This window comes from Gossypium hirsutum, chromosome A10 (assembly GCF_007990345.1).
Source record: "Gossypium hirsutum isolate 1008001.06 chromosome A10, Gossypium_hirsutum_v2.1, whole genome shotgun sequence".
NCBI lineage: Eukaryota > Viridiplantae > Streptophyta > Magnoliopsida > Malvales > Malvaceae > Gossypium > Gossypium hirsutum.
The window spans coordinates 21627978-21698590 of NC_053433.1; the positions used below are offsets into that span (position 1 = coordinate 21627978).

Sequence of the window (70613 nt, forward strand, 5' to 3'; positions counted from 1 at the left end):
TAAGGGGAGCCAAGCCCCTGTTAGCCCTTCTAGATTCGCCTCTGGTCGTAGATGGTGAAGGATAAGCTCTATCAATACAACAAAGACTTTAGCATGTTGTCCAAATAATGTGAAATCATTTATTATTCTAAATACTTTCAAAATAAAAATAGATTAAGAAGTTGACGAAGAGTCACCCACTTTCTAAAAAAAACTACTAGTGGTTGGTGAAGTTTTAGCGAACGACAGACACTGTTATTTGTCCATTACAACTTATGAAGATAATAAAGATACTCATAAAATAAATCTACAAACTAAAAAGAGAAAAGACATGTATAGTAAATGAGAAAAGAAAGGAAAAAAAGGTTGACGGAGAAAAACAAAAGATGAACAGTAACTAACTTGTAAATTGATATTATAACTAACTGAGTAAAATAAAAGATAAGAAACAAATGGTTTGAAGAAAAAAAAAAGATGAAATATTGATTTTAATAATCGAATAAACTTCAAAAAATTTATCTACCCTTAATCCTTCCACACTTATCTCATTTACTAATCATGCGTGGATAAACGAACTTCGACATAATTTAAGGTTGATATTATAAATTAAGTCGGACTTGATTGTGAGTATTTAATAAATTTTAAAATTCTATTTTGAGCCACATTATTATATATATATTATAGATATTTTAATCTTAAAAATAAGAATATTGCTTCATACTTAGAGAGTTGAGAGGAAACAATCTAAAGGATAAAGACAGGCTTTAAGCTTTGCTTGTCAAATTAGCTTTGGTTTTTTTTTTCCTTCTTTAAGCTTCTTTCAAGAAACGACGAAAAACAACGCAACATGAAACTTTTTTCCCTCTTCATTCGTTCATTCATTCACTAAAAAGAAAAAAAAGAACCTATTATCATTATTGTTTAGATGGATTCTGATGAGTTTCTTAGAAGAAGAAGAAGAAACATAAACAGGTCAAATAAACCAAAGCTGTTCACTTTTCTCTTCAAACAATCAGCTTTTTCTTTTGCCTTTCCTGGGTTTTTCACTTCATGAAAGCTTTCACGTTCTACTGCATTGTATTGTTCCTCTGTTCTATGATCAGGTAACTTGTTTTTACCCCCCACCCCCTTTCAAGCTTTTTCTTTTATGGGTTTTTCTTTTTTGCTTCTTTGCTCTATAATTTGAATATTTTAAGCTTCTCACCCTCCCCTTGTTCATGCATTTTCTTAGTAATCAAAGTTTGGTTTTGAACTCTCAAAAAAAAAAAAAGAAAAAAAAGAAAAAAGGGTTGTTGAGAAATTTCAAAGTGTATATATATGTTTTCATGGTTGGGTTTTTACATTGATTTGGTATCTCCTTTAATTGTGCTAATGTTCCGTTTCTTGGTTTGAACAGCTTATGATTTGAGTTTGAATTTTGTAACGTTGAATTTTGTGTTTTGGGACTTTTAAGCTTGAAGATTTTGTAATTAATGGCTTTATCATAGAGGAAAGGGGTTTATTTTTGCTAAATTGGACTTTGGTTTTGCAGTTGTAGGTTTTGTTTTGAATTATTCAATGGAATCACTTGTTATTTCTTCACCCAAGAGTCAAAATCCCGGTTCTGGTATAGCCAACAGTAGCTCTGCTTCGACATCCGGGACGCTGAGTTCTTCCCGGCCTCCGTCTCCGAAACAATCCGGGAACGAAGGGCCGTCTTCTACATCGCACGGTACTACTCTTAGTCAAGGCATAAGGATTATTCGACATCCGAACGGTTCTATAGGCTATCAAAAGCATCCATGCAAAACAGCCTATGACAACTTGCAGGATGAAGAATTGCCTAATATGGGAAAATTGTATTACGATCCGAGTAAGGGGAAATCCGAATCAGTGGGAAAGGACGAGGTCCTTATTTCGACCCAGATGAAGGTGTTGACAGTGGAAAGTATATCTAGTAGCTTCAAACATCCCATTGGTGATCATATCAGTTTGAATTCAAGTGGTTCATTGGAATCTGAAAATATTCTACCAGGTTCATGTAAAGGAGGTGTTGTGCAGTTGAACAACCATACCGGATCTGAACATGAACCGAACTTTTGTCCGAGTCCTTCACATAGTGTGTGCACCGGCACAAATTATACTGAAGCCAAACCAAGTTTCACCAACACAGAAATTAGTAATTCGTGTGATGTGGTCGAGAGTAGGAAGACAAGCATGTATCGAGGGAGTACTGGCAGCGATGTTAGCGATGAAAGCGGCTCTAGTTGTCTAAGCAGTGCCATCTACAAGCCCCACAAAGCAAATGATATAAGATGGGAAGCAATTCAAGCTGTGAGATCCCGAAAGGGAGACTTGGACTTTAAGCACTTTAGGGTGTTGAGGAGACTCGGATGTGGGGATATAGGTAGCGTTTATCTATCGGAATTGACAGGCACTCAAACTTATTTTGCGATGAAGGTTATGGATAAAGCTCTTTTGGCGAGTCGTAAGAAGCTTCTCCGAGCCCAGACAGAAAGAGAGATTCTGCAATCTCTGGATCACCCCTTCCTACCGACCTTGTATACGCATTTTGAGACCGAGAAGCTGTCTTGCTTGGTCATGGAGTTCTGCCCTGGAGGAGATTTGCACGCACTCAGGCAAAGACAACCTGGAAAGCACTTTTCAGAGCAAGGTGCCAGGTTAGCCACTGGTCTTCTTCTCCTTATCGGTTACTCTTTCCACTCTAGTCTGAATCATTGTACTTTTTATTTTAACTGCTGTATGTACTAAAGATTCTTGAAGACTACCCTTGGCTCCATTTTCCATCGAATGTATAGCCTATGATGCCACTAGGAAGCTTGTGTTACAATTTTGTTGGTATTCTGGTTCTATATAAAGGACCATAAACTAAAATAACTTTTATCAAGTTGCCCATATCGAAATCCATGGCTTTATCTTCTCTAGTTTGGCAGGTACCAAGCATGGAGTCCCGAGTTGTAATCTTGTAACTAAATAACATTCTTCGGCAATTCTTGAAGTTTTTAGGCCTAATTTTAATTATAGTTGGGCTTTGTTAACAATGTCTTCTCTGGATTTGTTTTCAGATTCCCGATTGTTGTCTTGTTCGTTGAGTTTTAGGCAGCCTATAAGCTTTGCAGATTGAAATAAGTTGTGTTCTTCAGGATATTGGATGATAATGCGGACTGATATGGATTGATTGCAGAAGAAAAGTTTAAACCAAGTAATTACTAATAATTTATTGTCATCTGCATTGATCTTTTCCGTTGCTTTGCAGATTTTATGTGGCGGAAGTTCTCCTTGCTTTGGAGTATCTTCACATGCTTGGGATCATATACAGAGATCTTAAGCCGGAGAACGTTTTGGTGAGAGAAGATGGACATATAATGCTTCAGATTTTGACCTCTCTCTTAGATGTGCTGTCTCTCCTACTCTGGTCAAGTCCTCGAACACGACCCTGGAATCAAAACATTCCTCGTACTGTGCTCAACCTGCATGCATTGAGCCAACTTGTGTGGTGCAGCCGGATTGTATCCAACCTGCATGTTTTGGACCACGTTTTTTTTCAAGCAAGCCGAAGAAAGAAAAGAAGAACAAAGTAAAGAACGAAACGGGCCATCAAGTGAGTCCTCTTCCTGAGCTCATAGCGGAACCTACCAATGCTCGATCGATGTCCTTCGTGGGCACTCATGAATACTTGGCACCAGAGATCATTAAAGGTGAAGGGCACGGAAGTGCTGTAGACTGGTGGACATTTGGGATCTTTCTATATGAACTTTTGTTCGGTAAAACACCATTCAAGGGCAATGGTAACCGGGCAACTCTCTTTAACGTGGTTGGCCAGCCATTGAGATTTCCAGAGTATCCAAATGTAAGCTTTGCTGCTAGGGACTTGATTAGAGGTTTACTTGTAAAGGAACCGCAGCATCGGCTTGCTTATAGGCGTGGGGCTACCGAAGTTAAACAGCACCCATTCTTTCAGAGTGTGAATTGGGCACTCATTCGATGTGCAAATCCACCCGAAGTGCCAAAGCAAGCCATGATGGAAACACCTATGAATAACAAAGGTCCGGGTTAGATGTGAAGCCTTCAGGTAATTATTTAGAGATTGATTTCTTTTGATTCTTGTTCTTTCTTAGAAACAGTGTTTCGATATTGAATTCTGCTGCAATGGTCTGATGTTTTGCTCGTGAAAACGAGCTATAAATCGTTAGTTCCATGTCTGTTAGAACTCGAAGCATGATTAACAGCTCTGCGAAATGCAAATGAATAGAAATGAGGATAGAAGTTGTTGCTACTATCTTTTCCTTTTGAAATGTTTCTTGCAGACTTGTAAGTTAACTTCCATAACTTAAGTTTCACGAAAACCGGTCAAAATGGAAAGATGTTTGGTGGTGGTTTAAATATGGTTCAATTCAAGATGAAGATGTTATTGATTGATTCCATAAAATTAACATGATCAGCACCAGGTAAAGAAACTGCTCTGCTTGTCTCATGGAAACAAAAATGATTGTTTCTTCTTCTTCTTCTTCTTTTTTTAGTTTTCAAATAATAATAATAATAATAATAATTTCAGAAACCAAACCGGTGTAAATTCTTGAAAATAAAATTTGAGGATTAATACCAAATAAATGAAAAATAAAAAGACTAAAAAACATTTTAACTTTCAATTTTTCACTCTATAATTTAATAAAAAATAATTAACTCCAACTCGGAGCATGAGTTGAGAACTATACTAACATATAACCAAAATAAACTTCAACTATCCTTTAATCAAATATCCATAGTTATTTGTCGATTGAGTCTTAGTGCGATTTACATCAACATTATTGCCAAACAGAAAGAAATAGATTCAAATGTGTTCAAGTACATTTATATTCAGCAATTCATAACTATTATTTCCTATTAAATAACTCACTGTCCAGGAAAAAATAAAAATAAAAGAAATAAGAATAAAATAAAAGTGTAACAAAATGTATAATAGATAACGTGGGTTTAAAGTCTGGGAACAATTTACATTTCAACCATAATAGCATTAGGATTTGCAAAACGGCCACCTTACTCCAAGTTTAAAGAATATAGTAATCTATTTTTCGGATTTAAAAATTAAGGTCTAATTGTTATTATTGTTAAATTTTTTTATTAAATTCTCTAATGCAACAATTTAAAATGAATAAAAAATCACTTAATAGTCATGTAACAATCAAAATAAGTTGAAAATATTGATTACGATTTAAAAAAAAAAAAACACCAATTCGAAATCATCATTATAAAATAAATTTTTTATTTAGAATATTGTTTTAAGAAAAATTGATGTCAGTATTTTGATTGAAATAATTGATAATGTTAACTATTTGGACTAACTAATGACATTATAAAAGTAGAGAAGCCAAATTATGTAAATATTTAAAGTATATAAATTAAATATCGATTTTTAGCATAGTGTAGGGGCCAAAATTAAAATTTCACCATTGTTTTATAATGTAAAAAAATGCAAACCAAAAGAAAAGGGAAGCCACTTATAGCTTTAGGCCCCTTGAAATTTTCAAATTTTATATATAAATTATCATGTATTTTAGATTTGATATTCGCATTGTATAATATTCAATCTCCTTAGCCAAATTGTATTTAATATAATACGCCCTTTAAGCCATAAAGTTATACTTTATATTTACAAAATATTTTTAATTTTTAATTATATAATTTTAATAATAATAATAAATATTAATGTATGATGGACTTTGAAAGACTAAACTTAGAAGCTTAATATAGACTTTAAAGTCAAATTCTAAAATTAATTGATTTAATCCATATCCATATATATTAGGTTAATGCTTTTCTTTTATTTTGATTTGTATGTCTTGTTAAGAAATTATCTTCCTCTGGTATAGAGCCAGCACTACCAAAAGAGAGCATAGAGTAAAAAAATATAAATTATCTTTCCCTCAACTCCTTACGTAAAAGACCTCTTGGTAAATATTTTTGCATAAATTATATTCTTTATTTATTTGATTTATTATTTTTTTCTTTTTCCTAATATTTTGTTGTTTCATATATTATTACACTCTTCAGTTTTTTTTCCTAAAATGATTTAATTTTTGGAATTATAATAATATTTATGAAAATTTCAGTATAATATTAATTATTCTTTATTGTATATTAGAAATAAATATTTAATTTTATATAATGTAATTTTTGAAAAAATTACAATTAAATCATTCATATTTTTTAGAAAATATTAAATTAAATTGTTTAATAAAAAAAAGTATTAGAGAAGAATCCGCACTTTTTTAATCTGTTTGAATTTAAAAATTTTGCTCCACTTGAAACAATATCTTGAATCCGTCATTGACTATGGGGGCGTCAGAGTTGGCACTGTGATTGCTCTCCAATGCTTAAGACAGCTACAATGGAAAGGGTAAAAGAGAGAAGATGATGAATAGTGAACAACCTAAAAGGATTTCTCAGAGGCCTTTCTATGCTGAACTCCCTCTTACTTTTCACGTGACACTCCTCTTAGCCATGAAACTCAAGGTCTCTTGGGATTAGTTCATCCTTTTGCTTGCCCTTTTTGTCCCGTTAGGATCACCCTGCCATCCATCTTTAGCCGTTCCTTTTTATTCTTCCTTTTTATAGTAATTTCTTTATAAAATATTTAGAAATAGAATAAGATATTATATTAGTCAATTCTAACAATAACCAATGAAATTAACTCAAATTTCTAAACCCATTAATTTTAGGACAACTAAATTGAATCGAATAATCAATTTGGTGGATTAAATCAACTTAGAAGTGATCAGTGTTCAACATATGTACTGGATATTTGTTGGTATACTCTTTTAACTGCCCGACATATGTACAAGATACGAGTGCTTTAAAGAAAATGAAAAATCCCAGTAACATCAACTAATGAGATGTTCAATTAAAAAGGATTTGATTCTACTGCTTCATAATATGCTTTCTCTGCAGCAGTCATCCGATCTTGGAACATAGTCCATTCTTTCCTACACCTTTCCCTCACCTGCCATACCAAATTCAGAACTTTTAATACTCTTGTTTAATGTTTCATAAAAAATAGAGGAAATGAAAGAAACATCAGTGATTCATTCGCGAAAGATGAGCATGATGCGGAGAAATAACTAAAACGAATAAATGCATGAGAACGGGGTACAAAGAGCAAAAATGGAGGAACATTTTAGTGCATACCCCTTGCCATGATGCCTTTCTGCCCACCGGTTGCCCCTGTCAAATGAAGAAAGAAACTCTTTTGACATATACTGTGCATATGAAATAGTAACTTATGTTTCCCTAACTCTTCACTTTAAGTATCACTGTCCGATATTCATGCCTGACACATATCCAGTCTGTGATCCTTAAAGGACCTTTTGAAAACATGGAAATCTTAGAAAAATTTGAAAAATACTCATGTTGACACTTACAACTGAGTCTGAGTAACATAAATGTGTAATGATTTTTTGTATACCTGGTTCCCGAGAGACGGTACACCTTGATGAACAATCCACTGAGCATCAACAACACCTATTTTCTCATGAGACGGCTGCTTCGGACAAAGTTGCAGAATCAATGAAAGGCCTTGAGTTAAAAGTAATGCCGGAATGATAAAGACAGTTACTAACCTCTACGCATTTCCGAAGAGCGAAATCCAAACCCCATCCATGAACCAAGTCATTCTGCCATTTTAAAGGAGAATTTATATCATAAACATGGAAAAAAGCAGAGGAATGATGACATCAAGAAGAAATTAACTCACAGCTTTACCTGAATCATATGCCAAACGCATCGCCATGCATCCCGAGAGAAGACGGTAGCCATGATCTCGACAAATCTAAGCATCAAGAACATGACAATGATTAGCAAAAATTTTGACAAATAAGCAATATGTTGAGGATATATGATGTTTCGTACGATGCGCAAGGAGGCAAATGTTGATCAGAACACCAGCCAGGTCTCTCCTCTGTATCCCTGCAGGATCAATAACGGATAACAAAACTTCTAACTGGTTAGATATATTAAAACCTATGTTGCTCGGACTTAAAGGTGAGAGTCGGTTACGGATATGTGATTGAAATACTGAAAGCAGTAATATACGAGGTTCTTACATGTGAACTTCAGTGTTGTCTCTCTTCCTTGTCATTGCCCATGTCAATGATGCGCTATTTGCATCTAAACCAGGCTGTGATATTTCTAAACCATGTCTTCGGACAAGTTTTATGTATCTGAGAACCAAAGAAGTTTAATGTTAGCTTACTTGAAACATTTTCTTATCCAACCAAGACAGTGAGATTAAGAACTTACTCCTCCGCATCAAAATTCTCAACCCCAAGATCCTCATCCCATATAAAAATGTAGTCATAGGGCACAGCAATGTCGGGGTGCAAAAACCGCTTTGCATACCACCTTGATTCAACATAACGAGGACTTAGCAAAATCAAATAAAACCTACTAGATTGATGTCGGTTTGTAAAACAAAAACGAGCTAAGATGCTAACCATTTAGTCTGCTTTTGAACGCTCACGTGAATAGCTCGCTTCGACCACTCAAATTCATCCCATTCAGTGGTCAGGCCATCGTAATGAAACAACATAATAGTGAAGTTCTCAGAAAACTGTAAAATAAAGGTTTTAGATAAGAGAGTTTGGACATTCAAGGATAGATTGAGGCAAGAATAGATATATGTCAAGAGAGACGACAAACCTTTTTCACAGCTGCATCGATATTGCTTTTCTGATTATAACCAACGGTAAAAGTTACGAGATACTTTGGTTTGATGGTCAAGTCCTGCAAATGCAACCCATCAACCAAAGATTAGATTAGAGAACAAATCTGAATTGAATCACGATGGAAAAAAAATGGACTATCATTGTTGCCTGGTTCAACTTCATCCAAGTACAAAAGTCAAACATTAATTCTTTATTAGGTGCAGATGGCAACCGGTTCAAACTCTCATACATGTATCAGGCAGAAAATGAAACATAAAGATGAGTCTGACTAAGAGAAAGTGAAGAAGATGCATACCTCACTTGGCTGACCCCATAATCGATGGAGATAGAAATCTGACTCCGATGTGATTATGCCAGGTGGAAGTCTTTCAGCACCCCGTGGATTTGTTGGAATCCAGATCTGCCATAGTTAAGGATTAACTATTAGTGCTCTTGCCAAACCCTGTAAGTGTTGATGTTCATTGATTGTCCTTAAAAAATGTTACACTTTACTACTGATCACTATCACATTTAACCAGGGAAAAGCAAGGCCGATCATATCATCATTAAGTGTGATTTTACCCTACTGCAATCACACGATGTAAGAACGGTGAGATACCATCAGATCCTGATGCATGTAGAAATTAATATACCAGGCAAAAATTAAACGGAGATTTACAACTAAAGAAAGGCAGGTTCCACCGGATGATGAAATCAGGTTCGGGTTTTCATTTTCCCATGATCAAATATGCAAAAATTAAACTCATTTACTAATAAAACTAAATCTAAATTTGCATAACAGACATTACTCAGGTGTGAGTGGAAAAAGGTCTGTGTATGACACAAGTATGCTCTATTATTTTCAATATTTCCATATATTTGGAGGGTGCTTGGAGGAACATATCCCTATATCCATGTTCAGATGATACTTCAAGAAAAATAAAGAATCAGAGCAACAGAGTGTATGTATGTAAATGACTTCCTTAACTTGGTTCTAAAGAATTGTTTTTGTCCAAAAATCTTCTCACTTTGGTAGAAATCTCAGTCGAAAATTTTCATAATTTCAGGGCCAACCTACAATTTAGATGCTGAATTGTAATGCTGCATGTATAATCGAAATAAAGAGGACCTACCTTTGTCTTCTCAGATTTGTTAGATGCTACCATGACAACCTTATCATCCTTGAGAGAGCTCAAAGCACTAAATAGTTTTCGTGTTGAAAGACCAGAATGTTTGTCCTCAATATACGTTAGATCAATGGAAAGGAATAGGCTGGATGGAAAATTTATCTATGAAAATTTAAATGTATCAGAGAAAACTCGTATTGTGTTATATAAGAAAAGGGAAAAGGAATCGAAATAATACTGTGTCAATAACAAATAAAGGTAGCGAGAATGATTAATGTACCTTAGTTAATGAAAGTGTTGGAAAGGATACTCCTATAAGGAATCCCAAAAAAACTCCAGCAAAAGTTGTTATAGTAAGCCTCGTCATCTCACTTGGTTTAATTACATTACCACTGCAGCACAATAGAGGTGTTATTGATACCATATGACTCATAAAAATGACATTGAATGCAGAATATAGAAAAGAGAACTAAAATCAGTCTGGTTCCTAGTAAGGGATTGGTACGAAAAACGATACCTTCGTAAGGGAACTCCCATTATGCTAAAGGTCTTCTTAGACGTAAGTTGAAACAGAGGAAAAGAAGGAACGCACCAGATGCCAACATCAAGTTCAAGGCTCAAACAGAAACAATGATCCACAGGGCATGACAGCCAGATCTGTAAACAGTTTTACAAAGAGTATCAATCACGGTGTGGGGAATGTAAAACAGGCAGTACGAACTGAATATGACATTACATATCCAAAAACCGAAAATTAGTTCCTATCATACTCTTGTTAATGAATGATAATCACACTGTACATCAGATAATCTCCCATTATGCTAAAAATATTCTTAGTACATTTATACACATATGTAAGCTGAACCAGGAAAAGATGAAACGCACCAGATGTTGTCGTCAAGTTTGTGCTTCAAACCGAAACAATAATCCACACCAATGCTGAAAAAGGTTTTACAAAAGATTAGTATCAATTAAGGTACTACGAAAATTAAAACAGGCAGAACGAATTGAATACGACATTGCATATCCTGAAAACCAAACATTAGTTCCTATCAGATAAATCTCAGCTAAGTTGTACATCAAGTAACTGTCTGGCTTATCGAAAACCGGCTGATCTTCCTGAACCAATTTCACCTATTACTTGAACTCAACAACAGGTTTAGCTGTTAAATCCTCAGCACTAGTTTATAATTTGACCAGATGAAAGGGCTGAGAAGCAAGCTTTATTAGGCTGTAAGAAACAATTATGAACCAGTGGGAATGGATAAAGGGCAAATTTTAATAATTGATCTTCAAACTAGCTTGAATCTCGTTCTTTTTTAACATTACTCACATGCTAAAATAGCAGGAAAAAAATGGCATTGAGAACACAACTACAATAAACGACAGACATGAAAACAAGCAAAATTTATAGGTTTGTCCTAATAAAGTTAACCTAGAAATTTACTAACATAGTCCATTTAACATCAAACAATGAGCTAAAAGAACAATTTCTCATCAACCATTTATGGTTAGAAACAAAATCTTGCCTTGTAAATGATCAAACAGTTCAAGCTAAGCGTTTTACATATATTTATGATTAGAAAAAAAAAATCAACGAAAACCTATAAAAAAAATGAAAACGACCAAAAGAAAGTAAGAACCATTGAATTAAACACTAAAACAAAGCACAGAAAAGTGACATTCTTTTCAAAGAGAAATAATAACGTAATCAAATGAGGGGAAAAAAACTTACTTAGAACCAAGACGAGAATTCTCAATTTGGGTCTTCCTTGGAAGAGTGAAAATTCTGAAGCTTGGGGTTTTTGTTTAGCTTCCTTATTAGTTATTTGAGATGAATCACTTTTGAAATGTTTGATTTTTAAAATTTGGGGTGATGAAAGAGACTTCCCATTTTCAGTTGGACTCTTTACAGTTTTTGGATTGATTGAAACATGATTTGTTTACAACTGGGACCCTTTGATTGATCCCATGTTTTTTAAAGGCTAATGGAGCTCTTTGAATTTGAAATTGTGCTTTGAGTTTGCCTGTCATTTTCACATTCATGCAATCCAGATTGACCCTACAACTAATAATTTATTTATTTTTTATGTTAAATATCTTACATTTATGTAATTATTCATTTGTTTTTTTATATGCAAGAAGCAAAAGCTATTAAAATAATCCGAACTATTTCAGATTTGAATTTAGTAATTCTTCTAATATTTGGTTTAAATATTTTTTTTTAAGTTAAATTTTGAAATTGATAATTATTTTCATATCGGGGTTTGAATTTTTTTGTCCAAGTTAATATTTAAAAATCTTAAAATTCAAGTTTCAATATGAAAATAATTATCAAGTTCGAGAACTAATTTGAATTAATAAAAATAGCTTAAAATATAAAATAGAAAAAATTATCACATTCAAGTCTTGATTTAACCCAAAACTTAACTAAATGATAATTTCGTAACCAAATTATTTTTTGATACCTTGTGAACCCACACGAGTGTTTTGTCATTTTCATTGTATCATTTCAAATTCTATAGTAGTTTCTTTAAGTTATTGATGGCATCCGTGACAGGTTTATACTGTCAGTGAGGAAGAATCCACATCTTTTGCAGAATTCTTCTTATCAATTTGTCCTTTGTCCAGATAACACATGAATCAATTCCTAGGCTGCACCACTATCAGAAGAGTAAATCAAATAACTACTAGCTTACAAGCCATGCCATTGTCACGATTGAAGTTCTCGTGGATAACTTTCCAAGTTATGAATTCCGGTGTTTTGATGAAGATTGTCAAAGTAGCTCTTGAGTTTTTTCTATTTCATCCAAAGAAGATGTTATAAGCATTAGCATTCATACCTCGTGGGAATGCTTCTATATCTTTATTCTCTTGTGGTCTAGACGTCTTCCAATTTGGGTTAGCCATCTTTGTGTTCTTTATTAGTTTCGATGCTGATCTTAAGACTGCTGTGGGGTTTGGCATGACTTTGTTCTTTTGACCCAAATACTTTACAGAATAATGGTGAAACTAGTAAAGTCTGCTCCAAGTCTCTTTTTATTTCAATTTTTTGTCCAATATTAAAAGTGTTTATGAGTTAAATCATTTCATATTAAGATCTCATTTTAAAAGAAAATTTAAGTTCGGGCTTAAGTATGAAATCACCTAGCTCATTCAAATGATTAGTTCTATTGTTTAAAAATAAATAAAAATATTTTTTATTTAAAATTAATTATAAAATTATATAAACATTAATGTAATTTTTTTTATTGTCCCAAGGTTAATATTTTAAGCACAAACTAAGTCAAAATGACTTAAGATAAATCAAATTACCTCACCAAGAATCCCTCTAATTAAACAACAAAATCTCTCTCAAATTTGGTGAACTATATTTTTCTCTCTCAAATTTGGTGAACTATCTATTTTAAACATTATCGGACATTAGATTATGTACACTATAAGCTTAAAATTTGAGTTCAAATTAAGAATTAAATTGAGGTTGCAACCTATTCGAATTAAGAATTAAAATCGTTTCTATCAATAATTCAAATTAGTAAGCTCAAATTTATTGGACAATGACCTTATTTATACTTTTCAATTACAACATTTTATCGACTACATACCGGTACGTGCTGATATTTTGATATGAATCCAAGTACGTGTACAGTAAAGGCGATGATGGTTCATGAAGTAGTGTAACAAGCACGGGTGATTGGAATAGGAGGATCTGAAAATGAACCATTAATTAAACGACCTGCAATCCAATGATTGGCAGCCTCAGTGTAGTGGACACCATCCCAGCTGATATATGTTGAAGGGTCTTCACATGAAGGTCCAGAAATTTGAGTCCCATTTGGTAAGGCTAATATTCCCCCACATCCTACATCGATTCCATTCTTGTGATACCCACAGCATATCTTTCGTGCTTCAACAAACCCTGCAAAATTAATGAAGAAGTAATTTTTGTTTTAACTTTTGCTCGATATATATTTGGACATAGTAACCAAGTGATTACCATGTTGTTTAGAGCTGCTGATGAGTCCATATTTTGCGGCATAGATATCAACATATGTGATTGCAGCATGTGGGAGATCTGTCCTAAGCTTCATGACTCTACTTTTGAGCTGCCTGTTGAACTCTTGGGCGATGTCGTTTTGGGATTTGACACATCCATGGTTGTCGAGAAACCCAGGGGGAGGATTGGTGATGGTGAGCAAAGTAGAGGGCAAGCAACCAACTGGGCCTGTATTATGTATCCAAAACGTTCTTGCTCCTTGTGTATATAGGTGCTGTTTCATGTACTCATTCTTTTAATCCACCTTACTACATAATGATAGACTTTCACAACCTTTTTATCATGTGAACATTTGATTCACGTCTCTACATACCGCAAGTTGGTCTCCATTTGCGCTTATCAAAGGTTTTTTTAGTTTTTATTTATATAATAACAAATTTAACCCTTAATGTTTACAATTTTTTGTCAATTAAGATCCTTTTTAGTTAAATTTAGACAATAAAATTTCAAAAAAAGAGTCCAATTGTTTTTGTAACGAAAATATTGACTAAAACATTAAGTTTTTAATAATGTTGGTGTGGCAACACGCGTGATTGTCAATATGTTTTTCCATGTTGTCACAATTAGGGGTGAGCAAAATTCGATTCGATTCGAAAAACTCGATAAAAAATTTAAATTTTGAATTAAATAGTTCGAGCTATTTGAATTAATCAAGTCATTCAGATCAACTTAAATAAAAAAATTAAGTTTTTCGATTTAACTCGAATATAAATTATACAACTCGAGTTAGCTGAAAATCTGAATAAGAAAAGGCAAAGCTACGTCGTTTTGATAAATGTTTATCTTTTCTAAAGTTAAAAGTCAAACCCATTAAGTTAAAAGCAAAACTACGTCGGTTTTATAAATACTTACTCATTACGTTAAAAGACAACACTATTATATTGTTTATGTAACTAAATAATCTTGTACTCGGTCTACTAGTTAAATAATCGGCCCATGTAAACGTAACATTGAGTATAAATTATAGGATTTGTTATCTAGACTCGACTTGATTCGAAATTTTTTTATTCGATTCGATTAGATTAAAAAAAATTCAAATTGAATTTGGTTGCTAAAATAGGATTAGTCAACTCGACTAACTCAAAATTTTTTAACTCAATTTGACTCAACTCGATTGAATACTCACCCATAGTAATGATATTATTTGTCTTATATATCACGTCAATAAATAATTTAAAATTTATAAAAAAATATTCAAAAATTATAAAAAATTAAAATTATTAAAAAAAAGCATGAAGCACACATAAATTGTCATTCGAGTTGTTATGTTTAAAAATTTAACTTTTATTCAATACTTTTGTTAAGAAAACAACAATTGAACTCTTTTGAAAAATTAGTGATCAAATTCAACTCCTTTAAAAAGTTGTGAGTCAAATTTAGTTAAAAAAGAAGAATAAGAGCTAAATTAATGAAATATGTAAAGATTAAGGGCTAAATTTATTATTATACCTTTTTATATAAGAATGATTTTGTGAGCCCTAAATAATTGAAGAGCAATTTTACCTGCACTGCCAGAACCAATTGGTTAATGATGTCGGGAATGGATGCGAGAAGCTGCGCATCACCGACCGTGCGGAGTCCATAAGCAATGTCATTTTGCCCTATATCCACCACATACAGTGCATCTCCGAACTCCTTAGATCGAGGAAGAACCTGGATTCTACATGAATGTTTTTTCTTTTCTGCACATCATCAACAAATCAATTTCCATAGTAACAAAAAAAATAAAAAATTGGTTTTGGATCAAAAGTTGGAATCTCAACCTTTGTAAAGATCTGAAGTTCGTGCCTTAAATTGATCGAATTGAAATATCTGAACATTAAGAGCAAATGGACTTAATCCACTCTCAGCTATAGTTTTGTTTTGAGGAACAATGGTTGATCCACCTGCCGCAAAATTAGCCCCGTGCCGGAAGTTTGATCCGATTGAATCCAAATACGAACTCAACAACGGCAATCCAAGGCGTTCAGCTGCGCATATATATAAAAAAGGACACACTTGTTATCAACTTTGATGATTCACCATTAATCTAAAGTTGATTTTTTTTTATCATGTTACCAATGAAATCAATTATAAGTCGCCCATCGCAGACTCTTCCAGCTGGCTTTCGAAAGAAAGTTTCACCGTTGGGCCATTGGCGAGGGAAAATGGCGGCTGATATAGCTCCGGTGTCGGAATTTGAATCACCGAAGTTGTAAATTGCTTTGAACTTGCAAGGTGGTAAATCCGCGGCCATGGCAGCCACCCTATTCGAAAGCAATGAAATCAATATCCCAGCAAAGATAAGTCTTGCAAACTCCATTGCAAATTCTGAAAAATCCACTTATCTTATGCATATTTAAATACCCGCAGAAAATTTGGATTAAAGAAAGACTATTTTCAGGTCAGCAAAAGAAGCACATGCTTATGGGAATCAATGAACTCAAAATGCTTTGACTTTCTTAGTTTCTTTGATCCATATATATTTGATAGTATAGTTTTATCCCTCAAATTGCAAAAAACTAATTTATATGTTGAATGTGTGTTGGCTGTAAAGGAGCTTTTAACTTAATTTTCAAAAAATTTAAATAAACTTTTAGCTTATTACTTTTATATTCATAAATTGGGGATTTGGAAGTAAACATTAAAGCTTAATTAACAATATGTATGAGTTTATTAGCATATTAGATATATACATTTTTTAGATTGAGTCTTAATTTGATTGGTATAAGTATTTTGTCAATACTGGAAGATATGGGTTCGAGTACGCTGAAGCACATGATCCTTTTATTTATGGGTTATGGGTAATTTTAGGCTATATAATTAGAACTATAATGAAATTCTTCAAAAAATATATATATACACATTTTAATGTTAATGAAGTTTAATGTATTTATTATTTTCAAATGGGTAAAAAAACTAGTTATAATAATATAAAATAGAAGACAACAAATACATTAAGGCTTGTAACCTTTGAAATTAGTATGATAAGTAATTTATTACTTGCCTCATGAGAGAGTCACTTGTAAATCCAACATAAGTTATTCATAATTTTTTTTTTTTGAATTTCTTTGAATCCTCGTAGATATTACTTCCAATTTTGTGGAAATGTGTTTCTCAATCTTTTCCTCTCTTTCAAGCTTACAAAACCCAAATGCTTCGTGTGAATTACTATATCTTATGAACTTATTTAATTAAGATTTGATCTTATTATAAATGAGGTATTAAAGTGTTATTAGAGAATATTTTTTCAAAAAAACAAAATTTATGCAAATATATATATATTTCTTTGTACTTATTTTGGTTAAGAAGAAACAAGTTTTTCTTTTGATTTGGTGTATTACCATCCGCAAATTTTATTCAATACTAATTTTCTAAATATGAAATAAAACATAAAATATATATATAAATGAATTTAATTCTCCAACAACAAAATTTACATAGATTTCAATGAATTTTAAATCTTAAGTCAAGTTAAAAAGTAGTAGTTAAATTAGAGGTCTTTGTTTGCTAATGGTAGAGATGAGTAATAAAGAGAATTGCCAGAATTGTTAGAATGTTTTTCATTCAATGAAATGTTTCCACCAAGCAAATAAGAAAATATAAACACGCGTAAACAAAAAAAGCAATAAAAAAATAATAATTACATGAGGAAAAGAGAATATTTTATTGATATTAACACATGTGTAAGAACGCGTTGGTGGTCAAATTCGAGCAAGAACATCACTAAAGGAAGGGGTATTGAGATATCAAAGCCAGGAAATAGCGATACCCTCAAAAGGCCTAAGACATAGACCACCTACAATGGTATCGCGATATCCACTTGCCAAGGAGTACCCCATTTCAAGATTGACAACGATATTGTAATATCCTACACTGGGTATCGCGATATCGATATCGATATCGATATCGTGAGGGGGCAAAAATGATATCAATGGTAGTTTTTGTCTAACTGAAGCATCAATCAAAAAGGCATGTTCAAGGACATTTTCGAAAATAATTTTGGGTCAAAATTGCTACTAAAAGAAGCCAAATTCGGGTGAGGAAAGAGGAGGATACATTAGGCATAGCTTAGATAGTTTTCTTCTTCATTTTTTTCTAGGATTTTTTCATTTTTCATCATCCTTTATTGTTGTAGATTTCATTTTTCTGCAATTTTCTTCTTTTTCTTGTCACTTTTCAAGTTAGTTAAATTAGTTATCACTATAACTAGGGTTTATTTGTACTTGTAGTACCTCTTCTTTAGTTTTAATGACATTTCAATCTTTGGCTTAATGTTTTTCAATTTCCTTCAAGTTCAATTGTTACAAAATTTAACTTGAATGTCTCTTGTTCATCATTTTGTTGTTGAATGCTCATCTTTACTTTTCCTTTAGGTTTTCTATGTTAAAAATCCCAAATTTTATTTTATTGTTAAGTTTATGTTAATGGTTGTCATGTTTTCTTCCTTCATGTTTGTTAGTGTAGTTTTTAGCATGAGTAACTAAATCTTAAAGGGGTTGGTTGATGGAGATGTGGGTAAGCTAATTTTTGAGTAAGGGACTAAATTGCAATATATTAGACTAAATTGAATAAACCTAAAAACTTAGTATTGATGCCCCTAAGGGAAAATCTAGGCAAGTGAGACCGAGAGGTAATATTGTTGAGCATCTATTCGTTAGTCCCGGGTTAGCCAATGAGATCGAGAGATAGATCAGATTAACTTGTCTCATTTGGTAAAATTGAGACCAAGAGGTAAAATGGAACCATTTTAGAAGCTTAACTAATTTAGGTCCCTAATTCAAGAGTTGATGAGCTACATCAAAATCAATCAACCATCATTTGTCATTTATTTGTTAATTTTGTAACTTTACGCGCTTTACGATTTAGTCCTTTTGTAGTTAATTCATAAATTAGTGTAATTACCCTCGACTTTATGGTTTGTCGTAATATAGTTTTTTAGCGATTAGTTTGTTAGACTCTTTATTTTGCATGTTTGTAGCTAGATTTGGTTCAATCGTTGGCTCCTTTAGGTTCGATCCTCAGAGTACTTCGTACCCTATTGTATAATTATATTTCTTTATTATTTGTTTGATTTATTGTTGATCTTTCCACTCCTTCCGTCTAAGTAGGGTAGGAGTGATCAACCACCTAGGTGTTACTCATGACGACATCCTTGACACTTTGCACATCATTAACAAAGGTTTCCTCAACCTCTGTATACACTTTATTAATAGCCACTTGATTATCAAACTTTAAGAATTTCATGTTGAATTTGATTTGTAAGTCCTTCACCAGTAGTTCATCCTGTAGCTTTCTAATCTTGCCCATTATGTTTTCAATTTCCGCTTCTAGTTTAGGGAGTTGAGCCTCAAGCCAACCTTTCAAATATATGCATAATTATAGGAGCTATATGTTCTACATGGTTATTAGTTTGATGTGCCTTGTAATATTGGTCTCTCCAGTCGTTAGCTCTTTGCTTCCAAATGCTAGCTTTTTGTATTTTCTCCCTCTCTAACTATTTTAAGAATTTCCAGTTAGCTCGTCTTATTTGGTCATTCTTTTTAAACAAATGATTAAACTTCGAAGATAGACTTGAAGATGCATTTGACCAAAGAATGACCTAAAGTCTCTCTCATTTTTTTTTCTTTTGAGGGGGAAAGTAATGACATTGTCATAAGGATGCATGTGGAACACGATCATAAGTTTGTCCAAGTGGCAGATTTGGCCTAAGGCTCTATACGAATGGAGGAACTTAGAGTTTGACTAAACCTAAAACACAAACAATCCAAGTTAGATCTAATTAAAGCAAGAAACAAATAAAACAAAATAATAAAGAAATTAAGAATAAGGAAAATCGAATTAAATTAGGATTCTTGCAATAGTGTCCAATTTAGTTATTGAGAGACTTGTTCTTGATGAAATTTAACTAAATAAGTTGCTAATCAAGAAACACAATCGGTTAGAAGCAATTTGAAAGATTAAGTGCTAAAATCGAATGAAATCAAAGAACAAATAGAAGAACAAGGTTCGACCAGCCAAGTTTAATGATGAACCAATCAATTGATGAAGTTTTGATTCATTCTTGAATGAGAAGAAGTTTTCAAATTGAGATATAAACAAAAAAAAAACAAAACAAATTAGTTATTGGATAAAATTGAAAAAGAAAAAGAAACCTAAAGGCAAAGAAAGAGAAGGGTGACAAAAAAAGAGTCCAAGACTGATGAAACTATGATTTCTTGAGTAAAAAGAAACAGTTCTTGAACTTCAAGGAAGCCCCCAATCAGATCTAAAAACAAGAGAACAAAACGGTTTGTCAAAATGATGAATTAAGCAAAACAAAAATTATTTTGTAACAAATGAATTCAAACAACAAGAAAAGAAAAAAACTCCTATTTTTGAATGATTCTTGATGAACTAAGATGGGCGAACGTCTTTTCTTGATAGTTTATGACTTGAAATTAAATAAATCAAATATTATAAACAATTAAACAAGAATAGAACAACAACTAAAAGAAAAGAAAAGAAAGAAGAAAGATCGAAACGAAGGAAAGTAGCGTATAGAAGTCCTAAGTAACTTTGGAAACAAGATAAACCCAGAACCCCCTTCAAATGGCTTTAATCTATAAACCCAGAACCCGCTTCAAATGGCTTTAATCTCCCTTCCAAGAAAGAATTCTCTACAAGAAAAAGCTTGAAGATGATTTCCACAATTTAAAAAATTGTTAAAACTTCTTCTAAAAGAAAACTCAAAAGAAATTCTTGAAGAGAATAACTCAAGAATTTTATTAACTTAAAAGAGAATAAATAAATAATTGAGAGGCCTTTATATATAGGCTAGTTAATTACATTAAATAAAACTCTTAAGTATACTGAAACTCTAATTTAAATAAGTAGTTTTAGTGGAACTAATTTTTTTTGTTGGCTAAGAAATATAAAACTCCTAAACAACTTAAAATACTTACAAATATCCTAAAATATGGAATAAATAAATAATAAAAATATAAAACCTAATAGATAAAAAATTAGCCTCGTATATAATCAAAATTAAGCCTAAAATCAAACCCAATATGATTTAAACTCGAATTAAAGTCTAAAACTCGTAATTTCTCGTAATAATCTCATCCATAAATTCTAGTCGCATAGTCTTCACTAGAACGGTCATAACTTGAGCTCCCAAACTTCAAATTGAGTGATTTAAAGTGTGTTTTGAAGCTAAAAGATAGATATTCAAATGCTATGAATACATCTTAACCCAAAAAAGCTCGGATCCCATCCAAAAAGTTATCGCTAGTCGACTAATTTTCTAAACTTGAAAATTGGCAGCTTTGGTGAATGAATTTAATAAATTTTACCTCATTTGTGCATGTATCATTCTCCCTTTCCTCAAAAAGATTCGTCCTCAAATATTGCCTTTGGACAATAAGAAAGAATCTTTATCATAAGTTGAATGGTTTAATAAAGGTTCTCTCAAGGAATCAATAAATTCTTAAAAGAAAGAAACAAGTCCACTAGACAAACTCAAGTTAAGGTTAGTGAAAACATAATCATTCCTTTCCTTTGTATATGTCCTCTCTTTCTTTGTGTTCTCTTTTTCAATGTGAATTTGATTCTCTAATTTTACCTCATATGAATTTTCACTCACCGAAGTTAGACCATCAAATTGACTTTTATCGCTCAAAGTCTATTTTCTCTCATTCTTTTATATGAATCATTCTCACTTCTATTTAACCACTGAAAAAAGTTTTGAACATTGAATTCATCATCACATCATTCTTTGTCACTAAAAGAAAGCTAAACAATAGGAATAGGATCACGTAGATTTTTTTCACAAATGGCATCGACATAACTTTCTTGTTGACACATATCATCATCTTTATGGTAGTAGTAGAAGAAGACTCTTCAATAGGCTCTGTGTCATACTTATGTTCCTTGATTTGCAAGGATTGTATGACTACTAACATCAAATTAAGCTGAGGAAGCATGGCTGAGAATTTCAACAATGTTTTCTTAAATGAATATGTTGGAAATTTAAAGTCCCTGTGATCCTTTGCATCATACCATATGCACTAGCTAGCTTGTTCTCTTCGCTTTGTCATAAGTCGTTTAAGTGTGTGTATCTCATTATAACCCTTGTTCAAATGTCTTTCTTGCCAAATACATGAACAACAAAATATTTGTGGGCATTGGAAACATCATTTTCGTGCAAATTTGGTAATTATATGACATTTATGCTTCACCATTGAACCGACATAAGAATTTGAAAACACAAAACACTCGAGTAAGAAAATTGAAGTAAAATCAAGTCTCACCTTTATGCACTCACAATAACAGACAACTCTTAGTGAAAAAGACTCATTTGTAAAATTTAAAGAAGTAACCAAACTTAATATGAAATCGTGGGAAGTACTCTCTAGCAAAGTTGTCCTATAGCTCTAAAACGCCAAAGAAAAGTTTGACTCCAAACAGAATTTGAGTTGCACGAATGAATGAGAGGAAACTCATTTTGTACCTATTAACACAAGAAGCAATAATGTGTTAATATGTACAATAGAACAAGAAAAGGTAAAACAAATGAATGTCAATTATGAAATAATAGAAAACAACTTGAATTTTCTGTTTAAGGTGTTCTTGATGTGCTAGAATCAAGAAATTTAAATTGTAGCCTTTTTATATGATAAATAACTTATCTGTAAATTTTTACACGAAATTCAACTCAAAAAATATTTTTTATTTTATTTATTTTTCAAAAACAATTCTTTCTATTTTTCGTGGGAAATTTTTTTAATGTACCAATGTGCCAAGAAACAATATACAAAATTTTACTGAAAAGAATGGTTTTTCAAAAAAAAATTGGGTAAAAATTATTTTTAGAAGCTGAAATAAGAAAAAATAATTTGTTTAGCACAAAGAAACAACTCAAAACGCCTGATATCAAATGATAGGGGGGAAGTAGATTAATATCATATTCAAGTTGTTCGACTCGAGAAAGATTCAAATTTGCCTGAAAAAAGAAACAAATCAAATTAAAAATAATAGAAATAAAGAGAAACACAAAGCTTAAAACCATGAAAAATAAATATTAGGGTGAGATGGAAAAAATATTGGATAGAAGAAAATGAAAATAAGATGGATGATGGAAAAACTATCCCATCGATGAACAAAGCTTCAATAAAAACAACCAATGGTGATGAAAAGTCCATGTCCTATAAAAACCTTTGAAGAATCATATTCAACAAGCTCTACAAATGGCTCTAACCAACCCCTTAAGGCTAAACCCTAGTAAATTTGAGGGTGGAGAGTTCTCTCGCAGCTTCAAAGAGAAACTAATGAGAAAACCTACTTCTAAAATAAACAAAAGAGAAATCTCATAATGAGAAATAACTCAAAGAGTTGAAATTTATTAATCAATGTATGTCAATAACGAATAATGAAGAGACCTTTATACAGGCTACTAATTACATCAAAATAAAACTCTTGCATATAATGAAACTCTAATTAATTTAAATAAGTATTTTTAGTGGAGCTAAACTTTTTTTTTAACTAAGAAATATAAAACTCCTAAACAACTTAAAATACTTACAAATATCATAAAAATTAGAATAAATGATAAAAATATAAAACCTAATAGATAAAATATCGGGCTCATATACTCTCAAAATTTAGCCTAAAAATTGAACCAAATATGATCTTATCTATAAATTCTGCTAACACAATCAACTAAAATAATCATAACTTGAGCTCTCAGACTCAAATTAGAGAGATTCAAAGTGCATTTTGAAGCTAAGAGATAGATTTTTGAACACTATGAGACATCTCAATCCAAAAATGTCTGGATCCATCCAAAAAGTTTTTGCAAGTTGAATGATTTTCTAAATTTGTAAATCGGTAGCTTCGGTGAATGAAATTTAATAAATTTCACCCCATTTATACATGTATCGTAGTACTTTCAGCTTTCCCTATAACAATAACAACTTCGAAAGAAGGTTCCACTGAGGCCAAGGCATGAGAATCATTAACAGGAGCTATATGTTCTACAGAATAGGAACTAAGATGTTAAAGTACAAACAAAACTTAGGACAATACTCTAGAGTTTCCACATGATTTTTCACGGGATTTTCGGTAATAGGTAACTTAGCATTCAAGTGCTCTCGCACGTATTGGTGAACAAAATCTAAAGATTCCATCTCCTCTATAAGCATCAGCTTTGCCAAGAGATCCTTTCAATGTGATGGCCATATAATATGTGACATAGATGGAATGCCAATATTTTGCACATAGAGAATCCTAGCCACCTCTTTTGAAGTCGCATTAATAGGGCTATATGTATTGAAACAAAACATCCAAAAGTTACTAAAAGACTATACCTTGCTAAATTTCACTTACTTTGTTCTTAGGCGATAGGTATGTTGAAGGGAGGGGCTAAAGCCTTAAAGATGAATGATATCCATTTCAAAGGAAAATGAAAGTCTTCTAGCTTATTCTTTATTTGAATATAATTGTGAGGGGATAAAAGCCAACTTTTTGGGGGGGAAACCGTCTTGCACCTAGAAATGACCTACGCCATGAGAACCCTCAAAAGTAATAGTAAACATATATTTAGAGCTAATTGAAGAAGGGTTTTTTTCGATGCTTTTTACATTAAATGAAAACAATACTAACAGACACTAGGTAGCCCCTAATATCTATCTAGTGGCAACATTGTGCAACCATAGCATCTCTACCAAATTATGAATAAATGGGCAAATGAAAGTCCCCTTCAAAAAGATGTAATGGAGATAAAAACCCCTTTCATCAGCCATAACTTCACTCATCTAGTGTGATATTAATGAAACTAATAACTCATATTTATAGTGATGTGGCTTGAGACATCATAATAGCAACATGGTTGCCATGTCTCTTAGTAATGATGTATAAATTATTCTTCACATTCCACTAGAACATTGTCTACTTGAAATCTTGAAGGATAAAAAAGATAAGAATGACACATAATGAAAAGACAAAAAGATAAGAAGAATTATTTTTTTAATAAAAGATAATATAAGAGAATCAAAAGCAAAAAAAGACGAGGTGTGAGCCTTAAAATCATAAAAGATACCTATTTATAGGTACTTGGGCAGGAAATTAAACCAACACACCAAGCGAAATGACAATAACAAAAAAAAAGATATATATATTTTGAGAAACTCGCTGTCAAAGGCAAAGATGCATCCAAAAGTATTTAATATAAAGGCACCATGATTGGGGCAGTAATTACGACATTTTAAACTCTTTACAAGCCTTGCCAAGACCCTCAAGAGCCCCATCAAGGATTTGATTCAACCCAGATCACTTTGTAATCTGCCTTTAGTCTAAGGGGCAATTGTTATACCCTCGCCAAACTACCTAACAACTATGCTTGAAGGGAAAACAAAATGAAGTTTGGCCTTGTAGCCTCGCCAAGAGAATAGTTCTTGCCTAAGCCTCACCTAACCAAAATACTACATTATATAAGTCGAGTCCACATGATCCCCAAAATATATATGGGAAAGAGTTCTTGTCAACACTTGTTAATCCATCACTTCTCTAGTCTTAATGATGCACATATGGTCATCTCACGTAATTCCCTCCAATTGACTCCAATAATGTCCCTAAGATGAAATCTCCTACTTTACCCTCCGCACCTATGAGATAGAGTGCTAATAGTTGGGATTCATGCCAAGTCGATCTCTCTCTATAAATATCATTTTTAGCACCAAGACATAAGACGGCAAGGGAATAAGAGACAAGAGAACCTATATAGCCAACACTTTGATAAATACACCCTTCCAACTCAAATAAACTACCATCTTTAGTGGCTTTCAACACCATTTACAATGTGAACCGCCAGCATCTTAGTGGCTCTCCATATTATCTATGGTGTGAATCACCATCATTGTCACCTCTAGCATCTTGTGTAACTTAATTGTGATAACAAAAACAATAATAAGAACTAAATTTTAAATATAAAATTTAGTTTATTTGACAAAACATGAAATTTTTTACTCTTTTGAAAATGATAATTTTGAACATTTAGTATTTTAAATGTGTTTGATAATCTTTACCTAATATAAATATTTCAACAAAAAAGTGTTGAATAAGATAGGTAAATAGTTAGTTACTTATTACTTAATATTGAAAATTTTAAGTTGAAACCTGCATTTGTTTGGTTGAGAGGTAAGGAGTTTGATGTCCCTTAAGCAAAGTTTCCGATTCGAGTCTTGTGGGTGAAGAAATAGCACAAAGATAGCTTTGTCTCCCATTTAGAGATCCAACTCAACTCCACTTCGGATTTAGTCTGAGCTTAATTTGACCACAAGATACATTAATAAGATCAAAATTAATAAACAAAAAAAAATCAAATCGAAAACTTAGCATAATTTTTTAGCACCTAATTCTTTTAGTACATTTAAACACTTAAATTTCAAACTTATGATGCATAACTAGAAAAAAAAAGTCACTACAAGGGACCAATTAACTCCAATAGTGTTTCTAAGGTGACATCTCCCATTTTACCCTTCGTACCTATAAGATAGAATGCTAATAGTTGGGACACATGCCAAGCCAACCTCTATCTATAAATACCCCTTTTTAGCACCAAGACATAGGACAATAAGGGAATAAGAGACAAGGGAACCTATATAGCCAACACTTTGTTAAATACACCCTTCCAACTCAAATAAACTATCATCTTTAATGGCTCTCCACATCATCTATGGCATGAACCACCATTATTGTCACCTCTAGCATCTTGTCTAACTTAATTGTATAACAAAAACAATGATTAGAACTAAATTAGTATTTGACAAAATATTGAGTTTTTTTACTTTTTTGAAAATGATAATTTTGAACCTTTAGTATCTCAAATGTGTTTGATAATCATATCTACTTTTTACGTAATATAAATATTTCAACAATAAAATGTTGAATAAGACAATTAAATAGTTAATTACTTATTACTTAATATTGAAAATTTTAAGTTGAAACCTGCATTTGTTTACTTGAGAGGTAAGGAACTCGATGTCCCTTAAGCAAGGTCTCCAATTCAAGTCTTGTGGATGAAGAAATAGCACATAGAGAGCTTTGTCTCTGGTTTAGATAAGGTTCAACTCAACTCAATTTTAGATTTGGTTTGAACCTAATGTAACTACTAAATACTTAAAGGCTCTTGTAATATTTAAATGTATTCAAGATTAATATACAATGTTATATTAATAAAATTAAAATTAATAATTTCACCAAAAAAAATTAAAATTAATAAAAAAATCAATACGAAAACTTAGCATAATTTTTTAGATTTAAACACTTAAATTTCAAACTTGTGATGCATAACTAGACAAAAAAAAAGTCAACAGTACAAGGGACCAATTATAGAGGTCCCTTCTTTACATCTTAAAGTTGAAAACCTATTGACGTAATTCTCCTCAGTCAATTTATAATTTGACTTTGTAGTTTGCACCCAAAAGAAAACAGATGAAAAAAAAAAGTTTCTGTAACACGAATTGTTCCTTTCACAATATCAATTGAAGTATTAAGCAAAAGTGAGTATAAATTTGCCTGCCGAAATTGAATCTTGCCTTCAGAAACCTCTCAAAGTTGAAATTTCATGAATGAATACTCAAAAACTAGGGTTTGTGTCAAGCATGTTTAATTGGCAAGGGTGGATCACTAAATGAACCGTTGGTTATACGATGAGCAACCCAACGATTGGCAGCCTCAGTGTAGTGGACACCATCCCAGCTAATAAAGTCGGAAGGGTTTTCACAAGAACCCGCATAGATTTCAGTTCCATTTATGTTTTGTTTGTGGCCACAATATACTTGAATCTCGTCTTCATGAAAACCGCAGCAAATATTTGCAGCTTCAACAAATCCTACCAACCAAAACAATTTTGTGTTAAGTGTTGAGAGCTAAATTTAACATTAACTGACAAAAGAATAAGGCTATTTGTTCGAAATGGGAAACCATTACAAATATTAAGACTAAATTAAATATGATAATTTACCTTGCTTTTTTGCATTGCCAATCAGTTCATACTTTGCAGCATAAATATCCACATATGTGAGAGCAGCACGTGGTAACTTTTCCCTAAGTTTGATCACTCTAGCCTTAAGCTGCCTATTGAACTCCATGGAATAGGCATTTTGGGCTTTTAGACAGCCCTGCTCGTCAAGTTCTTCAGGCTTAATATCATGATAATGAAGACTCACAGGCAAGCAACCAATTGGACCTGTATTATGTACCCAAAATGTCCTTGCCCCATGTTCATACAGATTCTGCTTATTACAAACAGGTGATTTTCATTAGAGTTCTAATAAATCAATATGTGTCAAACACGAGTACTAAGACAAAAACTTACTTGAACTGCTTTAGCTAGCTGATCAACAATGTCTGGAACTGATGCATGAAAAGCTGAATCGTTCTTCTTTCTCAAACCAGCAGCAATGTCATTTTGGCCAATATCAAATATATAAAGAGCCTTGGAGAAGTCCTCAGGTCTGGGGAGATTATGGCGATCTCTGGGGTAACTTCGATTGTAGAAATAGCCGCTTCGATCCTTGAATTGGTCGAATTGTACAATCTGGATGTCAAGTGAGAATGGGCTCACTCCATTTAAAGACATTGACTCATTTTGTGGCCTAATGGTTGATCCGCCAATGGCAAAATTAGCACCATATCTGAAACTTGTTCCAATGGAATCCAAGTAAGGACTCAAGTGAGGCAACCCAAGGTGTTCAGCTGCGAACATAAAACAACAAAAAAAGAACCTCAAATCGTTGATCTGAACAATGAAAAAGACTAGAGATTTTGCTTGTTATGAAATGCATAGAGAGAAAACCGAGATAGAATTTACCGATGAATTCGATAATGAGACGTCCGTCACAACCCCGTCCGACCGGCCTACCGAAGAAAGTCTCGCCACATGGTTTCCCAGCAGGCCAAAATGCAGCAGAGCCACCACCGGTATCAGAATTGGAATCACCAAAGTTATAAACTGCTCCAAAATTACAGGTTTTCAAGTCCTTCAACCCCACACTTTCCACACTCAAAACTGAAAAGAGGGCAATAATGATACTAAATACTTTTACATTCTCCATTGCATCAAAAGTGAGTGAACAACATTCAAAGGACTAAAGTGCAGAACATAAATAAATATTAAACCCAAATCAGAAAATGTGAACAGTGGGCGCAAATTATTGTATAATATTTAATATAGTGAAAGTAAAGAAAGCAGAAGCTATTATTTTAAAAATCACGTGTTGCATACAAACAATAAGCTGCATGTATGTATCGTATGGCTCAACAATTGGTGCATGTTTTTCTTTTTTTATTACAACAATCGCTGAAGTTGTCATGTACGTTTTTTTTTTAATTCTATCTTCTATTTATATAATTTTCAATATGTTAATAATTTATAAGTATAGATTAAAAAAGAAGAAGCAGATTTTGACTTTTTATATGTTAGTGTGCTGCTCCGGTCGCATTTTAATTATTATCACCTATATTTAAGATTTTTAATGAATAGACTTATCTTTAGGTTATTCTGTCAAATTTAAAGATTCGTTTGGAAAGTGAGAAGATTTGAATAAAAATATAGGTCTGAAAATAAATTTAGACAAAAACAATAATCTCCGTTTAGAAAATGAGTCGGATCTTAGATAAGGCTTTTTTATTCAAAGCCGAATTTGTAAAAAGAAAAAACTTGTATTGTTTTCTTGTTGTTGTGCTGTCATTTCACTATTACGTTATTACTATTTTGTTATTATTGTTTGGCTATTGTATAACCCTTATTTTATTCTTAAATTTACTACTATATTAAAAGCATTTATTTGTTAAGTTACACATATATTAGTATTATTTAACTATTATTTTTTTTAGATTTGTTGGGAAACATAATTTTAATATTTTTAGTGTTTTTGATGTATTATATTTAAAAAAATTAATATGGCCTGACTGAGCTCGAATTTTAGCACTTCTCATCTGGGCTGGGTTTGGGTAAAATTTTAGACTCATTTTTTAGACTGGGCCTAAGCTTATCAAACAAGTCTAAACTTTTGTCAATACCCGGCCTGATCCATGGATAGGTCTAGTTCTAAGTAGATAATTTATCAAAACCTTTTAATTTTATAAAATAATAAATATTATTTTGACAGTAATTTTATCTTATCATATATAATTTAGAAAAATAATTTAATATGGTGGGATTTGAACTCAAAGTTAATATTTAGTACTCTCACAATGTATTTTTTTAATTTCACAAACAGATTTAAAAAATTATAATGTATTCTATTTATTTTATATATTTATTTTTTAAATATTTTGTTATACTTTATAGAATACTTGTCAACTACTTGGTGATCTTTATCTTATTTGTAGAGCTTAAAATCTTGACTGAGAGTGTAATAAATATTTTTTACTGAATCTAAAACATTAGGATTTTTAATAATTCAGTTTTACTATTTAAATAAAAAATTATGTTTAATTATTATATAAAATTTTCATCCGTGGTAGCTGTGCGATAATAAAATATTTGTATATGTAATTATGCCGTATTCTATAAAAAAAAAAAAAAGAATTTGTGTCTTATTCTGTATTACGAGGTCTACCTATAATCACGGCGCAAATGCTTGTAAACGCCTTGGTATTTGGAATAATATATGCATAAGAATAATACTAACTTTTGATATACGCAGTCTTTTAGTCTTAAAAAATAGTACTTAATTAATTAAGTTTTATCACACGGTACTTTCTTAAGAGAATTTTTTTTTAAAAAAACTTAAATAAATGAAATAAAGGGATAAATGTTAAAATTATATATTAATTTTAATTTAATGTGTTATTGTACATATAAAATTTTAATTGTGGTTCAAATGTATATTTAAAATTTTAATTTTTAATTTAATCATACGCATTTAAAGAAATAAATATATCACTTTATTTTTGTATTGGATAAATATAATTATTTATATATGCAATATATAAATATAAAATGATGTTATATCAATAATTGTATTAATAATTTACAAGAATTAGGTCAGATCAAAATTTCATGTATAAAATTACACAAAATCAAATTTCATGTATATAATTGCTCATTAAACCATAATTATGTATAGTTTTGAAAATTATCCCATGAAATAAATTATGGTGTTATAAAAAATAAAAAAAAAACTTAACCTACTAGTAAACAGAGGCGGATTTCCGCCGGGGGGTGGTTGATGCTCGGCCCCTATTTTACCATTTTAGCTCTTTAAATTTTTAAAATTTTTTAAATTAATAAAAAGTAAAATTGTACTTTATATCCTCAAAAATAATAAAAATTTAATTTAATTTTTAAAAATTATAAAAATATAAACAATTTAATTTCGATCTCCTACAATTTTTTCCTAACTTCTTCGGTGCTAAAAAATTTTGAGTATTAAATGGTAAGTGACTATTTATCTAATCCTCCTATTCAATACTTTATTTTTAAATTTTTAAAGAAATCAATGCAATGAATACTTTAGAAAGCACACCATAATATGTAAATTTTATTTTATATTAATTTTTTAATTAATGTTTTTATTAAATGGTCGTAATTGATTTGTTATGAAACTTGTATGACTATAGGGTTAATCCTTGCCACGCCTGTTGGTGGGATTGATCTCAACTTTGTGTGGGCGTTACGTATGGAACTAAAAAAGACTATTGGTTTATCAAGGCCATAAAAATTAAAAAATGAGTGCAGTTTCTAGGTTGAAAATGTCTACAGTAAAACACATAAAATGTCTTAAGATTTGACTTAAGAGTGAAGGTTAAAAATGATCGGTACAAACCCTAAAACTTATTTAAAATCTAAATTCTACCTAAAATACCTAAAATCTAAAGCTTAAAGAAACTTAAACTTAAACTTGAAATCTTGAAAAGCTTAAATAGATAAAAGACAATTTAATTTAAGGTTTAATAAAAATAATATAAAATTTAATCTGTGTGTTGACTTGAGAATTAAAGTGTTTATTGTCTCAAGTTTAATCTGGATTTAAGTTATACTAGATGCATTATTGTTAGGGTTTTATTCTTCTTTTGTAAATTATCAAAAAAAAAACTCTTTAAAAAAAGTATAAAGTTTAATATTTAAAATTAAAATTTTAAAAATCTTAGAAATCTGGCTTAAATATCTGCCATCTGAATGAATAAAATGTAAATTAGTATCAAAAGCTTAAAATCCAAGAAAAGAATTGAATCTTTAAAACTTAACTAGTGGGGGCGACGTATGGGCTGTAAATATTAATTTAATGTATTTTTAAATGTGAAAATTTCTAATTGTAAATTCCCTCCCGTCTGTCCCGCTCCCTCTCTCACCCTCCCGCTCAGGAGTTCAAAAAACAAATAAAAATCCATGTTGGTGCGATGCCAGGATCCGCCTTCTATTGTTCTTTGAATTAGGTGCATCGACGAATGCCCAGAAAAAGAAAGGGAAAGAAATGAGTTGGAATTCAGGGGTGAACCATATTCTCATAGAGTGCGGTACAGCTGCAATGGAATGGTTGAGGCATGGTTGGTGGTGGAAAATTTCATGGGTGGATTAGGATTATAGGAAGAAAGAAGACAAATTGAAAAAGCAGAGCCTTGAGGTTGAGGTGTGAGGGACGGTATAAGGGGGGAAGTATGGTGATGGGTTGGATTTAGAATGTTGAAATGCTCTTTTGCTTTTCTTTTTTTTTTTGTCTTTTTTGAACTTTTCAAAATATTACCAGTGGAAGATTCCTTCTAGAGAATTTGGATGACGATGATAGTGATGACTGATGATGAAGATTTCAAGCTGCTGCTACATTTTAGGGGGAGGGAGATATTTTTATTTAATTTAATATTAATATAATTTTTTATTTAATTATTTTTTCTTCTTCAAATTTTTAATGACACATGTTATTTTTTAACTGGCTCCAATGATTTTTATTTTATTTTTTACAAATGTAATAGTAGGAAGCCAACATTGATTATAGAAGTAAAGTGTAGTTTAAATGTAATAGTATCTAATTTAAACAAAAACATAGATTAAAGATCTCTTGTTAAATTAAAATTAAAAATCTAAAAATCTTGGAAATTTAGTTTAAATGTCTGCAATCTGAATGACAAAAATCTAAATTAGTATCAAAAGCTTAATACATTTAATTTAATGCTTAATATCTAAGTCTATAATCTTAGTATCTAATGTTTGAAGATTTTATGATTTGACAAAATTTAGCCTACAGTATTTTTGTGAATGTGTAAATGTTGAAGCTAAATTTATTAGAATTTTTTAAAATTAATACTAAATTAACAAGCAAATAATTGTGCCTTGCGCGTTGCACCCTTATTTCTCATTTTTTTTCATTTTAACGAAACTTTTTCCATTTTTCTTTGTTTTTGTCCTTTTTATCTTAGTCGGCTCGACTGGGTTCTTCGATATCTGACGGCAGAGCACCATACGTGGTAGCTTGAAACTGCAAATTTCTTTTATTATTATTAGGGTAAACTATAAAAATAGTCACTTTTGTTTACCTCATGTTACATTTTAGTCACTCATGTTTGAAATGTTATGTTTTAGTCACTTATGTTATTATTTTGTTACGAAGTGATCATTCTTCCGTTAAGTTCTGTTATCTCCCTAACGATAATCCTACGTGGCAGTGCAACTAGATATTACTAATATCCGGATGAAGTACGTATTAGCAGATTCACTAATATGATTATATATATATATTTACACATGTATCACATTACAAAAGTAAAATTTTAAATACTTATACCTAATAAAATATGTATCTCATTACAATAATAGTTATTTTCCAAATAACATATTGTTTTATAATTTTATTTCTTATTTAATATTTTAATTTAATTTTAATAATGCATACTTTATCCGGATGAAGTATGTATTAGCAGATTCAGTAATATCTAGTTGGACTGCCAAGTAGGATTACCGTTAGGGAGATAACAGAACTTAACGGAAGAGTGATCACTTCGTAACAAAATAATAACATAAGTGACTAAAACGTAACATTTCAAACATAAGTGACTAAAATGTAACATGAAGCAAACAAAAGTGACTATTTTTAAGTTTACCCTTATTATTATATTTTGAAAGCTTCTGTTTAAGTTTATTTTATTTTTAGGACTCCTAACAAATTATTGTAAAAAAAGTATTTCTTTTGTATTATCCTTTTTTTTGTTTCGAAAACTAAAGGGTTTTCCCCTTACTTTTCAAATCTGAAATTACTAGACCTAACGAGGACGAAGGGAGAAAGAAAAAAAGAGAAAGAGAACAAAAAAAAGGAATGTGAAAAAGAAAGGGAAAAAAGAAAAGAAAAGAAAAGGGGGTCATGGCACCCTGCACGCCCGAGGACTGGTGGTCCGATGATGCGTTATTCTTCAGGGGCCCCGTTTATTGCATGCATGAGGGAAAGAAGGGCCGAGAGGCTACCTTTTTCTTCTTTTTCCTTTGTTTTTTGTTTTCTATTCTTTATTGTATTTAGGGTGTCTGACCTCACTACTGACTCCCTTTTTCTTGGCTTTTTTTGCAGGTTATACGTGGTGTTCTTTAATCTTGCATTAATCTGTTTTACAAATGTGTTTAGTTCTCTTCTTTAATCTGTTATTTGTTCGATAATGCTCTCAAAATGTGTCTGTTGTTTTACTCTTTTGACCTTTGTACTGCTCTTTGTACATTATTGTACTCTCAATTTCGATTAGTTGAAAGTTTGCATCTCTTTTAAGTATTCACACTGTGCGGCGGTTAGGATTTAGAAACTCTAGCCTGAAAATGATGTGGGCTAGGCTTAATTGGCGGGCCTTGATCAGGTTAAAGTTAATTGGGCTGGGTCAGACCCAAATCCGAAATTAAAAGGAAAAAAGAAAAATCGGACCCCTAGCTTGGGCTCTTTTCTGAAAAATGGGTTGCAAGGTTATCAAATTTAACAGCGGCAAATCTATGGTTGAGGTTGAACATGCACTTTAATCAATAAATGGTTCAGATAATTCTGACATTGCTCGCAGGAGTTGGAAGGAAGACCAACGACCTAAACCATGGAACTCCAACCTTGATGATGATGAAAGGACCGACATTTTTATCAAAATTGATAAGCCTTTAAATTTTAATTTATTTCGGGTATTTTTCTCTCATGTTGTTTAAGTATTTTATTATATTATTTAAACTCCTACTTTATTTATTATGAATTTATATGAATAATTGGATAAAAAGAATTCAAATTTTATTTTTAATAAGTTTTTGTGAGTTAAATTTTTAACACAACATTACTTTAATATTTTGGTTAAAACTTAAGCTACAAAATTTTGTTTTGAGCCCATAATATACCGTTTCAAAAGAAATTGAATTATTTAATTGAAGTTATCTTATATCTTAAGCCTAAGAAACTTCAAGAATGCGCCCAAAAATGACCTGAAAGTTTGACGCAAAAATTTATCAAGAATCTAAAAAAATTCTACATTGTTTAATTAATGGTACTTTTATATTTTCTCCATTGTATTATTTTTGCCCTATAAATAAATATTATTAAGTTAAAACTTAGGGGGAGACTAGACCTATTCATAGGTCGAGTTACCTGTCCAAGCCTAAAGGTCAGCCTGAAATTTGGGAGGGTTTGGATAAAAATATTAGGCTTGAAAATGGGCTTGGGCAAAAATTTAAATTCATTTAAAATATGAGTCGGGCTCAGGTTTGAACGTTAAAGGCCCTTGCCTGACTCAATTTTAACTTTATAACACTTTATGTTATTTTTATATATTATATAATTTATAACGCATTAAAAAAATAAAACTATATGAAACATATAATACTATTATAATATAAACATTAAAATAATATTAAGATGATTATATAAAAAAAATTTATAAAATTATAAAATATTAAATTAAACTAATATAAATATTTATTTAATTTAAAAATAATATGGGTAGGTCTAAAATAAACTTCGATTAGTCTTTTATAAATACGAGCAGGCTTGAGCAAAAATTTAGGCCCATGTTTTGAGTCAAGCTTGAACAAACATAAAATATATTAATATAATATTTAGGCCTGACCCAACCCATGAAAACCTTTACCAGAGACAATGATATAGTTGCATTTAGTTTTATTTTACGTTTGCATTTTCTTTTTTCCATAAGTTGCTAAACTTCTTTTTTATAATCAAAGGGATTTCAAAGTTTTTACCGTAAAAATTTAACGAAATCTAATTTGTTCTTAATATTTTTTTTATTCTTTGGTATTCATGTATTTTCCTTTTTAATTAATAATATTTAAATCAATTGAATATTGGATCCATATTTGACAACTTAGAATATTTGCATTTAATTGTTTTATTGCTTCTAATATATTTTTTTGAATAACATAGTTGTATATGCCGCAATATCCAATTCACTATCATGGGATTAATGACTTAGTCTATCTTACTACTATTTTAAAGATAAATTAATATGATGTGAATGTTAAATTTCAATTTTAATTTATGAATTTGATTATCAATGTAAAGATAAATTTTAATATGCTTCAATAAATTGGATATAGTTATCGACATCACGCCTATTAATCAATCTCTCCTTCTTTTGATAATTAAGAGGAAACTTGTTGAAATTATTTCCCTTATTAACAAACAATCCTATATTATATACACACAATCAGAGTTCATTTAGCCTATATTTTATACACACATAATAATAAATTGCATACTTCGACATACACAACTATACTATTCGTCAAAAGTACTGGAATAATTAAACAATTATGGGGATGTATCAATTCTAGTTAATAATGCAAATATTATGAACTATCGAATACGTATCCTATACTCAACAAGGCGGAATATTCAAAAGATATGTAAATATCAAATAATAGAAATTAAAAACAAAATAAATTTCGCAAACTTAAAGAACCAAAACTTTGAAGGTTTTTTTTTTACTAGGAAAAGAGTTTAGCAACTAAGAATGTCTATTTATAGCACAAAATTTATTTAACAATCAAAATTGACATATTTTTACTGCAGATTTCAAGTCCATTTTTGGGTATCTTCTCGACTTGTTTAGGTTTGAAATGTTGAAATAGCCTGATTAGATATTTTAATTTCGATATATTATGAGTTTAAACTGAAATTTTTTAGCTTAAAAAATAATAAAAAAATTCGAACAGAGTCAAGGTTAAGACCCTAAGACTAAGGCTTAGTTTGGATGGGCGGTGCGTTTAGCTCCGGTGAGGTTAACAACAGCGGTGGCGGTGAGATTAGTTACTGTAGCGGTGAGATTGGATATTGTAGCGGTGAGATTAGAAACAGCGGTGGAGTGTGTGTTTGGATTCAAACGCAGCTGTAGCAGTGAGGTGAAAATAGAAAATGACTTTTAAGGACATTAGATTAAAAATGATATATAATAGAAGTTTTTAAAATTATTTAACAATTACAAAATTAATAAATGGTTAAAATTATTACAATTATATTTATTTTTAATAATAAATAATTAAAAATGAATTAAAACTAGAGACAAATTCAAAAATTTATTTTATTTAATATTTCAAAATTAATCATATATTTAATTATAGGGGCTCAATTAATTATTGAAAGATTATTGAAATTATTGAGCCTTTAGAAAAATAAAACATTATTGAAAGATAAAATAATAAAGCAACTCTAGAATAAGGGTCTTAATTCATGTTATTTCAAATGTTTGTCATCAGTAACTCAATGCAAGACATTGCTAGCACCAAATAACTTTAAAACTAAAGCCAACTGTTGGCTAGTAACTGAAATAGCCTATGGCCACCATGTAGAACGTGCAATGTCGAGCCTTGAGCTGGTCATCAATGCTAAAGGGAAGAGTTAAGAATCACATCTGTTGGGGTTTTGACAGTAGAGGAAGAAAACAGAAACAAGTAACCCGGATGATGTAAAGATTAACTTCATTACTTGAATAAGCAATATGCAAGAAAACAGAAGCATTTATGTTACAATGAAATATGGCAGTTAACTAATGTATAACTGCTCCCACTAATACATGACTAAAGCCTAGATAGAATTACAAACAAAATGTAGCTGACATACCAGCTATAACATCAAACATAAATCAATAACTACTCCTACTAACTTTAAGTATAAATTACACTGCAACTAAATCAAGTTACAAATGAACAAAATAAACAAAATGCTGCTGCTTATCTGGTTCAGCTTGGATGCTGGTCTGCATGCTGATTTGCTGCTGGTTTCCTGTTGCATTGCAGGCCAAAGTCAATACAACTATGAACTTACAATGAAAAATATAACACCATTTTTCAGAGTAAATTTATGCCAAATGCTAATTGTTTATTGAAAATATTGAACCCTGATGAACACAAAACAGACTTGAATTTAGTAAGATGGCATTAGCAATAGAAATTAATGCACCAATGGTTCTAGCAAAGCAACAAAAAGAAAGCAATGGACCTTTTATAAACTTAAAAGTGATAGAAAGACCATCCACCTGTAAACTAACAAATTAATAACGTGAAACCAAAAGTGTCCATAGGATACAACACAACGCATTCTGCTCATATCAGACAATGTCTACATGCAAACTGACTACATAAAGCTTGAGGATAAAAATATTGAGATGGATTAGAAATATAACAACCAATAAAGCAGGGTAGCTGGTATTAAAATTGCAGAAAGTTGACAACCTCTGCAGTGAGAGAAACAGGAGCATATCGACGAAGTTGCTTTTGTAGTATTAGACTGCGTGCTTCATTGTTCTCTTTGTACCTTTAAGCAAGTATTTGAACCGTTAACCACAACATGAAATGTCAACATGAATATAACATTTAGATGAATTTGACAATTATTTTGTTCAACAACATGGTCGTAGTTACTCAGCTTACCTTTTTGTAATTATATCAAAGAGAAGACCATATTGTTTATTTACATCATAAGGAACATATTTAGGATCTGCTTCAGCTAGGTGACTTCTATATTCCCCAAAAGAAATGTATTTTACATCAGAGACTTCGGTATCTTATCATAAAAAAAAAGCTAATAAAAAACATTCACATTTTCAGGTAGTTTTGTAGCGGGACAAATCACTTGTCAGTATTCCCTGTTTACCATTCACCATTCACATTTTCAAAGCATGACTTTCATATATAATTGTAAAGAAAATGTATAATGAACTATTCATTAAGCAGCAGGCACCATCAACAGCCTTAAATTCTGAGACTAAAACCAACTTAAAAGGAGGACAATCATGGTAAAGATGGAAGTTTAGAAGGATGAATCCCATCCATAGAATGAAGACCTGAGAGCTATATTGATATACTTCAGAATAGGGATTCTGCAGCAAATCCATGCAAGCCTATTAGGTTCAAAAACAAACCATAAAAAATGGATTTTCTAAACAAATAAATGTGATCAAACATTATAGACTTTTAGGCTTCTCATTTGTCTTTGTGCAAGATGTTTCTCTTTAAAAAAAAACCCCTTAAAAGAGGCACCAAAAGTTGAATTGCACTTACTCTTTGGCAGTCCAATATTTTTTGGAAAATTTTAGAGAGAGAAAGAGACAGACTTGTTCAACTTGTTTCCATAAATTCATCACTGACAGTGGCATTTTTCTTTCAGTGCTCGATTTAGATCAAAAAGGGAACTTCCAATCAAATAAGAGTAAAAAGCTTACAACATGAAAACAGACTGAAATACAACCAAGAGTGGAAGGGCTTAAGATCTAGAGTTGAATTCCACTTGTTCATTCAGTACAAGCAATGTTTAAACTTGAGATGATAAACCATACCTACACCAGATGTTTCACTGTAGTCAACTTTGTCACTACTGTAGACAGGTTTGGAATATCAAGAAAAGTAATCCATACTCCACCAGAAAACCAGTAGAAAACAAAATCCATGAAATTTTGAATGATAATTCCGACTGTTATTGACTATTGTTCATCTCAACAATTTTTGGACAAAAAAAGTACTTTGATATGGAAAACAAATATAGAATTTTGCATATTTAAAAGGTTTCTTGGCCATCTAGAAACCACTAGGTTTACCATCAGTTAGGAAACTATCAATTAGATATTTAAAAGAAATGTATTAACCAAATCTAGCAAGTATATAAAACAACAAAAAGTAGCAATGATAAATAAGAACATGGGGAGAATATATGTGCACGGCACACATAGAAAGATTAAAGACCGAACAGTTTTTCAAATGCCCTATGAAAGAAGCAGCACTGAAGACTTGTGAAATTGGATTCACTTACTGTGCTGTTATTAGCGATGAGTCACCAGTAGATATATGGCCAGCACTGGAGATATCCCACAACCCTGGCCACGAGTCCTTGCAGTCTGCACGTTTTTGGAGAAGTAATTCTTGTGTGCTCTCAGTAAAAATCCAGACATGGACTGCTTTATGGTAATCCCCATCTCGATGGACATCTCCCCTGCAAAGAGATCACAATGAGTTACATACCAAGAAACTACCATTATAGAGAAATGCCAGTACAGAAATCATAAGCAACCTCTAACACACAATAATACTCAAAATGAAATATTTTATATCAAATGTATGCCTCCCTAGCTCTAGCTTGCAAGTTTTCCATTCCCAGTTCCAATTTCAAGGACCATAAGCAGCCTCCCCCCCAACTCACACACACACTTGAAAACTTTCAGTTCTATAATCCAGATTGAGTACCAAAAAAATTAAGCAAAAAAATTAAGGGTTCATTGAAAGAAATTACAAACCAAATCAACAAATGAAGCTATTACTCCCAATTTCAAGGAACCAGCTTAACTAATCTCAAAGGTTCTATCAAACCCAATTTACAGAAGCTGCAAATAACAAGTATAGCTTAAATTAAATTGTCCTATAATTTTCCAATTTGATAACTGCAAAAACATGTTTTCTGCTAAGAGTAAGCAACAGGCAGTATAGAAAATAAATAAAAGAGCCAGTTGTAAAGTAATCTTTTATGTTGAAAGATCAAAAACAGATAATCCAGAAATTGACAAGAATGAAGGGACGTGCTTGGGCTTGGAACCGCCAATTTTTTTACTGATTTTTTTACCAATTTTAGTGAGAACGTCGAGATACTCTACTTGTTCAACATAAGGCTCTGCCATTGTTTCTTTCGGTGAATCGGACTTTGTCTTCATTGACAAATTTGGTAAATTGCGTGCTTCTTTATTTATAGCTGAAGACAGAATATGCTGAGAAGAGAAGATGAAGAACGGAAGAAGAAAAAGGAATGAAGAACGGATGAAGGAGAAGAAGCCTTACCTGGATGAAGGAGGAACCGGAAGAGGTCTTTGACCAAACTGATTTGCAACCCAAGGGGAAGGGGAAAGGGGAGAAGAAGGGTAACCCAACATCAGAAAAGCTTGAAGAATGCAACTGAAGAATGGGTAAAAGAGGAAAAGAAAAAGCAATTGAAGTTGAGAAATTTTTACTGGAACAAAAGGCTCCAGTCTAAAATTAAGGCTCCAGTGAGGTGAAATACATTTTCAACGCACTGAAGAGTGCTTTCCAAACAGCCTGGCGTTTGCTAGCATTTCAGTTGCAATTTTTTTTAGCCTAAAAAAAATAACGTACTGAGATCCAGTTGCATCCAAAGGGGCCCTAAGTGTCTAAGTTCGAGTCCACTTCATATAAATCATATGTATACTCTATCCAGATTTATTTATAGATTGAATGGATTTTATTCAAAATTATTTTGGAGTCTAAGCTTAATCTAGTTTGTGCTAGTGATTCAAATATATAATCTTTGTAATTATCTGTCCATATTATTCTACTTTTTTCCTCTTCAAAGAAAAAACAAAAAAAAAAAAAAACCACTAAAAGTATACAACAGATACCTTCGCTCAGCCCAACTAAAGACATTGGTGAGCCAAAATAGGAGTCTATCTTGGCCCATAAAATTACCATCTTTTCAGTTCAACGACGATTTCTCTCAAAATTTCTTGAATTGAATCCTTTTCTCGTATTTGTTCCTTCTCCAGAAAATCAGCGACGGGATAAAACCATTTGTTTCGATTTAAACGCTTTAAAGATTCTTGGTTTTCTGATATAGATTTTTTTTTCTTGGGACTTGTTTGTTTTCCGCGATTCTGTGGGAAAGTGAGAAGTTTTTTTTTCTGGGATAGAGGATGAGTAACCCATCTACAGGAGCCTCTTCAAAATCAAAAGTCAGTTCTTCACAACCTTCAGAGACATCTTTCAAGCGCAAAAGAGGAGTGTTTCAAAAAGATTGTAAAACCGATTTTTCTTATTTATACAAGTTTTCCTGCAAATTTTCTTTTGTTTTTCTTTTTCAATAATTTACATTTTCTTTTTCCTTTGTTTCTTGTTACAGTGCAGCATATGATGTATGGTTTTGGAGATGATCCTAATGTAAGTATCCTTCGGAATTTCAACATTGAGCCCACTAACCTATTTTTGATGAATGCTGTATCCTCTGTTGAATTCTTTGACGAGCTTTGTATATTTTATGCGTATGATTTCATTTAGAGTTTGTAGCCATTAAGTTATTTCCCCGATGTTTTTTTTCCATAACCATGGATTTTTTAACCTTTTATACTGTGATTGTTTTGAGAGGGCTAAAGCTTTGAGTTAAAGTGCATATTTGCAAGCAATGTTCTTTGGACTCGGATGTGATTGTTACATACGGATATATATTCGGACATGGATATATCAAAATTTTCTAAGCTTTACCATGTCTTTGGAGGGTTATATCTCCACACATATGTTTGAATATGTGTTGAACATGAAAAAGAAAAATGGAAGGTTGGAGCAACCTAGGTTGCAGCTTTGCAATAAGTTGCTCAAAATATTTATCGTATGAGTAAGGCTAATTCAAAGAAGTTGCTCTTAGTTATAATATGTTTTTCACAATTTCTTTGCTTGCTATATGTCTATATTCTATTAATCAATGATAATATTTGCATGTTTGTAAGTTCAAGCTAAAACAAGGCACCATATGATACACTTTTCTGAGTTGAGAGGATAAAGTCATACTATATTATTTAGATTCGGGTGTGAATGTTGTGTACAGGTTTGTTTAATTTTTTAAAAGTTTTTTCATGTTTTCGGAAAACCCTTGGAGGATTGTATCCCCACTCATGTCTGAATATTCATTGAACATTAATGTTGGATATGAAGTTCTCTAGAAAAATGAAGAGTTGAAAAAACATAGAGATCGAAAGGAGGAGTACAATTACAATATATAAAATTCCGGATCTCATTCTATGGAGTATGGATGCTTTATTGTGAGAAAGGTTCATTAGTTGCCTACATTTGCCTGCGTATATAACTGTAACAAAAGTGATGCATTTGCGATTGTATAATTTATTTGATCATAATTATGAATTTCAATTGTTGTGTTTTCAGCCACTTCCGGAGACTGTGGCCCTTGTGGAGGATATTGTGGTGGAATATGTAACAGATATGGTGTTATTTTTAATGCTTTGCTGATTTTGATTTTTTGGTTTGATGGGATGGCATTGTTGGTAACATGTTTGTTATTTTTCGAACCATCTTTAGGCACATAAAGCTCAAGATATTGGATCAAAGAGAGGAAAGCTATCGGTCGAGGATTTTCTATATCTCATTCGCAAGGTAACTTACACTGTACTTTATTCGGATGAGTGTGTGTTGAATATAGATTTATGTTCGACATGGGTATATTTAATATCTTTTAAGTTTTTTGGTGTATTTGGAGGGTTCTTGGAGGGTCATATCCTCTTACTCATGTTTGAATATATGTTGGACATGAATGTCGAGCACAGACAGTTCATACGAAATGAGGAATCAGAAAAATATAGTTTTAGTGGAGTATTTGCTTATGTATTGTGATACTTGGAATTTCTATATATTTCCATAAATTGTTTAAACTAATTTATTTGAGATTATAGTCCTGAGCTATGTTACTTGGGACTTATGTGTGAGTGTCAGGTGTAAGTTTGTGTCCGACAAAAGCATTTCAAATTTTTAGAAATGTTTTCAATGTATTTAAAGAGTTTTCAGATAGTCATATTATCGGACTCTAGTTTCTGACTTGGGTGCTCCAAGAAAAAGAAAATGGGTCATAGGCCTTGTTCTTGAGTTAGTTTCCAATGGTGGAGATTGCGTGTGATATTTTTATCACTTTTCCTTTGAATTAATTATAATAACATGGAGTAGGTAGGTAAACAAGACATGTATACTCGGAGGCTACTTGGTTTTGGTTTGCTAAAAGGAAATCAACTTTGGCTAAATAATTGTTGACACAACCTCGAGTAGTTGAATGAGTTGAATGCTTTACTCGAGTAGCTCATGTCCTAATCTATTTTCTTAATTAGTAATATAAAGCTTTATTCAGATTTGAGCATAAAGAGTAGATTCTAAAATCAAGCATGAGAATATAGCTCATTACGAGCGAGTTTGATCAAACAATCTGAATTTTAGCTTAAAATGAGTTTGAACTTTAATAGCAAAAGTTGATGTATCTTGATCCAAGTTTCGAGTCTTGAAATCCAAGCTTCTTATAGCATGAGCTAGGCTGGAGTAATCACTTTGATCATGCAGGACTTGCCGAAACTAAATCGTTGTACTGAATTGCTATCAATGCAAGAAGAGCTGAAGCAAGCAAGGAAGGCATTTGAGGTTGATGAAGAAAAATTGGGTACATTAGAGTAGCCTTTATTTTCTACTTCTGGCCTGGGTCAAGGCTCTACTACATTTAGCAATGTAAGAAATGCTTATATACTGTTTTTGTTAGAAGCTGGAACAATATGATACTATTGCTGTAAATCTCAGATACTGTGTGTATTGAAAATCTATGTTGTTTGTATTCGGATCAGTGTTAAATACGGATGAATATAGTTGATATGAGCATATTCAAAATTTTTAAAAGATTATACTTTGTCTAGATATCTGTCAATGTGGATATATTAGAAAATAAGGGTCTATCTATGATACAAATTCTGAAAGGTCACCTGAAAAGTAAGAGGGTTTGGACAAAATTATAGGCTCATAAAATGGGCTTAGACAAAAAGCGAGTCTCATTTTCAAAATGGGCTGGGTCTTAAATATGATTTTTGGGCCTGACCTGTTCGGCCCGAATCATATTGCTAAAATAATAGGCCACCCTTTCTTTTCTTTTCCCGATTTCTTCGGCCACTCTCCTTCAAATCCTTAATTCTAATCCCTAACATTAACACCTCCAAATCCTGTTTCCACTCCAACACCCACAGGCCACCACCATCATCGTTAACGACTCCAAAACCCGAAGGTAACAACCCTCTGTTTTTGAACATTTCCACCATTTTTGAATTATTTTTCTTTCATCTCTGTTTTTTTTGTTTATGCTTCTTGCTAAGGTTGATTTCCTTGCTAGAGTTTATATGGTTTGTGTAGGGATTGTTTGTGGAGTTGATCTTATGACCCCAAGTTTATGTAGGTTATGTATATGAGGACTAAATAGCAATGAAGAGGGGGTTTTATCTATTTTGAAATAATCCAAGTTTTCCGGTGTCAAAATCTTAATTCTTCCCGTAAGTACCTGAATTGTGTTTTATATATGGTTTTATTTGCAAACATCTGAAGAGAGGCATGCATGTACTCCCTGCTTGTATAAAAAAAAAACACACGGGACCGGATAGGCCAAAATTTAGTAAATATAATCTGATTCTAACTTGAATAAAAATTTAAACTCATTTTCCGACTGAATCTGAACGTATCAATTGGGCCTAAATTTTTTGTTGAACCTAGTCCGGCCACAGGCACCTCTACAATTATTTTTTTTCCGAATTAATCTTCAATGATCATCTGAATCCCTTAAACGACGTTGAAAAGGTGCCGTTTTATCACACACCAAAAGAGAACAACTTTGGTTAAACGTTGTCGTCTGATTGAATTTAAACAGACATAAGAAAAAAAAAAGGGTGTCGTTTCTAGGCATCAAAGAAGTGAAAGCAGAAGAGAACGCCTAGGCAGCAGCCATAACAATTAACGACAGCAATGGAGGAGGCAAGTGAAGAAAAGAAAGGAGGCGGCGGCGGAAACAAAGAAGGGACCGATTTGTTGGGACCTCCAACCTTCTCGGAACTCCCAAACGGCAGGCTCAAGTGCGTTGAAACAGGCCACGAGATGGTCGTCAAAGACAAGGATTCCTATGCTCACAGCAAACGTTGTCGTTTAGGCCTTATCGACTTTGCTTTGTCTCACTCTAAGCCCCCTCTCAACATGTTCAAACAAGACCCTCTTTCCCGGTAAATGAACCGACAAAAACCCAATGCCTTCCTCTTTCTTTTTATTACATTAATTGAATCTGTAGCTTTTTTTCTTAACCGATTCTCTTTTTGTTAATTATTTTTATCTATTTGTTTATGTTAAATGAAGAAAAGGGTTAACAAAGATTGAAACTTTTAGCTAAACTAAGCTATTTTGTGATGACCCAGAATCAAATAAATCGAAAAAAATTATGTTTTGGGTCAAATATTTTCAAGTTGAAAATAAGGGTTTTTGGGGGGAGTTACAATATTCTCTAGAAATCTACATGTTTTAAAGCATTTGGCCGATTACCAATGCCAAGTTTCTGTCTTGAGGTTCCAAATTTTCATTATAGAGAATTTTATTAGGGTGAATCTAGAGTTATAATAGAGATGAGTCCAGGCTTATCTCGAAATTCAGAGCTCGGCTTGAGCTAGATTGGGTTTCTTGTTTAAAACTCAAACTTGGTTCGAGATAAAAGTCGAACTGTTCGAGCTTACTCAATTAGGCAACTTTACCTAGTAAAAAGAATGAGCTCTAGTCTCGTGTTCGACTTCGAGCTTGATTATTTATGCTCAAACTTGAGTTCAAGTTTGAATTGAAATTTTTAATACCAATTAAAAATAAAGAGCTCAATTAGAATCATGAGCTATTTGAGTTAAGTAATAAGATATTCAAATTCGGGTATCGAGCTGAGGTTGAGCTCAACTAAACTATTTCTGAGCCAAATTTAACTTTGTTTCGAGCAAACCCGAGTAGGTTGTGAGCATTTGTGTTTCATTACACCCCTATGTGAATCTTTTACATTTGATTAGTGTCATCATTCATGTGTTTTCTGCAAATATGATTGATTCTGAGTTTCTATTTTATTGTTTATCAGTTCGAAGTTGATTTGTAAACTAACTGGTGATAACGTCAACAAGTCTGAGGAACATATTTGGAAGCATATCAATGGGAAACGGTTTCTCAATAAATTAGGTTCGAATTGCACTTTTTGGTTATTTGATTTGTAGATTGATTGGCATACTTTGTGTTAATTCTTGGTGAATTCTTATGAACAGAGCAAAAGGAAATGGAGAAGGAGTTGAATGATGAAACCATGTGCGAGGAAGGTGAGAAGAAGCCAAAGAAAGTAAAAAATAAGAAGAAGATGAAGGAAAAGGAAAAGGCAGTTGAAGAAATTATCTCTGAAGTTAGAGATTCAGCTGAAAATGAAAGTGAGTCTGAAGAACCTGAGTTTTGGATTCCCCCGGTTGGAGACCGTTGGGACTTTGATGACGGAGGGGATCGATGGGGTTCTAGTTCAGAGTCAGATGAAAGTGATGATGAAAACGAACCAGGTGCGGTTGGACTCTCCTGTATAAAGCAGATATACATTTTGAAAAAAAGTTATGCACTTTGTAGTTATGTGTGTGCGCACTCAATAAGTTATTAGAACTTTGTTCGGGTTATGTGAACTTAGAACAACTAAATGAATCTTTTACGAGCACAGTTTATTTTTGTTGTATAACTTGTTGGGACTAAAAAATCTGGTATCTTTTGGCTGCTGTGTCCTAATTTAGAAAATTATGTTGAATCATCTGATTTTATGTCTGGTCTCTTAATTTCAATGTATTTCTTCCATCAGAGGCTGTGGTCGAAGAACGCAAAAAGGAGTCCGAAGAGCTTTCTACAAGGTACAATGCTTCATTTAAATCTTGTTTATGTATATGTCCGCCATTTCTGAATAACTTTTTATACTTTCATTTCTTCTTCACATTGATGCATAGCAAACCAGCTTTTTTTTTTGGGGGGATTATTTAGTTCTTGTCTGATGTTGTAGAGCAAAGAGAATGACAATAGAAATCGGACCGAGCAGCTTTGCATCAAGGAAGAAGAAGAGTCGGAAAAACACAAGCAGCTAAGTTGCCCTTATGGCTTGTGAAGGCGAGTGTTTTTGGCATGTAATTCAGCTACAAATTTTCCAGTTTTTTGTTTGGCAAAATAGAAAGGCAAATTCCCAAATCCCTTTGGATTAAATGGTTTTAATTGTAGTAAATTTGACTTGCTCTTTTGTTTTACCTTAATCTACTTTTGCTAGTTTGTGGATGCTTTCCCTTTTCGTATTTTCTCTCAATTTTTTTTTCCAAAGATTTCTGCAGGTTTGACCTTGGGGAAAAATATGTATTTTTTTTTATGCAAAAGAGATTGCAAATCAAAGTAGGAGAAAGGAAGGTTACAAATCCAAAATCCCAATGTTTAGTTTTAATCATATCTAATGTTAAATTACCTATAGCCTCTTAACACATAAATAGGAAGATAACACATTTTAGTATACTTGAGCTTATGTTTTTTTGCATTGGTAATAATATATATATTAATCGAGTTAAGACATGATATAATTAAATATAATTAAAGTCTCGTTTAGGTAAATAATGCAATCGAATATACAATGAATAATGTTAAGTTAAATTCAAATAGTAATCAAATTTAAAGTAAGCCATCAGCAAGTATTGGTGTTGTGATGAGGTATATTCTACTATTAAAGAAAGAGTGTAAGTTTAAATTTTAGAGATGATATTTTTAAGAGAGGGATAATAAAAAATCTTGAACATGGATTATAAAATGGATACGATAAATTCAAAAAATTGAACCTGTTTGAAGGTAGTATAAGTTTTAATATAAGTTTTAAGAGTTGCATTATATGCTCAGATAGTTTGATATAATCAAAGTTTATGTTACAAACATCTTTAAGGCGACTTTTAACCACCTACAAGTAGTATATTTTTTATTCTACAAGTAGTTTTGAAAGATTATGTCTGACACTATATCAAATATTATTTAAATTTTTTATTATTTCAGAATGAGGTAGGGAGAAGAAAAACATTATCTGCGTAGCCGAGACCTTAATCCACTTGGGCTTGGCCTAAAATCATTCATTACTGAAACGCACCGGTTTAGCTCTATGATAAAAAAACAAAGAAACTGAAGAAAGCACAAAGGGTTTTTGGAAGCAAAGCAGAGCGAAGAAAACCCTTCTCTGTTATTCACTCTGTTTTCGCCAATGAAGTTCCTCTTTCGATTTATTTCCGGTATAAATTCCAAAACTATACAAACACCAAAATTTTCTTTTTACGAATCGATTTCTTATCTCGTTTCTTGTATCTTTTGTTGTCGAAAGCTGGTCCCAACAGGACTCTGCTTCGTTCACTGGGTCGCCGCCAGTTTTCGGATTTAACTGGAACAAAAGCCAAACGAAACTATGCTGACAATGTCTCTGAGTATAACACTGTCCTCGCTTCTCTCAATGCCAAACGAAGGTTCTGTCGTTTAACTTGTTGCTTTGTCCGGGTCCTATTTGATGTCTTTGTTTATATATGGTGTAGTTTTTGTTTTACTATTTTGTTTTTAATTTCAGAAGCAAAAAAGGAGAGGAAAAAAAACTGGATTTAAACATAATATTTTTGGAAAAAATATAATTTAAAGAATTTTTTACTTTGCATTTAGAGAAAAAGAAAATATGATTTTACTTTTGAGTACATTCCCTTTGGTTATTTGTTCATAATTAATCAATTATGTGGTTGTGGACACCAAGTTCTGTTCGGTTTAAGTTGTTTCTTATTTGATTGCGATCCATTGATTTAGCTTTGATCCATATTGTCTGGCGGTTGAGAATTCCGTTATGACACTGGTTTCTTTATAGGAACTCTAAGGAAGCAAATGACAAAGAAAAAATAGACTATAGGCTTATTTGTTTGTGAATTGGATATGGCGATGCAGACATTTTTTGTTGAGGGATGTTTTTGATGATATGATGCTGGATGGGGTGCAGCCAACTAGAGATACTTTTGAAGCTTTGATTATGGGAACCATGAGAGGGTCACGCCTGCAAGATGCTCTCTTTTTCAGAGATGAAATGAAGGCCATGGGATTAGTCCCTGAGGTATGTTTCCTTTCTATCCTAACTAGTTCTTCTTTGCAGCGATTGCCTATGTTACTCTGACTCGGGAAGAGTCAGATCAAATCTGTTATTGGTTTGTTTTTAATATCTACTTTACCATACCAAAAGTGGCCATTTCATTCTTTATCGAATTATGTGTTAATTATTTAGAATGACTCTTGAATTTTATTTATGTCATAGGTCTCTTTGTACAACTTTTTGATCTCAACCTGTGGGAAATGCAAGAATGCTAACCTCGCAATTCAGGTATCCCTCTCTTTTGTTTGTGAGATATTTTATTTGTTTAATTTTGATATTCTTTTAGTAGCTCAAGATTGATATTTCTATTTTCTCGCTAACCTCAAATTATTTAACCTAGTTGTTAATTGTTATCTTTCATGCAAGATTCTGGAAGAAATGAAGAGATACAATGTGAAGCCAAATGAACAAACTTATGTTTGTCTTATTAATGCATGTGCAGCAGCTGGACGACTAGATCAAGTGTATGGTACTATACCTTTGGGTGTGACTTTCTATTTTTAAGTTCAATGACTTTGCTTGGATTCTGTATTCTATGGAATGATTGTTCCTTAGCTTATTTTGCACAGTGATTAGACTGAATTTTGACTTTGCAAAACTATTATCTGTTTCTTAATGACTGATCGAAGAAGTTTCTTTGATTTGGATAATTATTAAACTAATCTGCATGTAAATGCTTTAGGTTAGCAATAGTCCGTGATATGACTGCTGCTGGTGGTGAATTGAACAAGTTCTGCTATGCCGGACTTATTATTGCACATATGAACAAGACACCTCGATCAGATGATGTAGCAGCCAAAGTAATTTTCAAACATTTTTATCTACTTTGACAAGCGCTTCATCATTTTTTCTTTTCTTTTTGTAGTTTACTAATATTTATTTCGCCCCTCTAGATTATTGAGTTAGCTGAGCAGTCAAAAGGTTGGTCATCTGTTGAAGAAAGTGGAAATACTGGAAATACAATGCTTGGTATTTCCGAGGAAGAGTTGTACAACTTACCTACTGCTGAATTTGTTCATAGGCGCTTTTTCATATACAGGCAGTTTACTGTATACCATGTTGCATTTCACGCTTGTGCAGACCTTAAGAATGTAGAGGTAACATTTCACATCTTCTGAAAATCCGCTTTGGACCATCTTCTCTCTGGATTCATCTGTTTTGTTTTTCCAAAGCATGTTTTGTGTACTGTGCAAATGTGATTCTTAAATCTTTATTCATATATTTGTCCATGGTCTTGGTAGGCAACCGAAACTTTACTGGAGATGCTCAAGAAGGATGGAAAAGTTCCCGACACCTTTATTACCATGCAAATTATGAGGTTAGCATTTTATTTTTGTCATTGATTTGGCCTTTTTAACGGGAAAAAGCTCTCGAGTTGTGACAATTTCCCTTTATTAATCCCTGTTTTTATTTTTGCGCCTTTTCCTTGTTAGATGCTATCTGCATGCTGGAAACATTGACCATGCTGTTCAAATTTTTGAGGACTACATGAATGGAGGAAAGCCTCCGGCTATGGAACTTTATGCAGTGAGTTTACAATACTCATTACTTGCTAAGATATATTATTCTGTCAATATTTTTTGTTTTCTCTGTGCTTTGTGAATAGTTGTCCATTTGTTTCTTTTTTCTCTAACCCGGCAAAACTTGACAATTAACTAATGTCAAACATATAATTTGTCTTCACAATATGTGTGAAGTCCACTTATATATGGCAGTGAGGATAATATAAGACCACCTCAATTTTTTTGTAATATTATGTGGCTAGCTTGCTCGTTGTTACCTTGTTCTATTGTCATCAGTGACCTTATCCTATGTTACTTGAACTTGTGCATGAGTGTTGAATGAGTGTGTATCCAACATAGGTATTTTCTAAGTTTTCCAAGTCCTTTTCATGTATTTAAGGGTCCTCGGAAGGTTATATCTCTATTAATGTGTTTGCAGACTTGTCAGACGTGGGTGTCGGACACAAGTACTTCTAGAAAAACAAATAGTTAAGAGCTACATAGAATATGTCTACTTGATAAAAAGACTGATTTGTAATATGATTTAACGTTATGCGGTTCCATATAGTTGAAGTCGGGTAATTATTTACCGCAATTTCTTTGTTTGTAGACACTCATTGAAGGAGCCATGGTCGGGTATACTCCGAGAGGAATGGAACTTGCTCAAGAAACACTGGTATGTATGATGCTGTTTAATTGACTCATTAACTTCCTGATCTCATGGTTGTCTTAGGCATATTAAAATCATACTGTTTCCTTGGCTCAATGCGTAGGTCAATATGACTAAAAGAAACTTCTTCTTGAACTCTAAATTCGGAAGTGATCTCCTCCTTATAGCCGCGGGCGAGAAGGTAAGCAAATACTTAAGTTACCAGACATTTTTCGGGAAGTATTTTACTGCCATCTTTCAATATGTAATAACTTTTTCTGTTTTCCAACACAGACCGGTGGATATACGAATGCAAACTATATATGGGACCTGATGCAGGCTCGAAAAATTGTTCCATCTCTTCCTGCAGTGGAAGCTTACTACAGTGGCCTAAAAGTAAGCTTACTATCTGCGAAAGTATTAGTTGTCTTTCATTGTTCATTATCTCCTTTCTGTTAGGTAGTGTGAGGAACAATCAATGGTTCTCAGTAGGGTCCGGAAACTGATTTGAACCATAGTATTTGCTTCAATTTTTTTTTTTTAAATTCAGTTTGATTTTGGTCTAATATTTTTCCCCCCTAAAATTACTGTTACTGCTTGGGCTGATGTCAGCCACAATATTAGTTGCCTTTCAATTTCATTGTTCAAAATCTCCATTCTCCTAAGGTGAAGAACAAACAATGGTTCGGTTGAAGTGCTACACCATAACTAAAACCTGTCCAGTCTGATAATTTAACTAATTTGTAAATTTACATATTCTCTTCTCCTATATTGCAGGGACGCGAAATTCCAGAAGATGACCCAAGACTGCAATTAGTTACTCGAACCTTAAACAACCTGCGTGCCAGATTCGGACCCTCACTTGGGCGACCGTGATAGAATGAAGAGGAGAATATGTTTTTAAGGTAACCCATGGCTTTGGGTTTGGTTTTCCTCCCAAGTACTATTGCCTTTGCTTAAGTAGAACATGAGCCAAAATCTTCTGTATTTGTCTAACTCTATTTTAGTTCTTGACTGATTCAGTTGATGTTTCTATTTTTCCCGAAAAATATTTTGATCATTAAACTACTAATGAATACATATATAAAAAAAATTATTGTAGTATTTTGATTTCCTTGAGATTCAAAATGAATATCGTAGCTTGAACCCCCTTAAATTGAATATAATTCATTCAGAAGTCTTGCATAGAATACATTCAACTATTACATGAACCTAATCTGGAATATTGACTATTTAACTCCATGAGTCATTTCGAGCACTACAATCCATATAACATACTACTATCTAAAATTAAAATCGAATTTTGGGATTTTTTCTATATTAGTTGAAAATAATAAAAATACATTGAAAAAAATTTCTGAACTGTTTGGGTCGAGTTTAAATTTGAGTCATTTGCAAACTTTCACTACTTGAGCCGAACTTGAATCTTTTTAGTCAAGCTTGAATAAATGACAAGCAAAGATATCCCTTTTACCTCTTGGACCTAGTATTTACACACGTATACATTTTGCATGTGTATCATATTCATATGTTTTATTATTATGCCACAATCACATTAATTTGATAAATTTGAAACTCGTGTGATGTGCATCATGCAGTAGCATTAGTTCTCACATATTTTTTATTCAAATTCAACTAAAAGAAAAGAGGAATTCACCATGATCAGACTGAAGAATATGTTCAACTGACATTTCTTAGCCATGAACATTGTTGGCAAACATCAAACATTTATGTTACAGTGCAAATTACAAATTAAACTAAAATGAAAGGATAAAAGAAAAAAGATTTTAACACTGTACATTGGGTTTTCTTACTAAATTCAACAACTTAAGGGATATATTCATCAAAGCAACCTGATGAAAGTAAATTGGACACAATTATCAAATACAGAGTACAGGGTTCAAGAGATAGTTTGCATTTATATTAACCACAACAGCCACCGCTCTGAGCAACTGCTCCATCTCTTGCACCAGAAGGACCTTGGGCGCGACCATACCCGATCTTGATGCCTGATGACTGCAGTAGTTTCAAAGAAAAATGCCTTTCTGAGTAAGAAACTCAACTTGTCTCTTGATTAATGAAGATGGTTCAAACTATCTAAATCATTTTTTTCTTTAGTTGCAAGATGTAAGAAAGTCAATTTAAACAATGCTGATCACATCGAAGACAGACATCAGGGTTCTGACAAAAAGAAAACAATTAATCGAAAGTGTCCTCGTCTCTCGATTAATGACGATAATTCTAGGTTCAAACCACATATAACAAGTTTATCAACCCCCTTACAGAAAGTCGAACTAGCTAAATCATGGTTTTCTTTAGTTTCCGGCTATAAAGTCCATTGAAACAATGCCCTCCTCTATATGGAGACAGTATCTTTGGTTCTAGACATCCCCTCAATGAAGCGAGGGGGGCATACGGGCAAATGTATAATCAGTTCCAGACATCTTTTCAGGCGAAGCCAGGGGCCGTTAAAGGGGACCATGGTCCCTCTGACTTTCAAGATTTTTGATGCATATATGCAAGTCAATGGCGTATATGTTAAATTCGTATTTGGCTGGCCCTCATAACTTCTCCTCAAAAGTCATAAATTCAACTATTACTTCTTATATCTATATGAAATTCTACTATTGTGTTTGGATTTAATTCTTTCATATAAATTAATTATTAATATTAAATTTGTTTACGATCTGCATAAGCTCCAAACTTATTTCAAAGAAACGTCATCCTCACATTTGTTTCTTTCAATTTGATATGTAATAACCATGACAGAAAAATTGAATCAAATATTTATTGTTAGTAGAATATTATATTCTATTATATTAAGTGCAACTAAAAATATTTTGGTATATATTTTTCCCGTATGTCTAATTAAAATGCAAGTTGCCCCCTTCACCCCTTCCCTCCTGACCTGAATTTTTTTTGCTTCAATAAAGTGCCTCGATTATTACCTCATTGGATACATCGAAGACTCCTTCCTGAATGTTCTGAAGGATTTTAGCAGCAGTCTTTATGAAGGCCTGCAAAATGATTCAGAATTTCAGTTAGAACTGCTCAGCAAAAGTTCAACAAAAGCTATGCTGCTCTGACTATTCATTTTTTTTCCTTAAGCATCCGGGTCAAGATACTTGTATCCAGGGATTTAAATTGCGGTCGCGTCGCGTTTGTCGCAGTCGCGGACATAACGGACGCTATTGCGGTCACTGCGGGTATTGCGGTCGTGAATTTTACATTACTTATTGTGTATTGCGGGTATAGCGGGTTTCGGCAGTAACGGTTTCGGACGGTGCCGTTACCGCTATATAACGGCCGCTATTTCGGTAACGGACCGCTATTTAAATCCCTGCTTGTATCTGACAGATGCTCGGATTCTCTAAATATATGGCTCAACACTCGTTCTCAAGTCAAAAGTAAAATATATTAAAGGAATGAAGAAAGCACTAAAAATTCCAAATAAAATGATGGCGCTAGATCTAAAATTTTGATGTGCAAATTAGGGGGGAAAATACTTACCTCCTCAACATTTTGAGCTGTTCTAGCAGATGCTTCCAAGAACAAAAGCCCATTTTCCTTAGCAAACTGTTCGCCCTCTTCTTTGCTAACAGCCCTCCTGTGAGAAAGATCACTTTTGTTCCCAATGAGCATGATTGTCATGTTTGGATTTGCATGTTGTCGTGCATCCTCCAACCAACTTGCTAGATGATTAAATGTTTCTCTCCTGGTCAATTTACAAATTTGCAGTTCAGATATAAGAAACTACAAATGTTCCAGAACTAGGTTTTGTAAGCTTTGATAGTCCTATAATAGAAATAAATGAAACCAGTCTTAGCATCCTAACTGAGAGGAAATAAAAGTTGCTAAAATCCAAGGGTAAGAAAAGATCTTGAAGCAAAAGCTATAATAGTGAGATGCAAGCAACCTTCAACTCATCTACACCTATTACTTAAGTATCCTTGCACGTTACAACCTTGTTTTAAGGGTTTCACTAATCTCCAATAGTTCACAGATAACAGCAACTAATTCTGCACCGAATGACGATTCTGTCTCTCACCTGGTTATATCGTAGACCAGAAGAGCTCCTGCTGCTCCTCTATAGTAAGATCTGGTGATGGACCTGAAGGATTCTTGCCCAGCCTGAAATATAATCATGCATAAGCTCTGGCTCAAATCCATCAAAATGATGAACAATGAAATAGAAAATAAAAAAGAAGGAAAAGAAAAATAGTTGAGATAACTACAAGCTCAGTTAGATGTTAACAAGCTGGGCAATAGATGAGCTCAAGCCAAAGTGCAAAAACCTTGTTCAAACTCAGCTCAGCCTACTTATCTGGCTTTGATTGAAACCAAGCTCTCTTTTATATCCTCAAAAGTTTCAAACTTTAGCCTACCTTTACGAACTAATCACAACCCAAATATCAATATTCAACTAACATTACCATTTTCTGTTGGGTACACTTTCAGCATTTAAATTTGGCAGTGAAAAAAAAGGTGGGAAAGAGAAGCATATAAATAGATGTAGATTCCCACTACAGTTTCTTTAAATTCCATCTCTCAACCATAAAATGGCTCCATTTTTACCTAGATATAAACATTTTAAAGAAAATCATAAACATTGGATTCCTTTTAATCTATCCATATATGGTTCTTAATGATATAAAATTCGAATCAAGACTTGAATTATGTTAAAAGATGCTTAAGCTAAATGTAGTCTGCTTGCAAAAAGAAGAAGAATACGCCAGCAAGCATTTACTAAGCTTGTTTATGAACAACTTATTGAACTTGTTCGTGAACATAAACAAGTCACATTTATTGATGTTCAACTCATTCGTTTTCTTAACAAGTGTTAAAATCTTGTTCAAAACTTAATAAATGAATATGATGACCCTAAACCAAACCCATTTATAAACTGCTTACTGAATGCTCTATTCATTTATAGCACTAGAGATAACATAAGCCATTGAATTCATTAATAAGCTAAGTTTCGACGGTTCCACATTCCTTGAGTAGGAAGCAAGCGAAAAAAGAATAAATAACCACCCAATATAGTCTCCTCCCCATGAAAGAAGGTAGAGTTCCTACACAAAAACAACTAAAAGATACCTAATGTCATCAAAAATATAATCCCCTGAAAAACGAGTCACCAAAGGCTTTCACTTTCACCTCCGTTTACTCTCACCATTAAGCCAACTAAAAGCCAATCAAATAGACAAACAAATAAAACTGCGCTTTTCGTCGGAAAAAGAATTTCAATTCCGACAAAACTCTACTCTAAACTTAGCACATAATCATATTCTTTGGGGGCCCCTAGCCCTAAGTTCTTCTAGACCCAACAGCCATAGTTCCTTGCTTAATAACCAAAATCTTTCGTAACACTCTTTGGCTTCTAAACCTAAATTATTCATATGCCAAAGCTAAAAATTCTAAAATTTTAATACCCTTTCCAGAAAACAACACAACAGAGTGCGCGTGTGTATATATAAGGTTAAAGAGTTAGGGTTTTTACAGTATCCCAAATCTGAAGCTTGATGGGCCTGCCATCTATGGTGACCATCCGAGCACCAAATTCAACACCGATGGTTAGATCATGAACTGGTTGGAATCTCTTGTCTGTAAACTGCAAAAGCAAACATGACTTTCCTACACCTGCAACACAAAAAAATCAAATCAAATCCCCAAAAAATTTGAAAGCATTTCTAAATGATACTTAAAAAAAAAAGAAAAATCAAATTGGGAAATTTTCAAACAGAGAAGTAAGCTACCAGTGTCACCGATGATTATGTACTTAAAAAGATAGTCGTAAGACATGGTTTGAGTGCGTCGTCGAATTCAAGGTTGTTCGTCCCCCTGTCCGAATTTTTTTTTCGCAGTAAAGAGAGGGAGAGGACAGAGGAGTAATGTAGAAGAAAAAAGAACGATACGGTTCACTGTTCGTCGTTGCTTCTGTTTTAGTTTTGGTTGAAATTCTAAGGCTTTTATTTATTTATTATTATTATTATTAATTATTTTCCTTTTACATGGACGAGGAAATTGTTGGGTGTTCAATCGGAGCCGATTATAATTAGAATTTTTTTTAAATAATTTTTATTTTTATACTTTTATACATATTTTTATTTAATCTTTTAAATTAATTTCCTTTTTTAGATAATTCAGCTTTTATCTCTCAATTAAGAAATAAAAATATTAACTTTTAAGGTACTTTCAAATATAGCTACTAAAATTACTATTGAGATAATATATTAGGAGTTAGATTATATTTTGTCTTTTCTATTAAAAATAAGCGATTTAGTTTCTATAGATTATATTAAAAAGTAAATTGATTATTTTTATTAAAAAATTGATGAAATAACTAGACACGTCACATATACCTTATGCTAATGTACAATGATAATTTTTTAACAATAAAAATGAATGAAACTTTTAATAAAAGCATCAATTTGCTATTTGACCTAACATATAAGATTAATCTACCCATTTTTTAAGTAGAAGGAGCAAAATATAATTCGACTCCTAGTATAGGGGTCTCTATATTATTTCTACCTTCAATGATATTAATGTATCTTTGTCTCTACTTCAAAAGAGGAAGAATAGAAATGGAGTCTAGAAATACTAGTGAAAAAAAGAAAAACTATTCAAAAGTGTCGTGAAAAGTGAGTATATTCAGAGAGGGCAACAAAGTTGCCGATAGACTGGCAGCAATGGCACTTTCAAGACCTTTGGGTAGATATAGATATATGCAATCTTTAGAGGAAATTCTCCAAAGATTACATGATGATTGCTCTGAAATGCTTAACATCGTTTAGTCTAGTTATGATTTTATCTATTTTCATGTACCAAAAAAGAAAAAAGTGAATGGAACATAGTTCTAAGAATATAGAAGAACAACCTATTAATTCATGTGACCAAAATATCATTAAATTAGGTGACATTGCATTTCGTATTGCAATTTCGGAGATCTAAGAAGACATTGTAAAATAGTTAAAGATTGATTTAGTATAGAAGTTGAAAAATTATGTGAAAAAGAGCTTTTTAAGTAAATAAAACCTTAGTAGATTTGATTTCCAAACAGAGCAAATCTAGGAAAGCATTGGAAATTCGAAAGGAGCAGGGGTATACCCCTTTTGCACATTGCCATGTTGAGCAGTGGAAAGATAAATCATCGGAGGTCATCGGGGGATTGTAATTACATATTTGTTTATCTAATTTATTATTAAAGAAATTGCTATTATTATTTTCAGTCTTTATTTCTTTATTTAGTTTATTAATAAAGACATTGTTATTATTATTTTCAATCTTTATTTGTAGGTATTAAATAAATTGTTTAATAATAAAGTTTTATAGTAAATCTTAAATATCCTTAATCAAAGTTTTAAAAGTTCCTATTGATGTTATTTGAAGTTTTTGAATGTTAATGGTAGATTTTGATGCTTGAAAATGAAATAAGACTATTTTGTTTAGTGAATTTTTGTTCGTTTTGAGTTTAGGGACTAAAATATAATAATGTAAAGTTTGATATGAAATTTCTAAAATTTATGTATTTAGACGGCTATATAGGGATGTAATTGAAATTGAATTGTAAAATAAAGCTTGAATTTGAAAGATATAATAGTTTCGGTTTTAGGGATTAAATTGAATAAAATGTAAAACTTGAGGGATTATTCGATAGATAAATTAAATTGTCATATAACTTTAGTATGCTGTTAAACGAGGGCTGTAATTGATAATTGAACTAAATTATGGTTTAGATTGGAGAATTTCAACAATTGGAGGATATACATAGAAAAAGGGAAAATTACTGAATTGTCCCTGATGCCTTATCCGTTGTTGTTTTTGTCAGGTAAGTTCATATGGGACTTAATTTTTAAATTCATAATGTAGTTGTAATACTCTAATTTGCCTTTTAGATAATATTGCTAAGTATATATATTGTCTCAATAGCAAACGGATTAATTCAATAAGACTTGAAATGTATGATAAATATGGGAATATACGTAACATCGAAAGAATGTAAATTTTTATACGAATGGATTAATTTGTAAGAAATGTTAATAAATGATTTGGTAGCTGGTAATGATTAATCAAATCATATTGGTGTGAATTTGATTAATTACTGAGATATATGACTTAAATGAAAGGTATTTAGATATGTATAGGTTAATTAAACTTTGTGTAGAGTATTGCACGATATTTAGATGAATTTGATATATGCTTTAGTTATTGGAAATATTGTGATAAGATGAATGTACTGAATTTTGAATAAGTGCTTCTAATAGCACTATGGTGCTCCTAACCATACTTTCGTACTCTTGATAGCACAACGGTGCTCTTGACAGTACTTTCGTATTCCTGATAGCATTACGGTGCTCCTGACAGTATTTTCATATTCTTGATAGCACTACGGTGCTCCTGACAGTACTTTCATACTCCTGATAGCACTAAAATGCTCCTGATAGCACTTTCGTACTCTTGTTAGCACTATGGTGCTCTTGATAGCATATCCATGCTCTTATTTGCACTACGGTGCCCTGATTGCACTTTGGTGCCTCTGATTGTACTTTTGTTCCCCTAATTTATCTTTGGTGCCTCCATAAGCACTTTGGTATCTTTGTTTGCATTTTTGGTGTATTTGTTTAGCACTTCGGTGTTCCGTGGTGAGGTGTAATTACCCCAGTATCCAAATCGAATTACTAATGTTCATCAGGTTGTTGGATTAACAGAAAAAGGGAAATGTCTTAAATTATTATGAGAATACATTCAAATAATATATGATGATTAAATGATATAAATGGTATTGAATTGATATAGCGTATGTAGTTGGTAATGTCTTGAATGATATATACAAATATTACTTGAAACAATGTTATATATATTCGATTATATGTGGGATTTACCTTATTACTGGAGAATGTCATATCAGATTAATGATAACATATGTTCTAAATGAATACGTACATTGTGTAAATGGAACGATATTAATGGTATATTGTTGACGACTCTGTTGTACGTTACTAGATTAACATAACAAGTAAATGTTGGATTGATACATGATTGGAATAATTGATGAACCATCATTGATAATGTAAAACGTTGTAACAAGTAGTTGAGTTTAATTAATTATTTCAATATGTTTAGTTATGAATTATGGTTAGTTTACTGTTTTAAATCTTATGAACTTACTAAGTATTTGAAATGCTTACTTTGTTTCGTTTTTTGACCTATAGTTGATGTCGAAACTATTTTTTTTTAAGTTTGAAAAAAAGGGGGATCGACTTTAAAAGCGAATTATGGAGTCGCCACTAATCCTTTTTGTTTAGGTGTGATCGGATTACCTAATAAAATATTTTATTAAAATATCAATTTTGGCCTACGAAATTTGAGAAAACGGGTTTGGGAGTCGATTACGTACGAGGAAGGATTAGCACCCTCGTTACGCCCAAAATTGGTACCAAATTGATTAAATAATGTCCTTACGTCTAAAATTTTAAAAAAAATTGAAATACAATTTCTTTTAAAACATTTAAATGACTCAAATTGGACGCTAAAATTCTCTTGTTTCGAAGGAATACAGTATCACATCCGGCACGTTAGGACACGACCCTTTAAACCCTCGAAACCACAACCAAGTCTTAATCTCAAAAAGCTCATACATTTGAAAATTATAAAAGGATATTTGGTTATTTGGTTCAATGAAGAAAAACCGAAACCCAACACGTTAGGGCACGATTTCTCGGATTTCCAAACATAGAATATTGCCTTTGTAACGCCCCGTATCCAAGACCGTCGCCGGAGTCGAACACGAGGTGTTAACAGACTTAATTCATTACTTAAACAGCTCAAACAATTTATTTTTAAAATTTCCAGTCAAGCTAGCAATCTGCGTCACAGTCGCTTAAAAATTCATATCTCGAGTTCCGAAACTTGAAATCCAATTCATTAAATTTTATCTGAAACTAGACTCATATATATATTTCCTAATTTTTTTCTAGAATTTTTGGTCAAGCCAATTAGTACAGTTTATTAGTTAAAGTCTCCCTTGTTTCAGGGTTCGACTGCTCTGACCTCTGTATATTACGAATCAGATATCTCACTATATAGAATTTCAATGACTATGAGGTTTGTTTCTCTTAAAACTAGACTCAATAAGGAATCTTTACATATAAAGCATGACTTCTAATTATTTGTTTACAATTTATGATGAATTTTTAAAGTCAGAAAAGGGGATCCAGAAATCACTCTGGCCCTGTTTCACAAAAATTCAAATATCTCATAAAATATAATTTATATACTATTTTGTTCAATCCATATGAAAATAGACTAATTAAGCTTCAATTTAATGACTTACAAATCATTTAATTCCATTTCTACTATTTTTAGTGATTTTTCAAATTTACATCACTGTTGCTATCAGATTCTATTTTATGGCAAATTTCACTTTACTAAGGATTTTCATGGACTAAATAGCATTTTAAACATACATAACATCAAATATGACTTAGATTGGCCATTCCAATGGCTAATCATTTACAAACCCTTTTCTTACCAAACCATAGCCATATCATAAGATCAATTACACAAAGTGAGTATTTTGCTATACATGCCACATTCAAAATACACAAGCCATTTTACCAATTTAAGGCTTCGGATAGTGTGAACGAGTCTTCGACCTATCCCGATTCTCAAGCCAGCTTGTCAAAACTACAATGAAAGAAAAGGAGGGAGTAAGCACAAATGCTTAGTAAGTTCACATGCAAATAGCAAGTAACATAATCACACAATCTCACATAAAACATCATTTGCATAAACAACACCAAGACATTCATGTTTCATTTACATTTAATATCTTTCTACGATTTCATCATACCAAGTTTTCAACCCGAGGGTTTAAGCACATACCTGTCAAATTTTCTCATTTACCACACTTACCAACATGTCACCTTCGTTTTAGGCCTTCTTCTTATTCACGTAAGATTCACCCATTGAACACATCGGAATATAATTCGAATACGCGGATGTCATGAACGTAAGTGTCATACCCGCAGCTAGACAAACTCAATAGCCTGCGGAACTTATGTAGCCAAGCTACCATGTAACCCGCCCATAAGTGAACTCGGACTCAACTCAATGAGCTCGGGCGTTCGCATCCATAAGTGAAATCGGACTCAACTCAACGAGCTCGGATGCCTAGTTACATCTCACAAACTCGGACTCAACTCAACGAGTTCGGAACTCAACCATCCGAGTGACATGTCACTTGTATTCTAATCTATTCCTAAGGTTCAAATGGGCGTTTTCCTCGATCACACATCTTTGCTGTCTTCCACGGAATATCGAAATTGATACTTCGGTGATAGTTCATACTCATTAAGTAATTCACATAATTACATATTATTCAACAATAACCACAAAGCATAATATTTCATGATAATAATCAGCATCATATCATATAAACAACATTAAATTGCTTAAAATGACAATTATGTTACTACATTTTCACATGAACTTACCTCGGTACAAAATTATTAGCAATCGAGCCTATTCTTCGTAAACTTTGTTTTTCCCTCGATTGCGAGTTGAATCTCATTTCTCTTGATCTATAATGCCAAATTAATCTTATTTAATACATACATTCATCAAAACAGCATTTAATACGAACTTTGACAAAATTACATTTTTGCCCCTAAGCTTTTGCATAATTACACTTTTTCCCCTAGGCTCGGGAATTAAACTTCATCCCTTATTCTTATGTTTTATGACATGCTGATCATTTTTCCCTTCTATGGCAACATCAAATTCACACTCTAACATGTACTTATGACTATTAGGTATTTTTATCGATTAAGCCCTTTTACTCGTTTTCGCTTAAAACCGAGTAGTACAAGTTGTCTAACATAATTTAAAACCTCATATTCTATCATAAAACACCAAAATACACAAATTTCACCTATGGGTATTTTTCCAAATATGAACCCTATGTTGAATTATTGCTAGCATAAGCTTAATCGAGCTACCGGGATTCCAAAAATGTAAAGAACATTAAAAACGGGGCTTGGAATCACTTACTATGGAGCTTGAAAGGTTGAAACAAACCCTAACCATGGATAACCCTTGAAATTTCGACCTAATGAAGAAGATGGACAAAAATTGGCTTTTAATTTTGTTTTTAATTCATTTTAATAACTAAATGACCAAAATGCCCTTACTACTAAACTTTCCAAAAATTCCATCCATGTCCAATTTTTGTTCATAGACTTAGAAATTGGTCAAATTGCTATTTAAGACCTCCTCATTAATATTCCAAAACAATTTCATACTAAAAACTCCTAGAATGCAAGTTTTGCAAATTATTCGATTTAGTCCCTAATTTCAATTTAAGCACTTTAGGCATAGGATTTCATCATGAAATTTTCACACAATCATGCAATCATATCATAAACATAAAAATAAGTATAAAATAATTATTTCTATCTCGGATTTATGGTCACGAAACCACTATTCCGATTAGGCCCTAATTCGGGATATTACAACTCTCCCCCCCTTTAAGAATTTTCGTCCTCGAAAATCTTACCGGTAAACAGGTGTGGGTATTGGTTTCTCATAGTTTCTTCAGGTTCCGATGAAGTCTCTTCTACCCTGTGCTTTTGCCACAATACTTTCACGAGAGCGACACTTTTATTTCTTAATTGTTTGACTTCTTGAGCTAAAATCTTAATCGGTTCTTCTTCGTAAGTCATATCCGATCGTAGTTCAATTTCTGTCGGTAAAATTATATGTGAAGGATCCGAACGATACCGACGTAACATAGATACGTGGAACACATCATGAATCTTCTCTAATTCAGTGGTAATGCTAGCCGATATGCTACCGGTCCAACTTTTTCAATTATTTCATATGGTCCAATAAAACGCGGACTTAACTTGCCCTTCCGTCCAAATCTAAGGACTTTCTTCCATGGAGACACTTTAAAAATACCTTATCACCAACTTGAAACTCGATTTCCCTTCATTTCAAATCCGCATAAGATTTCTGTCTATCTGAAGCAGCTTTCAAACAATCTCGAATCACTTTCACCTTTTCTTCGGTTTCTTTTATTAGATCAACTCCATAAATCTGATTTTCCTTGAGTTCAGTCCAATACAATGGCGTCCGACATTTACGACCATACAATGTTTCATAAGGTGCCATCTTCAAACTCATCTGATAACTATTATTATAAGCAAATTCTACCAACGGTAAGTACCTTTCCCAAGTACCTTGAATTTCCAATACGCAACATCTGAGCATGTCTTCAAGAATCTGAATTACTCTCTCTAATTGTCCATCAGTTGGTGGATGAAAGGTAGTGCTGAAATTTAACTTTGTACCTAATGCCTCTTGCAACTTTTGCCAAATCCGTGAAGTAAATCTCGGATCTCTATCCGAAATGATTGACAAAGGTATTCCATGAAGTTTAACAATCTCACGGATATACAATTCAGCCAACTTATTAAGAGAATAATCCGTACGTACCAGAATAAAATGAGCCGATTTAGTCAGTCTGTCAACTATTACCCAGATGGCATTTTTCTTCCCCGGAGTTAAGGCAAACCTGATATAAAATCCATAGTAATCCGATCCCATTTCCATTCAGGAACCATGATAGGCTGGAGTAATCCCGAAGGTACTTGGTGTTCAGCTTTCACTTGTTGACAAACTAAGCACTTTGATACAAACTCTGAATTATCTCTTTTCATTCCACTCCACCAATATATTTTCTTCAAGTCATTATACATTTTCGTACTTCCCGGATGAACCGCCAAACAACCATTATGTGCTTCATGCAAAATCTTTTGAATCAATTCATCATTTTTCGGTACACAAATTCGATTTTTAAACATCAAGCAACCATCAGAACCGATTCTGAAATCTGATCCCGTATCAGCTTCACATTGCTTTCTTTTGGCTTGCAAATCTTGATCATTTTTCTGAGCTTCAGAAATCTCTTGTAAAAACATCGGTCTTGCTCTTAACTCTACTAGAATCGAACCATCATTTGATATCTTTAACCGAGTGTTCATAGTTCTCAAAGCAAATAGCAATTTTCTGCTTAAAGCATCGGCAACCACATTCACTTTTCCCGGATGGTAATCAATAATAAGCTCGTAATCTTTCAATAACTCCAACCATCTTCGCTGTCTCAAATTCAAGTCTTTTTGTGACATCAAGTACTTAAGACTTTTGTGGTCTGTATATACTCGGTACTTTTCACCATACAAATAATGTCGCCAAATCTTCAAAGCAAACACTATAGCAGCCAATTCCAAATCATGAGTCGGATAATTTCTTTCGTGAGATTTTAACTGCCTCGAAGCATAAGCCACCACTTTTCCTTCTTGCATAAGTACACATCCTAAGCTATTTCGAGAAGCATCACTATACACCACAAATTCTTTACCTGATTCGGGTTGTACCAACACTGGTGCTTCAGTTAATAACTTTTTCAATTCTTCAAAACTCTGTTGACATTCTTCTGTCCATTCAAATTTAACATTCTTTCGGAGTAGTCTAGTCATAGGAGCAGCAATTATAGAAAATCCATTTACAAACCGCCGATAATACCCAGCTAGCCCCAAGAAACTTCTAACCTCGGTTACATTTTTCGGTGGTTTCCAATCAACAATGGCTGAAATCTTACTAGGATCAACCCGTATACCATCACCTGAAACAATATGACCCAAAAATCCAACTTCCCGGAGCCAAAATTCACTTTTACTAAACTTAGCATACAGCTGCTTATCTTTCAAAGTTTGCAAAACTATCCTTAAATGCTCAGCATGCTCTGTCTCATCTTTTGAATAAATTAAAATATCATCTATAAACACCACAACAAATTTGTCGAAGTATGGCCGAAATATGCGATTCATTAAATCCATAAACACAGCAGGAGCATTTGTCAACCCAAATGACATAACTAAAAATTCATAATGACCGTACCTTGTTCTAAAAGCAGTTATAGGCACATCCGACTCTTTTACTCGTAGCTGGTAATACCCAGATCTCAAGTCAATCTTTGAAAATCATGTCGCTCCTTTTAGCTGATCAAACAAATCATCAATCCTTGGCAACGGATACTTGTTTTTGATTGTCACCTTGTTTAACTACCGATAATCAACACACAATCTCATAGAACCATCCTTCTTTTTCACAAATAACACGGGAGCACCCCAAGGTGAAAAACTCGGTCTCACAAAGCCTTTATCAGTCAACTCTTGCAACTGTGACTTTAATTCTTTCAACTCTGCTGGTGCCATTCTATATGGAGCAATCGAGATCGGAGCTGTTCCCGGTATCAAATCAATACCAAATTCTACTTCCCTGACTGGAGGCAAACCCGACAATTCTTCTAGAAATACGTCCGCAAATTCACACACAACCGACACTGATTCAACTTTCTTTTCAACTTCTTTTGTATTAATTACATAAGCCAAATAAGCTTCATAACCCTTTCTCAAATATCTCTAAGCTGACATCGAAGAAATCATACTAGATAATGCCTCTGATTTGTCTGGTTCAACCCGCAGAATTTCACCACTTTCACACTTTAATTCTATAACCTTTTCTTTGCAATTTATTATAGCATCATGCAATGTCAACCAATCCATACCCAAAATAACATCAAATTCATCAAACGGCAACAACATCAAGTCGGCCAGAAAGTAATAACCCCGAATCATTAAAGGGCATTTCTTGCATACTTTATCAACTATCACACATTTGCCTAACGGATTCGACACTCTAATCATAAATTCTGTGTTCTCAACAGGTATATTCATACTAGACACAAGTTTTATGCATACATATGAATGAGTAGAACCGGGATCAATCAAAGCAATAACATTAACATCATAAAGAGAAAATAAACCAGTAATCACATCGGGTGATGAAGCATCTTCACGTGCCTTTATAGCATAAGTTCTAGCTAGAGCCCTTACTTCAGATTTAGCTGCTGAATCTCTGGCTACATTTTTGCTGCTTGCTTCATTTCCAGCTTTTCTCGAATATCTTCCCCTCGAGTCTGCACCACTAGCTTTTACATTCTGAAATTTTTCTTTCTCAGCTCTTTCTGGGTAGTCTCTAATAAAATGATCCGGAGAACCACACCAAAAACATTCATTCGCTCTACATGGGCCAAAATGATTTTTGCCACACCGCTGACACTCAGGCTTAACAAATCTCGTATTTCCCACACCAGCCACAGAAGTAGTCTGAGATTTAGGACCCACATTTTGCTTCTTAGAATTTCCATATGATTGTCCAGCCGAAACCTGTGAACGAGGATTCATATTTCTAGATTTTCTGGATTGTCGTGAGAATGAACTGATCGTCGGTCTTTTTTTCCAATTTCTAGTCTCAGCCTTTACCTTTTTCTTCTCTTAAGTAGTTCTTCAGCCTTGCAAGCTCGATCAACCAATACTACCATTTCTTTTAATTCAAGAATCCCAACAAATACTTTGATGTCTTCATTGAGTCCGTCTTCAAATCGTCTGCACATTTTAGCTTCTGTAGGAATATATTCTCTAGCATACTTACTCAACCTGACAAACTCTCTTTCGTATTCAGTAACTGTCATGTTCCCCTGCTTTAATTCAAGAAACTCTTTACGCTTCTGATCAATAAATCTTTCACTGATATATTTCTTTCGAAATTCTTCTTGAAAGAACTCCCAAGTTACTTTCTCTTTCGGTACTACTAAAGTTAATGTCTTCCACCAATGATAAGCTGAATCCCTCAACAATGATATAACACATTTCAAGCATTCCTCAGGTGTACAAGACAATTCAGCAAATACTCGAATAGAATTCTCGAGCCAAAACTCTGCTTTCTCGGCATCATCATCAATATTTGCCCTGAATTCTTCGGCCCCTTGTTTACGGATTTTGTCAATTGGAGTTTTGTGAAATTTCATCAGATCTACACCTTGAGGCATCGGGGGTACAGGTTGAAGAATCGGGGGAGGTGGGGGAGGTTGTGCGTTCGAGTTCGTACGAACGAACTCAGTATACCAGGCACTCATCATCTGGAGAAAGGCTTCCCGAGCCCATTCTCCTCCTCCTTGACCAACAATAGGAGGTGGATTTTTAGTTGGCATCGCCCCTTCAGCCGGAGCTGGTGCATTACTCTGTACATCATTAGCCGCAACTGGATCGGGATCCATTTACTATAAAAAAATTATTTAAAAGGTTAGAAGTCGTCACACTATCACAATATATATATATGGCATGTATAGCAAAACCCGTACATACAATACATTAGTCCGAGAACCGACTAAACCTGCTCTGATACCACCAAATGTAACGCCCCGTACCCGAGACCGTCACTGGAGTCGAACACGAGGTGTTAACAGATTTAATTCATTACTTAAACAGCTCAAACAATTTATTTTTAAAATTTCCAGTCAAGCTAGCATCTGCGTCACAGTTGCTTAAAAATTCATATCTCGAGTTCCAAAACTAGAAATCCAATTCCATAAATTTTTCCTGAAACTATACTCATATATCTATTTACTAATTTTTTTCTAGAATTTTTGGTCAAGCCAATTGGTACAGTATATTAGTTAAAGTCTCCCCTATTTCAGGGTTCGACTACTCTGACCTCTATATATTACGAATCAGATATCTCACTGTATAGAATTTCAATGACTATGAGGTTTGTTTCTCTTAAAACTAGACTCAATAAGGAATCTTTACATATAAAGCATGACTTCTAATTATTTGTTTACAATTTATGATGAATTTTTAAAGTCAGAAAAGGGGATCCAGAAATCACTCTGGCCCTGTTTCACAAAAATTCAAATATCTCATAAAATATAATTTATATACTATTTTGTTCAATCCATATGAAAATAGACTAATTAAGCTTCAATTTAATGACTTACTAATCATTTAATTCCATTTCTACTATTTTTAGTGATTTTTCAAATTTACATCACTGTTGCTATCAGATTCTGTTTTATGGCAAATTTCACTTTACTAAGGATTTTCATGGACTAAATAGCATTTTAAACATACATAACATCAAATATGACTTAGATTGGCCATTCCAATGGCTAATCATTTACAAACCCTTTTCTTACCAAACCATAGCCATATCATAAGATCAATTACACAAAGTGAGTATTTTGCTATACATGCCACATTCAAAATACACAAGCCATTTTACCAATTTAAGGCTTCGGATAGTGTGAACGAGTCTTCGACCTATCCCGATTCTCAAGCCGGCTTGTCAAAACTACAATGAAAGAAAAGGAGGGAGTAAGCACAAATGCTTAGTAAGTTCACATGCAAATAGCAAGTAACATAATCACACAATCTCACATAAAACATCATTTGCATAAACAACACCAAGACATTCATGTTTCATTTACATTTAATATCTTTCTACGATTTCATCATACCAAGTTTTC

The 70613-nt window shown here is 32.7% G+C and overlaps 7 protein-coding genes and 1 pseudogene across 10 annotated transcripts; 4 read left to right on the forward strand and 4 right to left on the reverse strand.

The window, feature by feature from the left end:
* Window positions 1–790: 790 nt before the first annotated feature.
* On the forward strand, window positions 791–4274 carry LOC107897561 (serine/threonine-protein kinase D6PK-like; annotated as a pseudogene).
* Window positions 4275–6708: 2434 nt separating this feature from the next.
* Window positions 6709–11767, reverse strand: LOC107897560 (uncharacterized). 2 transcript variants are annotated; one of them, XM_016823048.2, is made up of 16 exons: window positions 11541–11765; window positions 10691–10744; window positions 10323–10462; window positions 10086–10197; window positions 9812–9967; window positions 8995–9099; window positions 8674–8757; window positions 8469–8584; window positions 8275–8376; window positions 8079–8195; window positions 7885–7941; window positions 7738–7804; window positions 7596–7649; window positions 7442–7516; window positions 7165–7200; window positions 6709–6979 (listed from the first exon to the last, which is right to left on the reverse strand). In XM_016823048.2, the coding sequence occupies exons 3-16, from the start codon at window positions 10340–10342 to the stop codon at window positions 6881–6883; spliced, it is 1200 nt and encodes a 399-aa protein (XP_016678537.2). In that variant the 5' UTR covers window positions 10343–10462; window positions 10691–10744; window positions 11541–11765; the 3' UTR covers window positions 6709–6880. The 2 variants fall into 2 exon arrangements, with proteins under 2 accessions (XP_016678537.2, XP_040934917.1); XM_041078983.1 differs by lacking the exons at window positions 6709–6979; window positions 7165–7200 and adding an exon at window positions 7209–7340 and having other exon boundaries at window positions 11541–11767.
* Window positions 11768–13268: 1501 nt separating this feature from the next.
* Window positions 13269–16270, reverse strand: LOC107897559 (GDSL esterase/lipase At5g14450). Its single transcript, XM_016823047.2, has 5 exons — window positions 15921–16270; window positions 15626–15832; window positions 15366–15544; window positions 13803–14076; window positions 13269–13724 (listed from the first exon to the last, which is right to left on the reverse strand). Exons 1-5 carry the CDS (start codon window positions 16162–16164, stop codon window positions 13471–13473), a joined length of 1158 nt encoding a protein of 385 aa, XP_016678536.1. The 5' UTR covers window positions 16165–16270; the 3' UTR covers window positions 13269–13470.
* A 10839-nt stretch (window positions 16271–27109) lies between these two features.
* On the reverse strand, window positions 27110–29111 carry LOC107896134 (GDSL esterase/lipase At5g14450). The gene is made up of 4 exons (XM_016821262.2): window positions 28693–29111; window positions 28198–28577; window positions 27844–28114; window positions 27110–27711 (listed from the first exon to the last, which is right to left on the reverse strand). Exons 1-4 carry the CDS (start codon window positions 28934–28936, stop codon window positions 27476–27478), a joined length of 1131 nt encoding a protein of 376 aa, XP_016676751.1. The 5' UTR covers window positions 28937–29111; the 3' UTR covers window positions 27110–27475.
* Window positions 29112–41696: 12585 nt separating this feature from the next.
* LOC107897557 (transcription initiation factor TFIID subunit 13) lies at window positions 41697–44717 on the forward strand. Of its 2 annotated transcripts, none has more exons than XM_016823046.2 (5): window positions 41697–42072; window positions 42176–42213; window positions 43210–43269; window positions 43363–43437; window positions 44386–44717. In XM_016823046.2, the coding sequence occupies exons 1-5, from the start codon at window positions 41970–41972 to the stop codon at window positions 44494–44496; spliced, it is 387 nt and encodes a 128-aa protein (XP_016678535.1). In that variant the 5' UTR covers window positions 41697–41969; the 3' UTR covers window positions 44497–44717. The 2 variants fall into 2 exon arrangements, with proteins under 2 accessions (XP_016678535.1, XP_040934918.1); XM_041078984.1 differs by having other exon boundaries at window positions 41704–42072; window positions 43210–43257.
* A 989-nt stretch (window positions 44718–45706) lies between these two features.
* Window positions 45707–48159, forward strand: LOC107897555 (surfeit locus protein 2). The gene is made up of 5 exons (XM_016823044.2): window positions 45707–46070; window positions 46952–47049; window positions 47133–47411; window positions 47699–47747; window positions 47894–48159. Exons 1-5 carry the CDS (start codon window positions 45820–45822, stop codon window positions 47973–47975), a joined length of 759 nt encoding a protein of 252 aa, XP_016678533.2. The 5' UTR covers window positions 45707–45819; the 3' UTR covers window positions 47976–48159.
* An 825-nt stretch (window positions 48160–48984) lies between these two features.
* Window positions 48985–53284, forward strand: LOC107897554 (pentatricopeptide repeat-containing protein At4g35850, mitochondrial). 2 transcript variants are annotated; one of them, XM_016823041.2, is made up of 13 exons: window positions 48985–49142; window positions 49232–49370; window positions 49831–49993; window positions 50192–50257; window positions 50396–50493; window positions 50712–50829; window positions 50923–51126; window positions 51271–51347; window positions 51463–51556; window positions 52142–52207; window positions 52305–52382; window positions 52475–52576; window positions 52958–53284. In XM_016823041.2, the coding sequence occupies exons 1-13, from the start codon at window positions 49115–49117 to the stop codon at window positions 53054–53056; spliced, it is 1332 nt and encodes a 443-aa protein (XP_016678530.1). In that variant the 5' UTR covers window positions 48985–49114; the 3' UTR covers window positions 53057–53284. The 2 variants fall into 2 exon arrangements, with proteins under 2 accessions (XP_016678530.1, XP_016678531.1); XM_016823042.2 differs by having other exon boundaries at window positions 49018–49142; window positions 49235–49370.
* Window positions 53285–53848: 564 nt separating this feature from the next.
* LOC107897556 (ras-related protein RABB1b) lies at window positions 53849–58157 on the reverse strand. The gene is made up of 6 exons (XM_016823045.2): window positions 57937–58157; window positions 57681–57820; window positions 56229–56311; window positions 55691–55895; window positions 55129–55197; window positions 53849–54196 (listed from the first exon to the last, which is right to left on the reverse strand). Exons 1-6 carry the CDS (start codon window positions 57980–57982, stop codon window positions 54104–54106), a joined length of 636 nt encoding a protein of 211 aa, XP_016678534.1. The 5' UTR covers window positions 57983–58157; the 3' UTR covers window positions 53849–54103.
* Window positions 58158–70613: the final 12456 nt, after the last annotated feature.

Excerpts from the sequence above, each read along its gene's own strand:
- LOC107897560 (XM_016823048.2), bottom strand. The coding sequence starts at position 10,342 with ATGGGAGTTCCCTTACGAAG. Across the intron at positions 9,968-10,085 it reads CAACACTTTCATTAACTAAG|ATAAATTTTCCATCCAGCCT; the intron begins GTACATTAATCA and ends AAATTTTCATAG. Across the intron at positions 8,585-8,673 it reads TCGATGCAGCTGTGAAAAAG|TTTTCTGAGAACTTCACTAT; the intron begins GTTTGTCGTCTC and ends TTTATTTTACAG.
- LOC107897555 (XM_016823044.2), top strand. The coding sequence starts at position 45,820 with ATGGAGGAGGCAAGTGAAGAAAAGAAAGGAGGCGGCGGCGGAAACAAA. Across the intron at positions 46,071-46,951 it reads AAACAAGACCCTCTTTCCCG|TTCGAAGTTGATTTGTAAAC; the intron begins GTAAATGAACCG and ends ATTGTTTATCAG. Across the intron at positions 47,748-47,893 it reads TCCGAAGAGCTTTCTACAAG|AGCAAAGAGAATGACAATAG; the intron begins GTACAATGCTTC and ends CTGATGTTGTAG.
- LOC107897559 (XM_016823047.2), bottom strand. The coding sequence starts at position 16,164 with ATGGAGTTTGCAAGACTTATCTTTGCTGGGATATTGATTTCATTGCTT. Across the intron at positions 15,833-15,920 it reads ACTTATAATTGATTTCATTG|CTGAACGCCTTGGATTGCCG; the intron begins GTAACATGATAA and ends ATATATGCGCAG. Across the intron at positions 14,077-15,365 it reads AATTGGTTCTGGCAGTGCAG|CACCTATATACACAAGGAGC; the intron begins GTAAAATTGCTC and ends TACATGAAACAG.
- LOC107897556 (XM_016823045.2), bottom strand. The coding sequence starts at position 57,982 with ATGTCTTACGACTATCTTTTTAAGTACATAATCATCGGTGACACTG. Across the intron at positions 56,312-57,680 it reads AGCTTCAGATTTGGGATACT|GCTGGGCAAGAATCCTTCAG; the intron begins GTAAAAACCCTA and ends ATTATATTTCAG. Across the intron at positions 55,896-56,228 it reads CTGGTCTACGATATAACCAG|GAGAGAAACATTTAATCATC; the intron begins GTGAGAGACAGA and ends TAAATTGACCAG.
- LOC107897557 (XM_016823046.2), top strand. The coding sequence starts at position 41,970 with ATGAGTAACCCATCTACAGGAGCCTCTTCAAAATCAAAAGTCAGTTCT. Across the intron at positions 42,214-43,209 it reads GTTTTGGAGATGATCCTAAT|CCACTTCCGGAGACTGTGGC; the intron begins GTAAGTATCCTT and ends TTGTGTTTTCAG. Across the intron at positions 43,270-43,362 it reads TGGAATATGTAACAGATATG|GCACATAAAGCTCAAGATAT; the intron begins GTGTTATTTTTA and ends AACCATCTTTAG.
- LOC107896134 (XM_016821262.2), bottom strand. The coding sequence starts at position 28,936 with ATGGAGAATGTAAAAGTATTTAGTATCATTATTGCCCTCTTTTCAGTT. Across the intron at positions 28,578-28,692 it reads TCTCATTATCGAATTCATCG|CTGAACACCTTGGGTTGCCT; the intron begins GTAAATTCTATC and ends TTATGTTCGCAG. Across the intron at positions 27,712-27,843 it reads TGGCAATGCAAAAAAGCAAG|GATTTGTTGAAGCTGCAAAT; the intron begins GTAAATTATCAT and ends TTTGGTTGGTAG.
- LOC107897554 (XM_016823041.2), top strand. The coding sequence starts at position 49,115 with ATGAAGTTCCTCTTTCGATTTATTTCCG. Across the intron at positions 49,371-49,830 it reads TCTCTCAATGCCAAACGAAG|ACATTTTTTGTTGAGGGATG; the intron begins GTTCTGTCGTTT and ends ATGGCGATGCAG. Across the intron at positions 50,830-50,922 it reads CAGATGATGTAGCAGCCAAA|ATTATTGAGTTAGCTGAGCA; the intron begins GTAATTTTCAAA and ends TCGCCCCTCTAG.